General features: G+C 43.6%; 1 protein-coding gene across 1 annotated transcript; it reads left to right on the top strand.

The window, feature by feature from the left end:
• Window positions 1-3957: 3957 nt before the first annotated feature.
• On the top strand, window positions 3958-57985 carry LOC147898788 (uncharacterized). The gene is made up of 4 exons (XM_087378757.1): window positions 3958-4179; window positions 35689-35843; window positions 36070-36726; window positions 57052-57985. Exons 1-4 carry the CDS (start codon window positions 4032-4034, stop codon window positions 57622-57624), a joined length of 1533 nt encoding a protein of 510 aa, XP_087234883.1. The 5' UTR covers window positions 3958-4031; the 3' UTR covers window positions 57625-57985.
• The last annotated feature ends 14104 nt before the right edge of the window (window positions 57986-72089 follow it).

Raw genomic sequence — 72089 nt, forward strand, 5'->3', positions numbered from 1 at the left:
ATGATGTAGTCTTCAATGAGAAGAAGATGCATAAGGCACCCATGAGGGATGTGTAAATGAGGAGAATCACTTTCCAGGATGTGAATCCACCTGCATATGTTGATAGACATCAAGCTGTCCATGCACCAAATGTGCAAGAAATGGTACCACCAAATACTCCCACTGGTATACAATCAAGGGTAGATGATGGATCATCTATCGGTGGAAATGATGAGCCAAATGTGGCTGATATGCAAGTGGGACAACAAGTTGAAATGCCCTTGAGAAGATCATCTAGAGTGTCTAGACTGCCTAATAGGATTGTTCCAGGGGTAGACTATGTGATGCTTACTGATTGTGGGGAGCCTTCTTGCTACAGAGAGGCTATGATGCACGAGGATCAATGCAAGTGGGAGTATGCTATGCAATCAGAGATGAGTTCACTTATGAAGAATAAGACTTGGCACTTGGTTTCTTTGCCACATGGAAAGAAAGCATTGCCATGTAAATGGGTCTACAAGATGAAGGTCACAGGTGATGATGTGCCTAGGTACAAGGCCCGTTTGGTCGCTAAAGGGTTCAAGCAAGAGAAGGGTGTGGACTTTGATGAGATATTCTCTCCGGTTGTGAAGATGATGACACTTAGATGCATGCTTGGACTAGTGGCATCAGAGGATATGGAGCTTATGCAGATGGATGTCAAGACAGCTTTCTTGCACGGGGATCTGCATGAGGAAATTTACATGGTGTAGCCAGAAGGCTTTGAAGAAAAGGGCAAAGAGCATTTAGTTTGCAAGCTGAAGAAGAGCCTCTATGGTCTTAAGCAAGCACCTAGAGAATGGTATCAAAAGCTTGATGCTTTCATTCGGTCCCAAGGTTTTAGAAGGAGTGAAATTGATCATTGCTTCTACACTAAAAGGGCTAAGGATAATAGCCTGATAATCCTGGCACTATATGTAGATGATATGCTATTGGCTAGCAAGAATACTTATGAGCTAGATGCATTAAAGGCCAAGTTGCATGAGGCTTTTGATATGAAGGATTTGGGACTTGTAGGCCATATTCTTGGTATGCGCATCACGTGTGATCAAAGTAGGAAACTCCTTTGGCTTTCACAGAAGGAGTATGTTACAAAAGTATTGCAACGTTTCAATATGGAGGGGGGGATGCCAGTGAGTACTCCATTGCCTCCATATGTGAAATTGAGTCATACAGATAGTCCCAAATCAAATGAGGAGAGGGCCACGATGGCCAAGGTTCCTTATGCATCAGCGGTTGGGAGTCTTATGCATGCTATGATAGCTACTAGGCCAGACATTGCATTTGCAGTGGGAGTTGTTAGCCGGTATGTGGCTAATCCAAGAAAGAGGCATTGGGAGGTAGTTAAGTGCATCATGAGGTACATGAAGGGCACCAAGGAGATGTGCATCTGCTTTGGTAAAGGAGGCATGCATGTACTTGGGTACATAGATTCAGAATATGCAGGGCACGTGGATAGTAGGAGATCCACTTTTGGTTATGTGTTCACCTTTGCAGGTGGTGCAGTGTCGTGGATGTCTCGCGCATAGAAGTGCATTGCTTTGTCTACCACAGACGTTGAATATGTTACAGCCACAGAGGGTTGCAAGGAGGCTATATGGCTTGATCGGCTAGTGGGAGACTTGGGGATTCATACAGGTGTACCGACATTGCATAGTGATTCCATGAGTGCTATTATTCAGTTAGCACGGAATCTGGTCTTTCATGCAAAGACCAAACACATTGAGGTCAGGTACCATTTCATCAGGGAGGTACTTGAGGACAAGCGCATAGATCTTGTCAAGGTTCATACATATGATAACCCTACAGATATGCTGACGAAGAGTCTACCTAGTCAGTGGTTTGAGTATTGCTGTGTATTGATGGGCATTGGATAGTATGCTCAGTGGTTGTTCTCCCTTAAAGGCACATTTTCCTTTAAAAGGGAGGTTGTGGGGGTTAAAGGTCACTGTGCCTTTACCCCGGTTATGTACAATACTCAAATGCATATATAAATGAATGAAAAAGAAAATTAGGGTGGTTCTGCACCCACCAAAACTTGTGTGGCTCTCTGTTTCTCTCTCTCCCTCTTCCATTCTTGCTTCTGTTGAGAGCACTCTCACAACCTTGCAACGCATCCTCTCCCTCTCCTCCTCCCTTCTCCTCCTCCCTCCTACTCCTCATCCTCCCTCGTTCTCCCTTCTCCTCCTCCCTCCTCCTCCTCCTCGTCCCCCTTCTCCCTCCTTTCTCTTCTTTCCCCCATGCTCTTACACCTTCTTCCTCTCCCACTCCTATGCTCTCCCTAAACCCTTAGTTCCTCAACCCTTAACCTCCATGATCTACGAGGGAGACGAGTTCTCCACCATGTACTCTACCCTGAACCTTGGATCCTCCTTCTAGCCCTGGAACCTCTTCTAAACTTTGGAACCACTTTCTAAACTTTGGAACCTCCTTCTAAACTTTGGAATCTCTTTCTAAACCCTGGAATCTCCTAAACTCTTCAACCCCCAATGAAGGTGAAAGCCTTCATTACCTCAGCCATGATGATACACGTTCCTTTTACACATGCATGTACTATATTTGCTTACCATACTTAAGCCTACGTCTCTCATCGGAATACGACTTGAGGTCCTAAGCTACATGTATACTACAAACGATAACCCCGATATATCTGTAGGTGACAAAAAGCCTCGAAACCCTGCATACTGAGAATACCCTGCTCTTCCTGCAAAAGTCGTGGGAAAGAGCCAACACCAGTTGTGCAGGGAAACAATCTGCTCAGCTGGCACCTTTATTGATCTGGGTGCCAGCCACCACAACTTGATCTCATACGACATGTGTACTCAGCTCTTAACCTTCAAGGTAACTCTTGAACCCACACTTGTTATGGTTCGAGCTAGTAAACGGTAAAATTTCCCCTACTATCGGTATGTATTGAAATTCCTTTGTCAGTTAATAACCATTATGTGGTGAGTCAATTTAATGCTATGCCAAAAAGTGCCATGGATGAACAAGTCATTTTAAGAAGGACATGGTGCTAGGTAGTCAATTGCCAAATTGATTGGCAAGAACGAATGGCTACTCTAACTAACGAGGGTTGCACGTCGGTGGTATTAATCGATGACAAGACTTCCATTCCAGTATCCCCTATAGTAAAGAAGGCCGGCAAGCAACCTATGATCCTAACAATGGCTTCCTCATCGTCCGCCACCTCTACTCCAAGGCCAATTATAGTGACACCAACGAAGTATGATGGGCCTACCTCAGCTGCTGCAATGAGTGCACATAAGGGCAAGCGCTCGTACTGGCACTCGAAGGACACAATCTCAGCTTCCACCTCCCACATCATGCTAAGAAACACGTCTCTCCACTCTCACGTTGCGCCCACAAAAGCTACAGCCGCACATCGAAAAAGAAACAGTTCAAGAAAATGCCAACCAACAAAGGGTTAGCAAAAGTGACGATCTACTCAGTCACCGCTATATGGATAATGCAACGACTCCTCACTTGTTGTGCTAAAAATAAAGCCAGTCATTGCTGCCATATTAACACCACCCACTGCTCTTACAAATGTTTGAGATTTGTAAACTTTCACATGGAGAGAGAGAGAGAGAGAGAGAGAGAGAGAGAGATGTCCAAAATCACTTTTTCCCAACTTAAAGTAAAGATCCAATTTGAAATTTCCTTTAAGAGCATACATATAATGAGATTTGTAAATAAAAGCTATACAAATTAAAGACACAGTAGGATCCAAACTCTAACCCGTTGTTGTAGACGGATTGCTGTAACTTCAACTTCAAGGAGTGCTGTATTTTGAAGCCTTCGAAGGCCTTTTTTTCCCTCCAAACTTGCAATACAAGGCCTAAAAAATTTGTGGGTTTCATAATAAGGTTAAAGAAATTTAAAGTTTTGTGCAGACATCGATTTGCAAATTTCGGCGTCCGTGGTTACGGGTGAAGTAATTGCATAGATGAACGAGAGGAGGGCTTTGGGCCAAACTTTTGCAGGCGACTGATCACAACGGTTCGTGGGCGATGGCTGCCCTCGCTACCTTGCCCCTGCTGAAGGCTATTGTGCCCGAGGGCACCCTCAAACGTGCCAAAGAAATCGCTTCACTCGATAAATTGCGCGATGTTCAGTTCGAAGGTCCTGGTCTGGAGAAATCCGTCGCCGCCTGTTTAGGTTGGTCGCGGTCCAACTCGTGCGTGCATTCAAAATTGTAATTCTTGGTTTAGGGAGTCTAAGCGCAACAAGCTTAGGTGTTGGAAATCAGTGGGATTTTCCTGCTCTCTTTGGTAAACGATCGACGTATATGGATCTCCGATAGCATGTACAATGCTGAAGCTCAGGAATCTCAGCAGGAGGACATCTTTTTCAGATTTGTCGAACCTATGGAATTGGTCACTTGCGTACCCTTTTTATGCGTTGAGTATCTTTTACAAGAGAGAGTGATGGAGGGTTTAACCTTCAATTGAAATGAGTTTGGTCGGTCTGTCGTATTGAACGACCAGTTCATGTTCGCGAGCGGCGTTAAGATAATTAGTACTGATGAATTAGTAACCAGTCAGGTTGCTGATTGGTGGCAACGCTTACTAGTCTATTTTGCATGAAACGCATTCTTGCGAACTTATGCAATTAAGCATGCCGGATAGAACAGGGAAAAGGGCAGAGCAGAGGACTAAACTAGCATATGGGGGAAGATATGTGTGTGTGTGTGTGTGAGAGAGAGAGTTTTATTGATGTCACACAAAAAGGTATGCGATACCAAGGAGGGACAAACTTTCCCAAATGCTTCTCTCTATCACTACGAACAGCGGAGTACTACATATAAAACGAAACCTAAACATTTCATTAGGAGATATGGCTTTTGTGTCATTATGTGGTACGAGTAGCCATCCCTCTTTATGGCCCATCGACCAGGCCCTAAGCTTGGCCAACCATGCATTCTTGACTGATCCCATCCAAAAGAAGAGCTCTGGGCTCTTTTTACAGTCGTGCTAAAATTAGCGATTTTTTATTGCACCACTCTTTTGGGCCCCCTGTTGCACACTTTGGCCCTAGGAATTTAATTGCCTAGTAATTGGGTGCACATTCACTATTTCCAAGGGCCCAATAGGGAATTTTAATTCCCCAAGTCCTGCCCCATGGCCAGACCCTCACGCCTTAGAGGCTCAAGGCAATCAATCACGTGCAAATTACGAGAGTCGCAAATCAAAAGTCCCATAATTTCACGTCCTCGTGACATCTATTTCACGGCGGCAGGGAGGCAAGCGTGCACGTGGAAGGGGGAAGAAGAAGGGGGGGGGTACATCTAGGAGAGTTGTATAGGCCTACTCAAGTTGACCAAAAGCCTAGGAGTGCCCATGAAAGTTCAAGAGCGCTGCAAGCGATTTGTAATCAGGAAAGCTACATTGAAAATACAATTGTACAAAAGAGGATTTATAGGGGTGGTGCCTCTGGCCTTAGAGGCATTAGGGCGGATGGACTATCAACTTGTCACATGTACTTAGAGGTCACGCACATGATTTGAATTGTGTCATCAAGTCTAGGCCTAAGGAATAGATGAGCTGAGAATGGAACAATATTGTGACCCTCCATAGAAGGGGCAATGCGCCAACCTATGAGCCCCCAAAAGATGACCCAAGCTTGGGCTTGATAGCTCTAGGATGTATGGTCGTGAGAGGGCTGTTATGTTGTGTGAGTTACACACGGGCAGATTTGAGTGCATACCTAGGTGGGGGGCTGCAGACGTGGCCCAACAAAAAGAGGATGGACCGGCTTCAAAATGAGCAGCCATAGTGAAATAATAATGGACAAAGTGGGGCTAGTGTAGAGCCCAGCAAAGGGTAGGTCTCAGCAAACAAACAATGGAATGGTTGGGACCTTAAATAGGCATGCCTAGGCCAAAATCAGTTCCAGAGGAGCTAGATCATCAGTTGTGAGCTGCCAGAGCTTGCCAGGTGTTGCTAGAGCAAAATCGCCTTTTACCAGGAGCTTCCAGAGCCTGCCTGGGAAAATCGTCATCAACCAAGACCAGCTCCAGTGCATCCAGGGTCTGCCAGAGGAAATCGCACTTGATCCAGGAGCCTGTTGCAGATTGGGATTTTAGCCAGGGTGTCCTTTGCAGATTGCGATTTCACTTCCAGGTCCTCCAAGCTGTGCCAGGTAACTACATCTTGTTCTAGATCTGTTTGCAGGTGTTTTCAGGCTGCTGCAAGGAAATTGCGATTTGTTTCCAAGTGTTTCTAGGCTGTCCAGGCTGCCACCCACAGGAGATTGCAATTTGCTATCAGGCTGTCTAGGCTCTGCAGGGAAGATTGCGATTTGATTTTTGGAGTCTTTTGGGTGTTGCTGCTGATTTTGGTAACTTTCCAGGCGTGGGTGTTCTCTTATAAGCTGCTTTCGGGGCTGTGCTAGGGTAGAATCAGCTTTTCTCTGCAGGATCTAGGGTTTTCCAACCTTGGTGACCTTTCTTCTGTGGATACTGGATAGAAGAAGGCTTGTTTTTGTCACGATTTGTGACGTATTCCTTTCTCTATATCTAGACTTATGGATGGTTTGATGAATGGACACTTGTGGAAGGGTATGCCCTTTCGACGGGACGCTTCCTATGAGGCACAACCCTTCACAAGAGACATTCTATTGAAGAGACACTTCTATTGTAATGTACCCTCTCATCAAGGGTCACACCCTTCACAAGGGGTACACACCTCTTCATGGACATACACTTTGGAGTACACACCTTTTCATGTGTGACTCTTCACTCTCTATATAAGAGAGGCCCAATTGTATGGATGACACATACTACCGATACACTACAGACACTCAAGCAATACAATTATTCCTTGTTCTCTGCTATTTCAGTCTCCTTTCAGTTCCTTAGCACATTTCTAAATATAGTAAATCTAGGATTTCTTACAGTGGTATTAGAGCAAATTTCGCTCCTACATTGTGCATGGAACAGATGGAGAGAATGACCGTAAACATTTTTAGCGCCAACCATAGTTGCACGAAACGCCCGTTTCGTGGGCAAAAACGGAAACGGCGAAACGGAAACGGCATTTCGTCAAGAAATGCCATTTCGTAAACCCTGCTTTTTTCCTAAACCCTAAAAATGTGATTTCGGCCGCCTCTCTTCATCTTTCGCCTCCTCCCGCCCGTTCCACTCCTCTTGTGCATCCTTGCTGCTCTCTCCACCTTTTCTAAGCTCTCTCCATCCCTCCATCCTTTGCTCTTGGACCTCCATCCTTCTCTCTCCATCCTCTTCATCCTTTGCTCCATCTTCTCCATCCTGCAAGCTGCAGCTTGGCAGCCTGCTCTCCAGACTCTATCCCTCCATCCTTCTTCTCTCCATCCTCTCTTTAATCTTACCTTCTATCTCTCCATCCTCCTCCTTCTACCCCTGATCCTCCAGGCTCCTTCCACCTCTCCATCCTCTTTTACCTCTATCTCTCCATCCTCCTTCTACGGTCTACCTCCCATCCTTTCTCACTTGTGACCTCTCCATCCTCCTCAATGCCGAGAGATGCTTATTGGGTCCATGTCTCCCTCCTAGATAGTTATAAAGGAGGCGGTGGCTCCAAGAAGTGGAGATGCAACTATTGCGGCATAAGCAAAACGGGGTCTGCCACACGGGTGAAAGACCATCTAGCAGGTGTTCCGAGCAAGGATGTAGGACCTTGTGAGTTCGTGCCTACTTCAGGGAAAGGTGGCCTAACAGAATGGAAGCGTGTGCGTATGGCAGCCTTGGCTGCAAAAAGTGGAGGACAAGGGCTGCAAGATGAAGAAGAGGCTGCTGACACTGAGCCATTGGATGATGCCAACACATTGGGTTTTACAAAGAGAAGTAGAGGGGCATCAACTACATCGAGCGCGGGTCCTAGTGCCACAAGAACACCCTTGCTACATGGATCAATTAGTGTGGATGCTAGTGCGGGGAAAAGAGGATCACTGCAAAGGTCTAGCATTCAAGCACGCTTGCAAAAGCAAGCAGTGAAGGAGGCCACTAGTGAGCTCACAAAGCTCTTCATACAGTGTGCAATACCCTTTCATGTGGCGAAGACTACACGATGGAGGAAGGCCATGAGAGCCGTAAGCCGCATTGGGTATGAATGGGAAGGGCCTACATATGAGGCCTTGCGGACAAGAGCTAAGAAGAGAGAGGGAATGTGTGGAAGACCAAATGAAGCCCTTGAAAGAGACTTGGAAAAAATATGGATGCACACTCTTATGCGATGGATGGTCAGATGCACGCAAGAGGAATGTGTACAATATTTTAGTGTCTTCTTGCAAGGGAACCATGTTCTTGAGAGCCATAGACGCTTCCACTGCAGGTACAGTGATTACAGGGCTGTATATTTGGGAGCATTTACGGGCAACCATTATGGAGATAGGTGTTGAGCATGTGGTGCAGGTGGTGACAGATAATGGCAGCAATTGTGTGTCAATGGGTGCCATGTTAGAAGATGATGATAGAGGCCAAGCAAAGTCTATCAAAATTTTTTGCATGATCATGGATGAGTCTTGGTGGAATCAGGCGGAGGCATTAATCAAATCGATTAATCCTATCTACATGGTGCTTCGCATCACGGACATGGAGGGAAGCACATTAGGGCTCTTGTACGAGTTTATGGACAAGATTGGAGAGGCCCTCAATAGAAACACTTCCCTATTGCTTGATAAGTAAGACTTTTTACTTTTATAATATGTATAATTATTGCAGTTACTAAATGGCAATTTGTTATCATGAAGCTTGGAATTTTCAGATATATATTATGTATGTACTATTATCTATAGTCTATGAATTTTGCATGCATAATGCATTCTAATTTCTTGTGGCATGATTTAGGATTGAGTCCATCCGTGCTATATGGAATAAGCGGTGGAATTGGTTCCACCGCCCAATCCATGCGGTGACACATGTATTGCATCCGCTCTGGTGCAGTCAAGAGCAATATGAGAATGACGAGTTGAAGGAGGGGATGCAACAGTATCTACAAAATTGGACGGGTGGTGACTTGGAGATGCAACGAAGAATGGAGGATGAACTTCTATTGTTCCGCAATCACAGCCTCTCCTTTGGTCGACCTACGGCTAGGCTCCGAGAGACACAGTTGCAACCTGTCTCCTGGTGGGAGAAATATGGCAAATGTACTACTTTGGTAAGAGTCTAAGAGACAAGTTCCAACGCCACTAGTTAGAGCCTAGTCGTTAAGTAATTTGAAGTTTTATCTACTACAAATATGTTTAAAGTTATTAAGTTCCTGATACTTATCTCGGCTTAATTGGCTTATGGCAGAAACGCCTTGCTATACGTGTTCTCTCACAGGACTGCAGTTCCGGTCCTTGTGAGAGGAACTGGAGCACTTGGGCCCTCTTTCACACAAAGAAGAGGAACAGATTGAGCACGGCTCAATTGGAGCAGTTGGTGTTTTGTCATTGCAACCTCCGTCTCCTTGAGTTCACCGTCGGCTGCCCCAAACCTCGCCAAGTGAATGTAGACAAGGTGGACGTGGAGAAGATGAAGGCCATACCATATATCCCACGGGAGGAGCTGGACATATACACCATGTTGTATGAGGAGCTGTCAGCACCAGCACACCACACACGATCATACACTCAACCATCTGGAGATGGTGCTAGTACTTCAGTTGCACCCGATGGTCCTGATCCTGATGTTGATGATTCTTCTTCAGACAGTGACACAGATGCCTCAAGCTTATCTGAGGACGCAGAGGATGATGATGACGAGCAGTCCATGGATGATGCAGATGATTAGTAGTCCTGCTGCTTTTTTTTATATCATCCATGGGTGCTTTTATTATGAGTCTTGCATGACTCATGAGTCATGAGTCATGATCATGAAATTTGTGGATCATGAATCATGATCATCTATGGAGTCTGGACATTGGATACTTTCAAGTTTCAAGTTTCAAGTTTCAAGTTTCAACTTGTGTGCTAAGTTTAAACTTTAAAGTACTTCAAACTTCTAAATTTCAGATTCTTGTAATGCCAAACTTGTTAGTCATGACTCATGATACATGTTGATTTCAGATTATTGAAGCATCATTCAAGAATTTAGAATCATAGAGGCATGAATGATGCATTGTTGCTTGAAGGCTGAAGCTTCAGCCTTCAAGTATAGATAATTGTAATTTGTATTATGTATGATTTGTACTCTATTGATAATTATATTATGTATAAAAAATAAATTTTTATACATAAATTGTATCATATTGCCGTTTCTGCCGTTTCCGTTTCGGTGGGACCCGGAAACTCCGTTTCTTCCGTTTTGGCTGGTAACTATGGCGCCAACCCTGCCTAAAGCAATCAATGGCCTCTCCATCTCCCACACATCACGAGTTGATGTGAATGGACACAACAAAAATCGTGTCTTTTCATGTGCTTGGGCTGTCCCAAAACCAAGGGATGCACCTTTTCCACCATCGGACACACCTTTTGATGAAGAGTTTTGACTCCTCACCCAAGGGACACACCCTATCGTGGAAAAAAGGACACACCTCTTCATGTGGGGACACCCCTTTTAAAAACAAGGACACAACCCTTCATGAAAAGGTGTGTTACACCATTTCTCTAACTCCTCTCTTACTAGATCACGGGAGAAGCACCAAGTATATCCACCCAGCCAATTCTGACAAGGCTACCCAGCTTGGGAGAGAGAGAGAGAGAGCTGTATCAAAAAAACCACGTAAAAAAATCCAATTCTTCACTTCTCTCACTAGCCTTGACAGACCCCAATTCCCTAGATAGATCTAGATGCCACATGTCATCCATATAGGGCCTTTCTAATGCAACATTTCACCCCTCTCTTGGGATGCATTTAATTCCTTGCCCCTAGGCACATTCTTTGCACTAGGCCCCTGGTCTCAGACCTATCTAGTCTGGTGCTATCAGCCCTCACCTAGGACCTTGACATTGATCCCTCCCGATCATTTACATAAAGCGCAAACACATATATTACAAAGATAGATCCTATAAGGGAAATGTCGACTGATTCTTCCGAGGTCATGCTACCTCGGCTAGAGCGTAACATTCCTTCCCTCTTCAGACATCAGCGTCCTCGATGATAAAGTCTGGGAACACTCTCCGCAACTGATATACGGATTCCCAGGTAGCTTCGGATAGAGGTTGACCATGCCATGCAACCAACACCGTGGGTATCTTCCGATTTCGTATTTGCATTGTTCCTCGGTCCAGGATTCCTGTTGGTTTGCGCCTTGCAATATCCTCTATCTCCTGAAACAAAACCACACCTTCGATTAGTGAGTCACCAGTATGTAAAAATTTCTTTAAACGTGAAACATGAAAAACCGGGTGCACCTTACACCCCTGTGGCAATTCTAATTTATAGGCTACACTGCCTATTCTTTTTAGAATTAACCACGGCCCACAGTATCGAGGTGATAACTTAGCACACTCTCCTGAAGTCAACGACTTCGAGTGCGAAGGAATTCTGAGAAAAACTTTTTCTCCTTCTTCAAATACTCTTATAGACCGATTTTCATCCGCATACACCTTGGCTCTATCCATAGCCTGGCGGATGTTAGCTCTCGCAAGTGCTAGCATCTCCCGCATCTGAACTACAAAGTTCGCGGCACTAGGCACTTTCTGAGGTACTCCAACTATAGTCGGATTGGCTGGTCTATAACCATAGTTCAGTTCAAACGGACTGAACCCAGTAGATGAATGTTTCCTATCATTGTAGGCAAACTCCAACAATGGCAACCACTTGTCCCATGTATGTTGCCTCAATGACACATATGCTCTCAGCATATCCTCTAAAGTCTGGTTGACTCTCTCCGTCTGACCATCCGTCTCAGGATGATCCCCACTACTCATTCCCAACTCAGTCCTTAGTGTCTCAAATACCGCTGTCCAAAAGTGACCGGTAAACCTGACATCTCGGTCTGACACTATGGATCTAGGCAATCCATGCAGACGAAATATATGTCTAATAAACAACTCCGCTACTTGCGGGGCACTAATAGACTCTCTAGTCGGAATGAAGTGAGCCATCTTGGTTAGACGATCAACCACCACAAGGATAGAATTATACCCTCCTTGTGTTGCAGGTAGCCCTACAATAAAATCCATGGAAATGCTCTCCCACTTACTTAGTGGTATTTCCAAGGGCTGTAAAAGTCCGGGTGGCTTCACCCGCTCGGCCTTACTTACTTGACACGAGAAACACCGTGTCACATATTCATGAATATGCTTTTTCATCTTTGGCCAAAAGAAATCTCGCTTCACGAGATCATATGTCTTCTCGACCCCTGGATGTCCCGCACACGGGCTATCATGGCATTGTCGAATGACTCTCTGCCTGAGATCATTCTGACCAAGTACTACAACCTTGCCATTTCTAACTAGCATACCATCCCTTATGGTATATCTTGCATAAGTTTGGCCTTTTCTGGATGCCAGGTCATCCTTTTCACTTTCCCCGGGTTTTAACATATGAGCTTTAGGCCACAAGCTCTGGACAAACTCGTCCACCTTCTGAGTTTCTCTAATCTCGGTCATTAGAGCACTCTCTAATACCGTGAAACTCAGGTTGTGCATAATGCGAGACAACGCATCAGCTACCTTATTGTCTTTTCCTCTTCGGTACCGAATCGTTAGATTAAACTCCTGCATGAGCTCTGCCCACCTAGCTTGGCGGCCCCTCAAGTCAGGCTGTTTACAGAAATGTTTCAGAGTATCATGATCCACATCCACATAAAACTCTGAACCATACAGATAATGCCTCCATGTTTTCAAAGCATGGATAACTGCATACAACTCCAATTCATGAGTTGGCCAATTCCTTTGAGAGGGAGAAAGCTTCTTGCTTTCAAAGGCTACTGGCCTTCCCTCTTGAAGGAGAACTGCTCCTACCGCAATGCCACTTGCATCGGTTTCTAGGAACAATGGTTTCTGGGGATCAACTATTTTTAACACCGGTCCAGTGACCACAGCTTGTTTTATGGTGTTAAAACTTTCCTGTTGATTCTGTCCCCAAACAAAAGGTACTTTATCTGAGGTCAGATCAGTCAATGGCGATACTATTCCGGAATATCCTTTGATATGCCTTCTATAAAACTGGACAAATCCCAAGAATGATCGCAACGCGGTCAGACTCTGAGGGATTGGCCAAGTCAGTATCGCAGCCACTTTCTTCGGATCCATCTCTACCCCCTGTGGAGTAATTATGAATCCTAAATACTCAAGCCTAACCATACACAGTATAGTTTTCTTTTTATTCACGTAAAGACTGGCTTTCCTCAAAGTACTGAACACTACTCTTAAGTGTTCACGATGCTCAGTAACACTTTTACTGAATATCAGGATATCGTCAATAAAATGTACTACGAACTTTCCGATATACGGACGTAGTAAATCGTTCATAAGCATGACGAAGGTCGCTGGAGCATTGGTAAGTCCGAAGGGCATTACCAAAAACTCATAATGACCAAACCTGCTTCTAAAAGCGGTTTTATGCACATCCTCGGCTCTAATCCGGATCTGATGATAGCCGCACTTAAGATCTATCTTGCTGAAAATCACGGCTCCATGTAATGCATCTAGCAAATCATCAATCCGAGCCATCGGATACCTGTGCTTAACAGTGATATTATTCAATGCTCTGTAATCTATACAGAGGCGAAACGTATCATCCTTTTTCCTCTTTAATATCACTGGTGAAGCAAAAGGTGAGAAACTTGGTTGAATCTGCCCCAACTTGAGGTATTCTTCCAATTGCCTACGCACCTCCGCTTCTTCAGTAAAACTCATTCTATAGGGAGGTCTATTTACAGGTTCTGCCCCCGGGATTAGTTCAATCTTATGCTGAACTTTCCGCTCTGGAGGTAACCCATAAGGTAGTTCATCCCTAAAACATTCAGAGAACTCCTCTGTTATAAGATTAGCCAGCTTGGCCATCTCACCACTTTGCGTAACATCAGTGCTAGCCGACGACTCATCCACCGACTCTACCGATGCGGTGCAAAGGTACAAAGATTCCACTTGAGCCTTTCTGATTTCCATCACGGAAACCAACGGTCCCTGAGGTATATCTTTTTCACCTCGCAAGACATAAAGCACATCATTCATCTTGAATTGATATATGTGCTTTTTCCAATCAATGGCTGGATTCTTACTAGAATGCCACGCCATTCCCAGGGCTATATCTGCATGAGCAAGCTTGGTCATTTCAAAATCAAGCTTCTCAGCATAGTCCTGAATCCGAAGCTCCAACTGGGTAACCCTTTGGTCCCATACTTCAGTTGAACTTCCATCTGCCATCCTGACTGTATACGCATAGTCAGATGGACTTGTCTTTAATTTCAGCCTCTTCACGAGCTTGGAGTTAATCACATTGTGAGTTGACGCGGAGTCAAACAACACAATGACATCATGACTGGCCACTTGCCCTTTCATTTTAATTAACTCCGTATCATTGAAGGCTGTATACCCCGTTGCTGCGGGCTTAGATAGGATGTTATCAGGTGCACTCGTCACTAACTTAGCAACAGACACACATAACAAATAAGGTACTAACCTCTGAGAAGATCCCGCTAGCTGAATCTGCATCTCTTCCGCTCTGGGACTTCCCTGCATCTCCACGTCGCACTCTGAGATCACCATCTCAGCCATCCGACGATCTTTGTTACGCGGACAATCCTTCCACTGATGAGGTTGAAGGCAACCAAAGCATAAGCCTTCCCTCCTCGCTTTTTCCCTTTGTTCTGGGTTCAAGGGAGACTTAGACCAAGCCCGGGCTGCCATTGGAGTTACTTTTCTCTTCACTCCAATGGTGGTACTTGGTTTGGGAGTTTCAGCCGGCCTCGCCTGCTTGGCTTGACCACTCGGCTGCGAACCACTCCCTTTACTAGTCCACTTCTTCTTAAACCCAGATTTCTTCGGATACCCATACTGGGTTCCGACCTGTGCAAACCCACTTGGCTTGCTGCCCTTGGCATCCTCGTAGTTCAGGGCTATAGCTATTGCATCATCAAGCGTGTTCGCGTACTTAGCCCGAACTTCCATTTTTATTCGGTCATTCAATCCAAATATGAAATCTTTCACTTGGATTGATTGAGGCAGGGGTTCGTCAACCTTCATTACACTCTCTCGAAACTTATCAGTGTATTCTGCCACTGATAAATTTCTCTGACGCAGGTTCCTATATTGATCCCAAGCTCGGGATGCCTCGTCAGGAGGTAAGAAGTGTTTCCTGAACTCTCTTTTAAACCCCTCCCAGGTAGTGGATGCTATGCCATCCTTTTGTTGTTTAATCCACCACCTATCCGCTGCCTCATTAAACATATGGGTGGCCTCGCGGATCTTTTTGATGTCATTTCTGATCTCACAAATGGCGAACGCCTCGTCCCATTTGTGTAACCAGGTCTCAATGACATCGGAGCTACGGTCGTTCATCCGACCAGAATACTTTTCCGGTCTGTAATTGGCAATAATTGGCACTTTAGCCTTCCTAGGCTCGACCGTATGGACACTAGACTCCGGTTCCATTGGAGCCTTTCCCTTCTCCTCTCGAGAAGGTCTGGCAGACATACTATGTATCGCTCTCCTAAGCTCGGACTGCCCTGCATTGGCTTGTAATTGCTGCGCTAACAACTGTTGCAAGGCATCTTCCAGCAATGCAATTCTGCCAGATAAAGTGTGAGCTACTGGGCGCGATCCCTGCTGGGTCGGCCGGACTCCTGATTCACCAGGGTCCCTCCTGGAAGCTCCTTCTTCTGCTTCCATTTGTTCAGTAGGTGTTTTGTTTAGGGGGTTTTTTTTTTTTAACACCCTTAGAACACAATAATCACAAACTGACGCTCTGAACACAATTCCCTATACTAGGGAATTCCTGCAATCCCAAATTCGCACTAACTAAATAGCGCTTTTCCCTATACTAGGGAAATCCCTGCAAACTACTCCGACTAAAGCATAACCTGTTCAAGCATAATTTATTCTTGCTGTAGCATCATCAACTGCGACCTCTGAGACCAAGAAAATCTAACTGCTCCCGACAAAACAGGAATAACGAAAATCAAAAGGAAAATAGATAGAGTGCTCCCTGGACTTCGGATCCCACAGCTTGCAGTCTGCATGTACGGCCTGCTCTCATCCGTACTCTGACATCTACCAGCGACCACCGTTCGAACGCTGTTCACCTCATCGCCAGCACGTCAGCGACGAAACACACCTCCACGCCACCAACTTGTGCATCGGCCGTTCTCGTCAAGTCCCCCGAACGACGTGCATAGCAAATCTTTCACCAGCTCACGCGATCCTCAAACGGATCCCTGCTCACGCGACGGGCTACCCACTGTCAACTGATTTCCTCGTGTCCGTTATGGTTTCGCTGCAGTCGCCCTGTACTCACTGTCAAGGCACCTATAACCCTTCCCTTGAAGTAATCCAGTACCCCGCTAATTCGTAGGTCCCCGCGTTCTTACGCTACGTTGTTCTGCGCCACCTACGAACTAATTTCGTCGAATCGCTCCAACAGCTCGTTCGTCGATTCTTTCACTCCTTCCAACCTTCCGCTCTGATACCAAAATGTTACACCATTTCTCTAACTCCTCTCTTACTAGATCACGGGAGAAGCACCAAGTATATCCACCCAGCCAATTCTGACAAGGCTACCCAGCTTGGGAGAGAGAGAGAGAGAGCTGTATCAAAAAAACCACGTAAAAAAATCCAATTCTTCACTTCTCTCACTAGCCTTGACAGACCCCAATTCCCTAGATAGATCTAGATGCCACATGTCATCCATATAGGGCCTTTCTAATGCAACATTTCACCCCTCTCTTGGGATGCATTTAATTCCTTGCCCCTAGGCACATTCTTTGCACTAGGCCCCTGGTCTCAGACCTATCTAGTCTGGTGCTATCAGCCCTCACCTAGGACCTTGACATTGATCCCTCCCGATCATTTACATAAAGCGCAAACACATATATTACAAAGATAGATCCTATAAGGGAAATGTCGACTGATTCTTCCGAGGTCATGCTACCTCGGCTAGAGCGTAACAAGGTGCACCTATTCCAAGGGTCACACCCCTTCATGAAAAGGTGCACCTATTCCAAGGGTCACACCCCTTCGAATAGGCACACCTTTTGGAACCAAGCACCTTATAAAAAGGGTACCTAGAGGGGTTAAAAAGGAAAACCCAGCCCCAAACCTTAGGTCTACCCTAGATTACCCAAGGGTCAAATAAACCCACCCTTTAATTTTTTGGGCAACCACCCAACATAGGCAGCCACAAACAAAAAAAAGGGACGCTCCATTTTCAACGCCCGTACAGATTTCGTCAAGGTGGTTTGCCTCCCTACGCAGCCCCTTCCCTCGCCGGTTTGCTGCTCCTGCCCCCTCGCCGTTTGCTGCCCTGCCCCCCTCGCCATATGCAGCCCCTGCCCTCGCCAGTTTTCGGCTCTGGTTCCCTGCCAGCCTGCAGCGCTAGATCAGCGCCAGCCTGCCATTTCTGCCGTAAATCAGCCTTGGAAGCCTGCGGCCTGGTTTCGCCAGCCTCTATCGTGATCCAGCTTGCACCCTTGGAAGCCTTTTATCGCGATCCAGCCTGCAGCCTGTGTCGCCATTGACAGCCTGCCCCCCCCCTTGTTTCGCCACCTTACCTGCTAGTTCAGCAGCGGTTCAGCCCTTCAATCACGATGAAGACAGCCTCTGAGATTCATCCTGTTGCTGCGTTCCAGTCCTGTGCAACCAGTCCAAGCTCTGTTCCTCGCACCCCACAGGCATTGGTTCTCTGAAATCAACACAGGAAAACTGCCTTTTCTGCATCCAGCGTCTGCCAACGCCTCTGTCTACCTTGAAAGTCTACCCGGCACCTATCTCTGGTTCACACAGCCACGTGGATTTGCAAGGACAGCAGTATGGACTTCCGGACAGCGATTTGCAGGCCTTTTCTACGCAACAAATTGGCAGATTAAATCAATGCCAGGTGGATTCTTTCCATTCTACTCTTAAGGATTCTTTTGTCATTATCCAATTACAGCAAATGAAAGACGCTCCCTTAAAGCATGGAAACCCCTGGTAATTCACCCGGCATTTCAAGGACACCTCAGGCATCATCTACCACACAATATTGTGTTCAGATTGCACAACCAGCCCATTTCGGAGCTTTGGCATCGTGGGTCTTCTGTGTCACATGCCCTCCTAGTGATTTGGACCACATACTATACCTTCTGCGTGAGGCACCTCAGTTACATTACTTCCTCAGCACCGTCCGGGTTGTGTTCCACGAGACACGAAGATACCCAGAACCCGATATTCCTCATGAGTTTGCTGTCCATCTTTGGAGAGATTTTTACCCCTCAGCTTCAGTATCTCCAGGGTACTCTCCACCTTCTTCAGCTCTCAGATATCCTCCTTTACAGGTTGTACCTTCCCCAAGACAGTATTTACACTCTGAAGGCACTCCTTCTCTTGGATATCCTCCACTTCCGACAGCAGCTCCTTATCCCTTCTCAGATCTGTGGACTCTGCAACCTACTCCTGTACTCTCACGAGCAGTAACACCCATTTCGGCATCACCAGTGTTACCTGAGATAGGACCTCCTTTACCAGATTTCCACGGGTGGTTCCATCCTGCCTTGCCTGCCCCCTCCAACATGAGCAACCTCATGGAGCAGCCCGAATCTTCTTCCAGGAATGGTACAAACTAGAGCGCATGTTCGTGCTTTTCTCACGGGGACCTCAGATATGTCGCAATGCTCGCGTGCAGCCTCTCCAGAGATCAGTGACTCAAGTCCAAAAAAGACTCCTGAAGTCAACATACAAGGCGAAACACTACTGCAACTTCAAATTTCCCAGCTTCAGAACATCATCTCCGACTTGGTCCAGAAAGTCCAACAACTCCAAGATTCTCGCAGTACCACACAAACAGAGGATGATGTGACGCAACCAGATGACTATGCGGATTCATTCCCACCTGAGGTAGAAAACACTGAACTACGTGCCCTCTACCATTTACTCCAAGCTTCCAAAACTAAAAGACTTGATATTAAACTTCTGGAAGCCTACACTGGTCAACGCAATCGCCGAACAGTTGACCAATGGCTCGCAAAATTGCGCATGCACTTTGATACTGTTGACCTCACTGAAGGCAAAAAGATTGCCTTGGCAGCCTCCCTTCTTAAGGATACAGCTTTTCTATGGTGGCAAAGACTCTTAAAGGACGGCAAAAGTGTGTTAACATGGAAACGTTTTGAACACGTGCTCCGTAAGCAGTTCATACCTACCAATGCGGACTTCCAAGCACGTTCAAAACTCCGACAGTTGGAGCAAACAGGCTCCCTGTCTTCTTACATCTCTCAGTTCACCACATTGGTGCTGGAGATTGATGGTTTAACTGAGGATGATCGCCTTCATGCTTTCATCTCAGGCCTAAATCCCTCGTTACGCATTGATTTCCTTAAAGCAAACATCACCACCATAGCTGGCGCTATTGCTTACGCAGAGCGCATTACAGATTTCCAAAACACAGGGAAACAGAGTGCTAATCGAACACAGAACTCTACTATGGCCAAAGGTGCTCGCCCTCAAGATAACCCCAGGTTTAGAAAAAACTCGGGTAATCAAGGTCAGCAACAGTCTCAAGATCCCCACAAGTCTCAGAAATCGTATGCTGGATTCTAACAGAAGCACTCCTCCAAGGATCGCGCCTCTTCTTCTTCACAAAGTCATTACTGTCATCCCCAACATAAAGGTGCGGCCACTGACAAGAAGAACAACTCCAGCACAAAAGGACTTTGTACCATTTGTACAGGCGACCATAGATGGTTTGATTGTCCCAAGTGACCAAAGCAAAATTCCAATATGCAACCTAGCACTTCTCAAATAGAAGATGCTACCCCAGCACAAGACAAGAAAGGCAAAGCTGTTCGAATGGCAAATACCATCCACCCGAGCCTTGCCAACAACCCCGAACCTTCTGTGGCCACTCAAGTACTTTGTGTTCAAGGATCGATTCGTGGAACAACGGTCACTATCCTCCTCGACAGTGGCTGCTCTCATAACTTCCTAGCTAGTTCTATGGTCGACAAACTTCGGTTGACCACCAGTCCTAGTCTCATGGACTATCAGATTGAACTCGCAAATGGAACTACCTTCTTGTGCAACACCAGGATCAAAAACTTGTCTTTTCGCATCCAATATTATACGGACAAGTTGAACTTCGACATCATGCCTCTTTCTCGGTACGATGTCATACTTGGAGAACAGTGGCTCTACGACTATGATCCGTCAATCAGTTTTCGCAGCCATACTATCCAGTTTGTCCACCAGGGAAAACTTATTGAGCTAACTGGTTCTAGGGACTCTCCTTCAACCCGAGTTGCCTCTGCCCTACAAGTAAAGAAGTGGGTTTGTAAACGTCAAGTAAAGACTTCACTTCTGTTGGTTACGGCAGTAGAGGAGACACCAACAAAGGATCCTCCTGAATACCTCAGCCAACCTTTTTTCCAGCTCTACTTGGATATTTTTCCACAGGAATTGCCAAAGCAGTTACCACCTTGACGACCAGTGGATCACCCAATCGAACTTATTCCCGGCAGTAATCCACCGTCGAAACCTCCTTATCGGGTTTCTTACACTCAAAATAAAGAAATCTAAAGACACGTCACCGAACTACTCGACAAAGGTCACATTCGGCCCAGTCGTAGTCCTTTTCGGATCTCCTATACTACTTGTGGATTAAAAGAATAAGTCAATGCGCCTCTGCATCGACTACCGAGTCCTCAACAAGCTCACTATCAAAAACAAGTATCCATTGCCTCGCATCGATGACCTCTTCGATCAACTTCTATACGCAACACAATTCTCAAAGATTGATCTTCGTTCAGGTTATCATCAAATTCGCATACGAGAAGGCGATAAGTACAAGACAGCTTTTCGAACAAAGTATGGACACTATGAATGTTTGGTCATGCCTTTGGGGTTAAACAATGCCCCGGCCACATTCATGACACTAATGAACGACATCTTCAGGCCTTTCCTCGATAAGTTCGTCATCGTTTACCTCGATGACATCCTCATTTTCAGCAGATCCCTACATGAGCACAAACAACATCTTCACCAAGTTTTTGAAGTTCTCCGCGCAAATTCTCTCTACATCAACATTGAGAAGAGTGAGTTCTTCAAGATCCAACTCGAATATTTGGGACATGTTATTTCAGCTCAAGGCATCTCTGTGGATCCCAAGAAGGTCGAGGTAATCCGAAACTGGCCTACTCCTAAGAATGTTCATGATGTCCGCTCTTTTCTTGGATTGGTAAACTTCTACCATACAAAGGTCTATCAGTTTTCCGAAGTCGTAGCTCCTATGTCCGAATTATTGAAAAGCACAGCAGTTTTTCAGTGGCTTCCCGGAACAGAGTATAGTTTTCAACAACTCAAGCAAGCATTCACTACCACACGAGTTATGGCTATTGCTGACCCAAACCTTCCATTTGAGGTCATGACCGACGCTTCCGACATCGCTACAAGAGCAGTCTTGATGCAAGAAGGCAGAGTTATTGCTTTTGACAGCCATAAACATTCTGATATCCAAACCCGATACCCGGTTTATGATAAGGAGTTTCTTGCCGTTGTACATGCTTATCGCTCTTGGAAACATTATCTCATGGGAGCCGACTCGGTGGTCAAACAAACCATCACTCTCTAAAGTATATCTTTACTCAGCTAGTCATGAACGCTCGCCAAGCACGCTGGGTTGAGTTTCTGGCCAACTTTCACATGACCATTGAGTACATTCCAGGACTACGCAATGTAGTTGCAGATGCTCTCAGCAGGTTAACTCTAGCATCAGCTATGGTAATCTCTACATTATCTGTGGATGTTCCGAATTCATTCAAAGGGAAGTATTTCAATGATAAAGACTTCGGCACAACAGTACAAGTTCTTTCAAAAGATTAACGTTCGACTTCCAAACAGAGGATTTTCTCATCCTATTCTTATACGGACGACCTTCTGTATTATCAAGATCGTGTCTGTGTACCACATGACAAGGATGTGTGACGTCTTTTGTTAAAAGAGCATCATGTAGTTCCTTATGCTGCCCATCCAGGCATCAACAAGACTTATAGGTTACTCAGTGCAACATACTACTGGCCTCAGATGAAAAGCGACGTCATCAAAATGGTTACATCTTGCTTATCTTGTCAAGAAATGAAAGCAAGCCGATGACTTCCAACAGGACTTCTTCAGCCTCTTCCAGTTCCAACTGAAAGGTGGGAAAGTATTTCCATGGATTTCATTACAACACTACCATGATCCTCTCGAGGTAACACTTAGATTATGGTAATCGTTGATCGATTGTTCAAAATGGCACACTTTGTTGCTTGCAAAAGCAGTGCACAGGCTCCGGACATCGCCAAACTCTTCATACAACACATCTTCCGACACCATGGATTGCCCAAGAATATCATATCCGACAGAGATCCTAAGGTTCCCAGTCACTTTTGGATTTCACTGTTCGAATCTTTGGGTACAACTCTACTATTCAGTTCAGCCTACCACCCAGAATCAGATGGCCAGACTGAAAGAGTCAACCAAGTTCTGGAAGAAATGCTTCGACATTATATCACGCCTAGCAGCTTGGGAAGAGTATCTACCACTCCTTGAGTTTGCTTATAATAACTCTTTCCATAGTGCCATCAACATGACTCCATTCCAAGCAACTTATGGACACACTCCGATTGTACCAACAAATTTTGTACTTCAACATCGAGTGGCCCTAGCTGATCAACTGGTTCAAGAAATGCAAGACATTCTACTCCAAGTTAGGGATCATATGCGAAAAGCGCAAGAGCGGTATCAAGGGTCTGCCAACAAACATAGACGTCACCTGGAATTTAACACTGGTGACATGGTGCTATTATTTGTAGCCTCACATCGCTATAAGACGGTTAAGTCTGTGTTTCCTAAGTTGCGACCAAGATACTATGGACCTTTTTGGATCGTCAAGAAAAATTCACCTTTAAGTTACAAATTGGAATTACCACCATCCTTCACAAGGGGTACACACCTCTTCATGCACATACACTTTGGAGTACACATCTTTTCATGTGTGACTCTTCACTCTCTATATAAGAGAGTGTCACGGGGGCGTGAAATTCTAGGTACTTTAATGTACTACAAGACCGTGACAACTTTGGTTTTAAAAGTCCAAGCGTGGGCTTAATAATGTGTAATTAAACGCGGCATGGTGCCTAGCACATAAGCGTAATTAATCCCTAGGCCCAAAGGCATTCCAAGGAATTAAAAGAGTGGTTGTTGGGAAATGATGATGTGGCATTTTTAATGGGCCCCCTAGAGGGCCATGTACCTTCAGTGGGCCCCCTAGAGTTCCAGGTGGCTCTAGTGCCTTCTACATGCTCCTTTGCCATTCGTGGACCTTCCTGGGCCTTCTAAACTTCACATGTGTGGTTTTCTCTCTCATCTTCTCCCTTTGTTGAGATTTTGGACTGGTTTTTCAGCCTCCTTAAGCTGAATTCCGTTTTTCTTCATAACTCCTCACCCGTTTGGATTCCTCGACTTCCATTTGGCCCGATGGCTTCCCCTCTGCCTCCCCTTCGTAGTGATATGCTTTTCCCTCCGTGCGTTTGGTAGAACGGGCAGAGCTGAGCACTTCTTTTGCTGGTCGAATTTGCAAAAGTGGCTTTTTCAGGACCTTTTTTCTTCTACCGCCTCCTGGGCCTCTCCTCTTGCAAAGCTACAGCTTTCTGTTGAATTTCGAGTGGTCCGACGCGCTGGTTGACTGGTTTTTCTCAGTTTTGGAGGACTTTCCGGCGATGAAACTTCTCCAAAACCTTCTCAATGCATTCCTCTCTGAAGCACGCTTCTTTTGAGCCCAAGAACTCCCACTTCTTCGCGACAGAAGTGCTTCTTTTCGCATTTTTCAGTGGAATTCTTGCTGGTCGGCTCTTGTAAATGCTCTTTCTTCATGCCTTTGCACTCCTCTTTGGCTGAGAATGCAATTGGGCATTGGCTACTATGTCCTCTTGGCGATTGAGGACTTGGTTCGAGTTTTCAGGGCTTGGTGAGTTGTGATTTTGCTACTGCAATTTCTTTTTGCCATAAGCTATTGGTTGGCCTCGTGTGCCGCCTCTTTCTTGGCTCGCAGGTGCCCAGGCAGAGCTACATGAGTGATTCTTTGGTTGGGTACTTTGCTGATTTTATTTTGGAGCTTTGAAAAGCTTTGTGAATGCCATCTGGAAACCACTCAAAGAGAGTGCAGCTGGGGTGCAGTGTGATTGCATCTGGACAGCCAATGGAATTGCACTCGGAAAAGAGAATGCCTTTGGGTTGAGCCTACGGGTTAAGTGCACTTATGTGATGGTGTTATATGCTTGAAAGCCTTGCGAAGGCTTAGTGAATTGGGGCTGCGTGCTCAGTTGCAGGGAAGGTCTCCCAGATGCAACTTGTAATCATTTCACTGTGAAATATAAAGAAATACCGAAAGGGGCGCCACGGTGTTTGGGGCCAATCGGGTGCACTTGTCTATGTCTGTTGAGCAGGGGCATTCTAGCCTCCATCCCTTTTTCAGTGGTTTTGTTTGTGAACAAATGGGTAAATGCCAAATGGTGATCATGCGATGGTTAATGGTTGTGATATATGCTTTGTGAGCTGTAAATAAGTGCTGAAGTGATTAAAGATTTAGTTCCACTGCCCTCTGAGTGATTAGAGGCCGGTTTCATTGGTTCCATTGCCGGGATACCACACACTCTTTCTCAAGAGGTGGGCCTCGGTAGTTTGGTGGAAGGATATCTTTGCTGCACTTTTTGACAGCTGAATATTACAACCATAAACATGGTGAGTACCCATGAGCAAGAGAGCTCCACAACTCCTCAAAGGAGAAGGCAGGAAAGCCTTAATGATCCAGCTAGTGTACAGCTGCAGGAAGCACAACAAATGCCTTTTGAGCAGGCCACACATGAAGCTACAACTGAGCTCAACGGTGATACTAGTTCTAGTAGTGAGTCAGATGATGCTACTATGTTGAATGCACAGCTTGCAAGTGCAGTGACCGCTTTGACTCAGCTGGCTCAAAATTTGGCTCAGATTGTGCAAACAAATGCCAAGAAGAAGAAGAAATCAAGAAAGCACAAGCAGGGAAAGAGTGAGTACACACATGCATCAGCTTCTCATGGCGGACCGCACACTCATGCATCAGTTTCCCATGAGGGACAGCCATCTAAAATGACTCAGAAAGTGACTTCCAAGAGAGAGGAATCGCCCAAAAGAGCACTTAAGAAAGAGGTACAAAAAGTACAGCCAGTGCAACAGTATGAGCAGCCAGCACAAGGCCTTGGTTTGGGTATTTCTACTCCTCAAAATAATAATGTGCAGTCCATAAATGTGGCTCAACCACCTCAGCCATATTTGAGGCAGCAACCTGAATATTTTGGTACAGATTCGATCTTTGATGCTATGTTGATTTCACCGCCAATTGGGCATAGAAAACAAGTCATGTATGACAATGTGGGAATGCAGCCAGGCATGCAAGCCACAAGCATATGCTCCCATGCCTAATGTTCAGCCAAGCATGGCTCTCCCTAGTGAAGGGAATGCTGCAAATATACAGCCATCTTTGGGACAGCCAATATCAAATGTATATAAAGAATTTAAGGATGGTGGTTCTCATGTCAAGTTTGATACATATAATGGAGTACAGGACAGGTACAAAGCCCTCACATTCCTTCAACAGTTTGATGCTGCATTTCTTGGGGGTTTGTTTACAGAAGCATCCAAGATGAGGAAAGTTGCCACATTTTTGAAAGGCAATGCACTTAAGTGGTACACCAACCTTATGCTTCATGGAGATGCACCTACTACTTGGCTGGAATTTAAGTAAGTGTTCTCTTCTACTTGGCTTACTCCAACTTTTGAAGTTGAAGTACTTTCACACTGGCATGACTTGTCATACAAACTTTGCAAGAATCTTGATGATTACACCCAGAGGTTTTGGGATGTTTTGCTGCCATTGAGCTCTTACAGGCATGTTTCTTTGAAAGAGCAAATAGAGAGGTACTGTTGTGGATTGCCTAGTGAGCTACGTGATTATTGCATCAAAACCAAGGTGGGTTCTATGACTCAATTAATTGAGAATGCAAGGACAGCATATGCATGGATGCATGAGAAGAATTTGGGCTTTATGGACAGCAAGAAAGAAGACAACAAACGGGCTGCCAAACACCAGGATAAGGACATCAAATCTTAAAATAAAAATTATGGCAAACGACCATTTCAAAAGGGAGGAAAAGCCCAATTCAAAGCTGGTCAAAGGCGTGGACAGCCTAATAAACAGCCCCGTACCAAGTTATCTGATGAAGAGAAAAAGTCACTCATGGAGCAAAACAAATGTTTTATATGCAAAGGAGAAGGACACCGCTCTTATGATTGCCCATTCAAGAAAAGAGACAGGTCAGATGATGATAAGAATGGTGATAAACAGGCTGATCGGAAGGGCAAAAAGCCTAAACCTTCTGCAGGACTTCTTCCAGATGTGATTGGGAGTTTGCCACATGCACATGATGAAGAGGAAATGAAAAAGACTGAGATGTGCAGAGCATGGGGAAAAATCAGAAATCAGAATTGTTTGTTTTTCTTTGATTCTGGGGCAAAGGCAAATTTCATAACTCCTGATATGGCAGGAAGGCTTGGCATCGAGCCTGGGGAAATGGGGCCATCCGGCATGTGTGATATGGCCAACCCTGAACTCAACACACCTGTCACTCCTATCATTGGCAAGTTGAGGATGCATATCCAGGGATATCAGGATGCAGAGGACTTCTACATTATGCCTTTGCCAGAGTGTGATGCTTTGCTTGGGATGCCTTGGATGTACAGGGTGGGGGCTGATGTGCAGATGAGAAACAAGAAGATTTCTTTAACTCATAGAGGCAAAAATCATGTACTTGATGTAAAGTTGAAAGGGGAGTCCATCCCTGTAGTTTCAGCTTCTTGTATTTCCAATGTAATAAAGCGTCATATTTCAGCGTACTTGATTTTTGTCAAAGAGGACAGCCAACCAGTTCAAGAAGGCTCTACTCTTTCTGCTTTAGATAGAGAAAGGGCTGCTTTTATTTCAGATTTTCAGGATTGTTTCTCAGATGCACTTCCTCAAGAATTACCTCCCAAGAGGCCCGAGGATCATCATCAAATTGATATAATTCCAGGAAGCTCACCGCCTAATATACCTCCCTATCGTGTCAGTAAGGCACAACAGGAAGAGATAATGTCACAAGTGAAGGAACTCTTGGAAAAGGAATTAATACAGCCAAGTAATTCTCCTTACTGTTCCCCTGTGTTGCTTGTGCAAAAGAAGGATGGCAGTTGGAGAATGTGTATTGATTATAGGGCTTTGAATAAAGTCACAATTAAGAACCGTTTTCCAATTCCACGCATTGATGATATATTGGATCGGTTGGAAGGTTCCTCAATGTTCAGTCGTATTGACCTTAAAAGTGGATACCATCAGATAAGGATACGGCCTGAAGATGTCTACAAGACTGCCTTCCGCACTTCATTTGGCTTATATGAGTTCCTTGTGATGCCTTTTGGTTTGACTAATGCACCTGCCACTTTCAATAGAATGATGGGCAGAATTTTTAGAGCACACAGAAAGTTTGTGGGCACTTTCTTCGATGACATCATTGTGTTCTCTAAAAATGAGCAGGAGCACAGGAAACACCTCACTATTGTGTTTCAAGAGTTGAAAAGACACAAGCTATTAATAAACACCAAGAAAGTGAGTTCTTTATGCATGAGATTCATTTTCTCGGTCATATAGTGTCAAAGGATGGAGTCAAGATGGATCCTGCAAAAGTTGAGGCCATAAGGAGTTGGCCAATTTTGAAAAATCTGCATGAAGTCAGAAGCTTTCTTGGTTTGTGTTCATACTATCGGAGGTTTATAAAGTACTTTGCAGAAATTGCTTCTCCTTTGCATGCTTTACAAAAGAAAGCTGTACCGTTTCGGTGGGGACCAAAAGAAAATGCAGCTTTTGAAGAGCTGAAGCAAAAGTTGTGTTCTGAACCCGTTATTATGCTGCATTGTACTTGCAGATATACGAGAAGGAAATGTTAGCAGTGATACATGCTTTGACCACATGGAAACATTACCTTCTTGGAGCTGATTTTTATGTGCAGACAGATCATCAGTCACTTAGATATTTTCTCACGCAGGGAAAATTATCTGAAAAGCACATGAGATGGGCTAACTTCCTCTCAATGTTTCATTTTCAAATTGTACATGTGTCGGGTAACAAAAATGTCGTGGCTGATGCACTTTCCAGGAAACCACAGCCTGAAGCAGTCTCCAAGAAACCCAGTGTTTCAGCAGTGAGCATTGCTTACAACAATGTGTTAGATGTGATGAAAGATCAGTATGTTAATGATGCTGATTTTTCAACTATTTATGAACAGCTTTCTGATGGTCAAAGGCATGATCACTATATGTTGAAAGAGGGTTTCATTTTGATGCATGGACGACTCTGTGTCACTGATCAGATGCGACAAAAAGTCATAATGGAAAGTCATGCTCCTCCATATGCAGGACATAGGGGAATTACAGCAACAATTACAGCAGTGGAGCAATACTTTTATTGGCCATCTTTGAGGAAAGATGTGAAAGAATATGTGAGAACATGCATGGTTTGTCAGAAAGTAAAGTTTGACAGGCAGAAGGCACCTGGGTTGTTACACCCTTTGCCAATTCCGGATAGACCATGGCAAAGCATAGCTATGGATTTTGTGTTTGATCTTCCACGTACTCCTACTGGACATGATGGATTGTGGATAATAATTTGCAGGTTTAGCAAACAAGCCCACTTTGTGCCAGTAAGAAAGAAAATTACAGCAGATCAAATGGCCAAATTGTTTTTGCAGCATGTCTTCAAGTATCATGGGATGCCTGAATCCATAATCAGTGATAGAGATCCGAGGATGACCAGCCTCTTTTGGAGAGGACTGTTTGAAAATATGGGACTACGCTGAATTTTTCGTCATCTTTTCACCCTCAGTCTGATGGACAATCGGAGCAGGAAAACTCTACCATCTTGGATATGTTTAAATGCTATGTCTCAGACCACAAAAGCAAATGGGAGCATTATTTACCTTTGCTGGAATATGCTTACAATAATACGGTGCACACATCCACAGGTAAAGCACCTTTTGAAATAGTGGAAGGTGCTAGGAAGATACCTCCCATTTTGCATACAAAAGAGAAAATCTTCGAAGCTGATCGTTTTGTGGAAAGCCTTGAAGAGGCTTACAAGAAGATCAAATATGCCTTGCAAAGAAGTCAAGACAAGCAGAAAAGAGCAGCAGATAAGCACCGCAGGGAATTGGTATTCACAGAAGGTGATTGGGTTTTGCTGCGTTTTCAGAAGGCAAGGCTGAAAAATAAGAAAGGCAAGGAAAGGTTGTACACAAAGCTGAACATGCGTTACTATGGTCCTTTCCAGGTTTCTGAAAAGATAAATGAGGTAGCTTACAAGCTGAAGTTGCCTCCGCATTGGAAGATACATAATGCCTTTCATGTGAGCTTATTAAAGCAATATCATGGAGATATTCTCGAGGATGTACCTGATGACGTGCAGTCTGAAGAGGAAGAACAGGATGAACTTCTGGTCCCAGATCAGATTCTGGCACACAGAGATAGAAAGCTCAAGGGTAAAGTTATCCGTCGCTACTTGGTAAAATTTCAAAATTACCCATCACTTGATGCGAAATGGATGGAGGAAGGTGAACTGGCAGATTCACCTGGGATATTGCAGCTTTACCTTGATGCTTTCCAATTAGAGCCGACTGCGGTCCGGGCTCCTACAGGTAGTTCAGCAGAGCGAGCGTCTGGAGCATTACCTGATGTTCGAGAGGGGGGTAGCACCTCCACTCCCTCAGTACAGACGGGCTCACTGTGATTTCATGAGGTCGCTTGATAACACTGTATGTTTCATCCGAGATACTGAGCTGACAGTATTTCTGCTGTGAGACTTCATGATATTGATGCATCTTGACTATTGATCGCTGAGGATCACATAGATTTTGAGCAGTATATATGGATGGATGCATGCCTCTCCTAGCCATATTTTCACTGTCTCTGTATACTATAGCTACGGCTTTCTTGTATACTCTTTTATGCTATATTTCATGCTCGCTCCTGTGTTTTGGGGCAGCAAACTGTGGTTTGCTGTTTCAAGAGAGGGGTATGTCACGGGGGCGTGAAATTCTAGGTACTTTAATGTACTACAAGACCGTGACAACTTTGGTTTTAAAAGTCCAAGCGTGGGCTTAATAATGTGTAATTAAACGCGGCATGGTGCCTAGCACATAAGCGTAATTAATCCCTAGGCCCAAAGGCATTCCAAGGAATTAAAAGAGTGGTTGTTGGGAAATGATGATGTGGCATTTTTAATGGGCCCCCTAGAGGGCCATGTACCTTCAGTGGGCCCCCTAGAGTTCCAGGTGGCTCTAGTGCCTTCTACATGCTCCTTTGCCATTCGTGGACCTTCCTGGGCCTTCTAAACTTCACATGTGTGGTTTTCTCTCTCATCTTCTCCCTTTGTTGAGATTTTGGACTGGTTTTTCAGCCTCCTTCAGCTGAATTCCGTTTTTCTTCATAACTCCTCACCCGTTTGGATTCCTCGACTTCCGTTTGGCCCGATGGCTTCCCCTCTGCCTCCCCTTCGTAGTGATATGCTTTTCCCTCCGTGCGTTTGGTAGAACGGGCAGAGCTGAGCACTTCTTTTGCTGGTCGAATTTGCAAAAGTGGCTTTTTCAGGACCTTTTTTCTTCTACCGCCTCCTGGGCCTCTCCTCTTGCAAAGCTACAGCTTTCTGTTGAATTTCGAGTGGTCCGACGCGCTGGTTGACTGGTTTTTCTCAGTTTTTTAGGACTTTCCGGCGATGAAACTTCTCCAAAACCTTCTCAATGCATTCCTCTCTGAAGCACGCTTCTTTTGAGCCCAAGAACTCCCACTTCTTCGTGACAGAAGTGCTTCTTTTCGCATTTTTCAGTGGAATTCTTGCTGGTCGGCTCTTGTAAATGCTCTTTCTTCATGCCTTTGCACTCCTCTTTGGCTGAGAATGCAATTGGGCATTGGCTACTATGTCCTCTTGGCGATTGAGGACTTGGTTCGAGTTTTCAGGGCTTGGTGAGTTGTGATTTTGCTACTGCAATTTCTTTTTGCCATAAGCTATTGGTTGGCCTCGTGTGCCGCCTCTTTCTTGGCTCGCAGGTGCCCAGGCAGAGCTACATGAGTGATTCTTTGGTTGGGTACTTTGCTGATTTTATTTTGGAGCTTTGAAAAGCTTTGTGAATGCCATCTGGAAACCACTCAAAGAGAGTGCAGCTGGGGTGCAGTGTGATTGCATCTGGACAGCCAATGGAATTGCACTCGGAAAAGAGAATGCCTTTGGGTTGAGCCTACGGGTTAAGTGCACTTATGTGATGGTGTTATATGCTTGAAAGCCTTGCGAAGGCTTAGTGAATTGGGGCTGCGTGCTCAGTTGCAGGGAAGGTCTCCCAGATGCAACTTGTAATCATTTCACTGTGAAATATAAAGAAATACCGAAAGGGGCGCCACGGTGTTTGGGGCCAATCGGGTGCACTTGTCTATGTCTGTTGAGCAGGGGCATTCTAGCCTCCATCCCTTTTTCAGTGGTTTTGTTTGTGAACAAATGGGTAAATGCCAAATGGTGATCATGCGATGGTTAATGGTTGTGATATATACTTTGTGAGTTGTAAATAAGTGCTGAAGTGATTAAAGATTTAGTTCCACTGCCCTCTGAGTGATTAGAGGCCGGTTTCAGAGAGGCCCAATTGTATGGATGCCACACACTACAGATACACTACAGACACTCAAGCAATACAATTATTCCTTGTTCTCTGCTATTTCAGTCTCCTTTTTGTTCCTTAGCACATTTCTAAATATAGTAAATCTAGGATTTCTTACAGAATGTACCCTCTCATCAAGGGTCACACCCTTCACAAGGGGTACACACCTCTTCATGCACATACACTTTGGAGTACGCACCTTTTCATGTGTGACTCTTCACTCTCTATATAAGAGAGGCCCAATTGTATGGATGACACACACTACAGATATACTACAGACACTCAAGCAATACAATTATTCCTTGTTCTCTGCTATTTCAGTCTCCTTTCTGTTCCTTAGCACATTTCTAAATATAGTAAATCTAGGATTTCTTACATTTTTGCCTACTTTTGTCATCCCTTGATTGGTTGTTGGCTAGTTATTGCGTTTGGGTTTCTTTCCTCGTGCGAAGAAAGGTTGATTTATGCTGTTGGGCAGTGGCCATGGAGGCTATAGATTGAGGCAACCTGTTTGGAAGTGCTCTGTCAATTGATTGCACCAAAGTTTGGCTGTTGAGGGCTTTGTCTTGCAGTTGTTTAGCCATCTGGCTGGTTGGGCACTTGGTAAATTGCAGGTGTGGCACAGATAGTGAATGCTATTGGGGTCTTTGTTGCATGCTTTGGTTGGATGAGGATACAGGATTGTCTAGTGATTGGATGCCTTTCACCGTTTGAAGTTGAGCAGGGAATTACAGGGGGGGCTGGACGGGGAGTCCGTGGGCGTTGGTTTACCTGTGGTGCAGCTTCCCAGAGACCTTTGTAATCAATCGCTTGGCTTCAAATAAATGTTAAATAAATATGACAAGGGGCGCTAACGTTTAGGGCCAATCGGTGTCCTTGTTTTTGAGTAGGAGCGCTCTAGCTCCCTTGTGATTTGATCTTGGGTGCATAATTATTTGTTAATTTATTGTGTATGCTGTAATTAAGTGGATCCTACCACCCTTTACGTTGTTGAGGCTGGTTTCAGTGGTTCCATTGCCGGGATCCACCTAACTTTTTAAAGAGGGGAGCATGTGGTTGGCTGGGTGCAAGTCCAACAAACTAGGTAAAGAAGAGATCATACTATTCAGTAAATATGTCTCATAGGGAGAGATCCGTGAGCCTTACTGGAGAGGAAGAGGAAGACTAGATGTCTCAATGACCAGGGTGCAGGAGAGGAGACCCAGCATGTTGCAGAGCATTAGGATGATCGGACGGATGAGGAGGATGTGGAATTATTCAAGGCACAGATGCAGAGTTTCATGAGTGCTTTTACGTAGTTCACACAGGATCCTTGCTTCCAGAAGATGATGAATTCTGATGTGCAGCCGAAGAAAAGGAAGCCCGATGATGGGGTAGGGATGTTGAAGCTAACAAGAGACTAGATGTTAGTTTTCAGGATTAGCCCTCTCAAAACCTCTATGGTCAGCAGAAGCAGCCTAATGCTATTTTGGGGCCAACTCAAGGGAATAATTTTTAGTCCATGGTTTCCGGACAGCAAGGAGTTATGGCAAACCCGGTGCAGCCAGGTTATTTTGAGGCTAGTTTACAGTCCATGGGACAGAATATGATGTATGCACATGTTGGAGCAGCCCCCGGGATGCAAACAGGTATGCCTAAAGCAGCAACAGGTAACCTTGCTTCGGGAAATATGCAAAATATGGGTGCTGGTTTGAATAACACAGCTTTTCCCAATGCTGGTAGTGTGGGAGATAGAGTGAGTGCTGCTGTCCCTTTTGCCTACCTAGGCACTTGCATACGATAATTTGGCACCTTAAGGGAAGATGAAAGACTTTAAAGAGGCTGGTGTAGCTGTAAAATTTGATACATTTAGTGGGGTGCAGGATAAACTTAAGGCCTTGACCTTTTTGCAGCAGTTTGACGCAGCCTACACAGGAGGAAATTTCACAAAGTCATCCAAAACACGCCGGGCTGCAAGTTTTCTAAAGGGGAATGCACTTCAATGGTGGACCACTATGCTTATGCAAAACACCGCACCAAACACGTGGGTAGGTTTCAAATAGGTGTTTTCAGTTGCGTGGCTTACCACGACTTTTGAAGTGGTTATCATGACTGCTTGGCATGAGCTGAATTCCAATAATTGCCGTAATTTAGAGGAGTATAACAGCAAATTTTGGGCGGCTTTGTTGCCTGTTAGCTCCTACCGGATTGTTCCTTTCACTGAGGAGGTTGAAAAATATTGTTGCGGGCTGCCTAAGGAGTTGAGAGACTACTGCACAAAGACGAAAGTTTCCAATATGTTTCCAATACATCATGAGAAAACAATGGTGAAGTGCCACTCAAAATATCTAAGCGAAATGCCACATGAGTCTAGTGAGAGACTTGGAGGAGAGGGAACTGCCTTTCCACTCTCTAAGAAAATTTGTCCTCTTGGCCAATGCTGATCTCAACGTCCTTTATGTCCTAGACCAAACGGCCATTGGATTGTGTACAATATCAGTCTAAATGCAGGCCATGGTATGAGCTGGGTGGACCTGGGTGCTGTCTAAAGCCTTTGGAATTTGGATCTCCAAATGTGCTAGGTAGGTGACAGTAGCACCGTGTCCACCAATGCGATGTCAAGTTGACATAGCTCTACAAGATGTCATTGAATTGTGAAAGCCTAAAAGGAGAGTTGACTCCCATAGAAAATATAAGGCTTTGTCAAAGAGAGCCAGACCACCAGCCCCAAGTAATGAAGAAAAGTGGAGGAACAAATTCTGCCCATAAGTCATTTAATCCCAGCCCAAATCATCCTAGCTTGTCTGCATTCCCGGAGGTAATGCTGAATAGACTCAACAACAGTCATGTGTTGACGGTTGAGCTCTAAAAGTGTTCCTCCATTGATTTACTGCAACCTCTCAATGAATGTGTCTATGCTGTCCCCCATGTGTAGTGGACCACTCCAAAGGGATAGTTGCCATCTATCTGAGCAATTCTTCTATGACTCCCTTTGAGATGACTAACCAAATTAGTTATTTTTTCTTTGCGGAGGTCTTATAAGCTTTCCAAGATCCCATAGAAGAAGCATGACCTCTCTCCGATTTGGACCACTACATATAACTCGAAGCACCCAAAGGTCTACCAAGGGCATCCAAGAAACCTAACACTACTTGACTAGCTTGTCCCTCACTCTCCCTTGTGTTCCTTGTACACCTGTTTACCCACTTCTTACTCTCTAGTGCTCCCTCTCAAATGCAAACCTGAATTTCTGCTAGCAAATTTATCTGAAATAATTCTGTTCTAGACTTTAAGCAAAAACTGCTTGGAACCTCCTTGAGGCTGGTGAATTAAACCAATGCATTGAGGGGCAACACAGCGGGTCCAATCATGCTGATTATCCTCTGATGTGACAGAGCAGCATACACTGCCGAATTGGATCTGAGGTCCCTGGCTTCACACAACTGAGGACAAATTTTCCTATTATATATTTCTCCAGTTTAATTAGAGCAAGTGAGCTGGTACACTATCTGACTTGGTGATGTCTGATTTCACTTGCAGCTTGGCAGCTTCCCATTGAAGCTTCTCACACTGGTAACTTCCTGTTGAGGAATGAAGCTAGGAAGCATGCTAAGCTGTGGACAGGTTGTGCATGGCATGATATCAATGGAAGCTTGAGTTTAGGGTGGAGGTGTTTTTGTTTCTTTCTTGACCACTTGCTTGTGGAAGCTACATCTGAGAGTATAGCTGAATTAGTGATGCTCGTTGCATTTGTGTGATCTTTTTACCGAGCATGTTCAAGCATATAAAAACTTAAGTTTTCAGGGTAGGTCGACTGTTTCAAACTAACTTATACTGGCTGCAGGCTCAAATGAAGGTGATAGCTACAGTGTGAGCGTCATCATAAATGCTGAGGCACCTTCTAAGCCTGTTTGCCAATGTTCGTGTCCTGCATCAGCACAAGCTAGGGGAGATTTGTGCAAACATGTGGTTGCTCTCTTGCTTTTGCGCATTAAAGAGGTCAGTAGAGATGTTGTAGGAGGCCTAATGAAAGGAGTACTCTTGGAAGTCTTTGCAGTTCGGAAAAGCCTTCTCTGGAATGTTTCTGTAAAGCTCTGAGTATTTTTTACACTTGTGTATATACTTTTTGATTTCCTGTCAGTATCAGAGGAGATGCTATGCTGTGTTTGAAGTCCGGGACTTGATTTAGCATACCCGAACAATGTTTTGATCGTATGATTGTCAGGTGGCCAAGGCTTCACAACCATCGACCAATGCTACAGTCTTGTCAGATTTCCAAGCAAGCAAGGAAGAAGTGAGACAACGTTCTCCAACGGATAGTCAAGACACAGAACCGTTTGTTCAAAGTGAAAACGTGGCTGTATCAGTTGCCATTGACAATTTTCCTGCTGTTTCATCTTCTTCAAGAGGAGTTGAGACTATCAAGAAAAGAGTCTTGCCCTCTTGGATATCAGGGGGCTTTGAGAAGGAATCGAAAAGGGGATATACTAAGAGGGTTAAAAAGAGTGCAACAGAAGACTTGAATGAAGGGGAAGGTAAAGTTGAAGCCTGTGTAGGAGCTGGGGAAAGAAATCAAATGACTGGGCAGAATGAAAGAGCTAAAGAGGAAAAATATGAACACAAAGAATCCCATAGCAGATCAAGTAGAGCGGGAAGAGGCAGCAGGGGTAAAAATGCGAAGGTTGTCGTTCAGAAGTATGTATCAAATTCAAAGGATACTGCTACAAGGAGAAAACCAAAAGTTTATGTTCAGAGTGATTTGTCTGAAGAGGATGAGCCTGAGGTGGTTGATAGTGACTACCCATGTAGTAATGATTTGAAGGATGGCCTAGACCTGACCCTAGACCTGACGTCTGATGATCTTGTTAACTTGGCAAAGAAGGTAATTTTCTGTTAAGTGTGTTCTGTTTATTTATTCTTCATTTCTGCTTTATGTCAGCAGCTATAGGCTTTGGTATATCAACAGAGTGACATGCACTTTCCTGTACATGGTTGTTATGTGGAGTGAAATTGCATGATGCTGGAGTACTGTGTACTTAAGCTTGTGCACGCTATCAGTGGGCACATAAGATCATGCTAGTAAGAGGAAATGTCAATAATAAAAAAGAATGCTCGACATTCTTTGTCACATGATGCATCATAAGTTTCTTCATATTATGTGCATGCATTGAAAGCATAACTATGCTAATACACTCGTCTATGGAGAAAGGATGGGCTTAGGTGTGCGCATAGCAAAGGATTTGGATGTATCATTAGGTGTCTTATTAGTTCTAGTGCAATATAAAAAAACTCAAGCCTATTCTAGCCAAAATTACCCAAGAGCTGCAAGTTAGGAGGGGAGCTGGTGGTCCATGGATCTATTTGCTTTCCACTTCTTTCTGTGCCTTTGGCATTTTAGAGCATTCTACACTTCTTTTGTCCCCTTTTGACCTTTTTCACTGCTATCCTCCTATCCCACTTTTCATCTAGTTTGTCTCTATCCCATGTCATTGTTATCTTCATCCTGCTTGTTGCCTTGCCCCCGACCCTCTTACATGCATCCAATACGCATGGTGGTGCATGACTAACATTGAACTGTCTAGCTTGGCCTAGGGCAATCTCTCTGGTTGTGAGTTCTGTTCATGGGACATGGAGAGTGTAACCTATTAGAGAACATTGGGACAACAACAGCAAACAAAGTAGAACTCCCATGCAGGTGGGTAGCAGCGAAGAGGCTGCAAGCGTACCCAAAACAGCATCAAGGCCACACATGATCTGCTGCGAAAGAAGACAAATCCTGTCTCAATTGAGTCAAAATGTGAGTGTCAAAAGTCGACACATGGACCTTATTGATATCATTCCCCTTTTTTATCGTTTTGGTCAATATGGACTAATACACACAGATTAGCCACTGAGGTGGTTGACTAGGAGGAGTGGCAGCCCCCAAAACCACTCCTTCCTTAAAGCATACCTCTCTTGCTGCATGGGGACATGCAGCCCATGTAAAGGAGACAAAAGATTCAGAACATTGAGCCCTCAAAGAAGTCAACAGCAGTATAAAGTCCTTCAGTATCTCAAGAAGCCTTAGTGGATGTAGCATGCAATGGTAATCTGATCGTGTAATCACAGCAAGATCTTCTTTAAACCTTTAGCGAGGAATTAGCGTTATGCACCCTAGAGAGAGAAAGGAGATAAGGGTAGAGAGAGAATGGAGTCGACAACCGATTGTGTCCTTGTACCGACTGAGAGCCCCCTCCCCCAATCAGGGGAGAATTTGCTTTATACTCGAAGAACTGAGAAATACAAATGACACTCTTCGAGAGAGCATGGAAACAAGCTTCTGAAGAGTACACTGTGCACACGTATTGCAGACCCAAAAACCTGAGAGGCAACGCCGACCAATACCGAGACCTTGATGCTGTCCACACTGACAATGTAGGGCACTTCTGCAAGGCAAGGATGAGGCTTGTGCTGTTCACCGGGATGCAAGGTTACTGCGTGAGTGAGAGAGTGGAAGCTAGGAGCAATAGATTCTAAGAGAGCTAAGAGATGATTGAAATATAGGGCTGAGAAGTGAGCTGTGCAAAACTGTAAAGAAAGCTGTAAAGAGCTGCCGAAACAGTACCCTAACCTTACTCCGTTTGCTGGTCCGAATCCTCAAGTGTGGTGCTGCATATACACCTTCTGAACAGGCTGAATTGAGGGCCAAATGCTGAGGCTGATCAGGGCCAACTCCGGAGGTGTTCAGGCTGCACACAAGAGGCTGGAGGGGAGCTGTTTTGGAGTGCTGAAGGCTGGGGAGCTGGATGGGAAATGAGGCATGGATGGCCCCTATTTATAGGGCTGGAGGACTGAGCCAACCAGCCCAAACTGGCCCACTTTTTAGTCGGTTATTTTGGCTGGTTGGCTGGTCCCTTGGCCCCATAAAAGGTGGCCTAAGGAGGGGGTGCAAGGTTGCCTATAAAGGCAGCCCTTCCCCTGCCATTTGCCTTCACTCGTTCCACCCCTAAAAGGGCTCCTACTATAGGTTAGACCTAAACCTAAGATGGAAACACTACCCTAGTGTTCTCTAGTGGGTACTAGTGAACAAGGATTGATCTGTCTGACTTGACCTAAGGCTAAGAGACTGACTTACGTAGCTTGTGCCTGACTGTCCGAGACAAGGGCTCACAAAGGGGTCACAACATACGACGAAATCTCCTATTAGGAAACTATTACGCACTTGTCGATGAAGCTAGTGTGTCATTGCACCCAAGTGCAGGGGTGCATGTGACATTCCCTCCTTAGCTTGGCAATAGGCTCATTTCTTCCGAGTAGTCCGCCAAAATTTGTGGGAACTCGTGGAAAAAATCTTCATCCAACCACATTGCTTCATGGGTACCTCGATCACGGAACTTGGTGTAAAACTCCCGGGTCCTGCGTCCTGACCCGTGCTTGAATTTATGAAGAAGGATTTGCTCTGGCTGCAAAACTTTGGCTTTATCAAGAACTTCAGGTTGCTGCTCGTCGAAAATCTCGGTAAGAGGAGGTCCAAAAAACGGCTTCAACCAAGCTACATGGAACACATTGTGCATAGTCCAACTGTTCGGAAGGCATAACCTCATTGAGACATCATTGATCTTTTGAATGATAGGCAGTGGTCCAATGCTCTTGAAAGACAGCTTAGGACATTGCTTACCCACTTGCTTCAATCTTTGCTTGATAATTATACTGGACATCTCGTTTGGATTTGTTAGCCTAGCGCGTGTATGATGCTTGAGCTTTGGCGATGCGGGTTTTCACGGACTCCGTAATCTCTGCCATGGATTCGGTGGTTTTGTTGGCTTTAAGAGATCGAGACACCATCCAGGTGAGGAGTGGTGTAAACTGCCGTCCAAACGTTGCTTGATAAGGTGTGTGACCAATGCTTGAAGAATAGATATCGTTCAAAATGGCCCGCACAAGTGGAAGAAACTGCTCCCACTTTCCCTGAGCATCACGACAATAAGATTTTAAAATATCAAACGCCATACCATTATATTTTTCCATCTCTCCATTTGATTGCGGATGGAAAGCGCTGGACATCTGCAGCTTAGTACCAAAATTATTAAGCAAGGCTCGCAAAAAAATTGACGTGAATTTGGAGTCCGTGTCGGATGTGATGGTCCTTGGCAACCCTCCAATGGGATACCAATACTTTATGAACAAACGAGCTACATCTTTAGCATTGGCCGTCTGTGCAGAGAATAAGCATACAGTATTTAAAGCGACAAACACTAGTAAGACATTAAGTGTTACGCGTACTTGCGGATGTTGGAAGTGTTAGAATTATATATATAATTCAGCAGTGACCAATGTAATATAATAAGCTAGTTAGGGGCACTTTTCCCTCTTTAAGAGGTTTTTCCCCCTAACCGCAATTAGTTCACTAACTATGGTTAGTGACTACTAAGGTTTTGTCACTAGGACAAAACCTTATCTTTCTTTCATTGTGTTGTACTACACACTCTTCTATTGCAACTAAGCTTTCAGCTTCCAAACTTCCAGCTCTCACTCTCTCTTGCTCTCTTTCCCTCACTCTCTACTCACATTTGGTATCAGAGCAGGTTCAAGAGCTTCGAGCTCCCTGCTCCCTTCAGTTCCAGCCCTTTGCCTCAAGCTACAACCTGCTTCAACTCGTCCGTACAGTCCGTACGACTGTACGGAATCGCGACGTATTGCATCCGTACAACTCGCGTGCAGTCGCCGTACAACTCTAGTACTATCTCCGTACAACTCGCGTACAGTCGCCGTACAACTTTCGTACAGCGCCGTACAGATCGCCGTACTTGCGTTGCAACTTCCGTACAGATTGCTCCCGTATCTGTGCTGTCATTTCCGTACCTGCCGTACAGTTCGTACGTACCGTACAGTACAGTCCGTACTTATCGTACCAACTGTACCTTCTATAGATCTGCGTGCAGTCCTTCAGTACCACGTGTGGCAACAATCTGTTCATCCGTACAATCTGTACTTGCAGATCTGTATTTGCAGATTTGCACGGGTTTCCTTCAGCCACAGGTGTTCTTTGGCAGGCACATCTTGCAGAAAACCATAGTTTGGTTCAGTTGTTTGGGAGTACATATGGGGCATTTTGTATATTGCAGACATTGCAATCATTGTGTAGTTTCAGAGCTACATTTGGAGCAAAAATTGCAGATTTTGTCTAAAATTTGGGGCTTTTTCGGACAGATCTGCAGATCTAGTCTGAAATTTGGGGCTTTTGTTCAAAAATTGCAGATTTGGGGCTTTTAGTAATTTTACCCCTTTCTGGTTGCAATTTCAAGCCACAAATTGGGGCTTTTGTGTTGGGAGAGCATTTTTTGGAGTATTCAGCTCATACTGCCTTTCTTGGAGTGTTTGAAGCACTTTTGGCAGATTTTGGAGAGTTTTTGATGCTTGGACAGATTTTTGACAGTGCAAGTACAGAAATCTAAGTTGCATTTACAGCCCGTGCTTGGCTGTGTTTTCTGGGAGTTGTGCATTTCATTCCCAGTAAGGGAATTCAGCTTTGTATCTGCTTCAATCTTTTTCTCAGAAATGGCCCATCAAAATCAGAATGAGTTCCAGTTCGGTGGTCTTTCACAAGAAGACAAGCTGGATGGTACCAACTACTCCCTCTGGAGTTTCATGGTACGTAATATTCTGATTTCTAGAAATTTATGGGTTTATGTCAATGGGGATGAGATCCGACCAGCAGATATTGCACCTGCTACCCCTCCTCAGCAAGGAGGTGGAAGAGGTCGTGCACAGGGTGTAGCTGCAGGACAAGTTGTTGGTGCAGCTACAGTCACTACTCCAGAGCAGAAGAGATGGGATTCACGGGATGCCTTAGCTTTGTCATGTATCTCTCTTTCAGTGAAAAGATCTATCATTCCGCATATCCGGTCGTGTAAGACCTCCAGGGCAGCGTGGGATATCTTGGAAAGCATGTATGCAGCTCGGAATGATGCAAGGGTATGTTTCTTGAAAAGAGAGTTGAGCAATACACATATGGAGGAGGGTGACTCCATGTCAGTCCACCTCACAAAGCTACAGGATCTCAGAGAGCAATTGTTAAACATAGATGAAATTATTCCTGATTCAGAGATGATTACAACCACTCTGAATTCTCTTCCTGAGTCTTATCTCAGCTTTCACACTTCGCTGAACTTATCATTGAGGGGGGGTGCAAATCCCCTCACTTTTCATGAGTTGATAGGACTTCTGCTTCAGTAAGAGCAGACCAGTTTAAATTTGGCTTCACGTGCAGGTGAACAAGCCATGCTCTCAAAATTTAAATAAAAAACAAAGGGACAGGCAAAGACATCAGTAAATCAGCCTTCCAGTGGGTCAGGACAGCCTTCACAAAAGGCTAAAAATGATGCAAGTAAGCCCAAAAAGAAGGGTTTTTGTCACTACTGCAAAAAGCCAGGTCATCACATAGCAGAATGCAAGAAAAGGCTTGCAAAAGAAAAGAAAAACAGCTCAGGTATGGCTGTTTCAGATTCAGCCCCTCATGCATCTGACAGTGGGGATGCTGCAGCCAACTTTGTTGGACAGGATTATGCCTTTTTATCTTGCATTTCAGATTCTAGGTTGGCTGTTCTAGATGCTCGGGATAGTACAGCCTCTTGCAGTGATGATACAACACATGGTATTTTGACAGCGGTGCATCCAAGCACATCACTTCTAGGAAGTGTCTTTTTACTTCCTTGCATCCACCTCCCGTTGGTAAGAAAGTCACTTGTGCCAACAACTCATCATATTCAGTACGTGGCACAGGAGAGGTTGAGCTCACTGCCATTGATGGCTCAATTTTCAGACTTTCAGATGTCTTATATGTGCCTGGCATAACCAAAAATCTCCTTTCAGTGTCCACTCTTAACAGAGGAGGATTTCAGGTCATCTTTGAGGATGACAAATGTGCTGTTAGAGACAGGGAAGCTGACTATGCCTTAAGGTTATCTGGTACTCTGCTGCGTGGGCTTTTTCAGCTTGATATTTTTGAGAAAAGAGCAGCCCATGCTCTGGCAGTTTCTACCCCTACAGCTGCCATGCAAAATGCAGAATTATGGCATGCCAGATATGGCCACATGCATTACAACAGCTTGATGACACTTCAGAAGTTTTCAATGGTTGATGCATTGCCACCTCTTGAGATACCTCCTCCACATGCCTATGAAGGGTGCATTTTAGGTAGATTCCCCTTCAAGAAGGATGGTTCAGTTAAAGCTGTCCGCAAATTGCAGCTTATACACAGTGATGTGTGTGGTCCCATGAGGACTCCGTCGTTGGGTGGTCATCTCTACTTCATTTATTGATAACTACTCCAATTTTACTTGGGTTTATGGGCTGAAAAAGAAATCTGAAGTGTTCACGGTGTTTAAACACTTTTCAGCCATGGTTGAAAATGAAACCGACTCAAGATACAGACATTGGGCACGGATAGAGGTGGGGAATACCTATCTGCAGAATTTGATGCTTTTCTCAAGGGCAAGGGTATTGTGCATCAGCTCACAGTCAGGCTGACCCCTCAGCAAAATGGCAAAGTTGAGAGGAAAAATAGAACCCTCATGGAGATGGACAGATGTATGCTGAAAAGCAAACACATGCCTCATAAATTCTGGCTAGAGGGTTTGATGTGTGCCAATTACATTTTGAACAGGGCTCCCACTAAGGCTTTAAAAACAAAAACTCCTTTTGAGGTCTGGAATGACAAGAAGCCTTCAGTGGATCACTTCCGCGTCTTTGGATGCCTTGCTTATGCACATGTGCCAGTTGAATTTAGACACAAATTGTCAGATAAAGCCATCAAATGCATATTTGTTGGATACAGTGCAGAAAGCAAGGGGTACCGTCTCTACAATCCTGCTACACGCAAAATCATAGTAAGTAGAGATGTGATATTTTCTGAAAATTCAGCTCACACTCAGGCTGAATTTCAAATGCCTTCGTCTTCAGAGGATGTCTTTGAGGGGTTGCTACCCATTGCTTTGGGTTCCCCCGCTGATTTTTCTGATCCAAATCAGAATTTACAGCAACCTCCAGATGCTTCAGTTCCACCACAGGATGTCTTGCCCCCTCCACAGGCAGTGGAACAGGTGGTGCAGCAAGAAATTGCAGACATACATGCAGCAAAAACAGTCCCAAACTGGCTGTTACAGACTCTCAGGGAGAGTAAACTTGATGCTCCGTTATCTAGCAGGACTCGCAGTGCAGCAAGGTAGATGGAAGGTGCTAATTCAGTGGAATCAGCATATGCAGGTACTCTCCTTGATGAGGAGGAGCCTGCCACATTTGAAGAGGCAAAGGATAATGTGCATTGGATGAATGCCATGCACGATGAGTTGCAGTCCATTGCAAAAAATCAGACTTGGGATGTTGTGGACTTGCCACAGGGTAAACATGCCATTGGCACACGATGGGTATTTAAAGTCAAACGGAAGCGAGATGGCTCCATTGACAGATATAAGGCCAGGCTGGTTGCTAAAGGCTATGCTCAGAAAAAGGGCATAGATTATGAGGAGACATTTGCTCCTACATCCCGGATGACCACCATCCGATCAGTAATTGCAATGGCTGCACATTTTGAGTGGAATGTTCATAAGTTGGACATAAAAACAGCCTTCTTAAATGGGGACTTGTTGGAAGAGGTGTATGTCAAACCACCTCCGGCTTTGAAATTACAGCAAATGCACTTCAAGTATGCAAGCTCAACAAAGCTTTATATGGGCTGAAACAGGCCCCTCGTGCATGGTATGCCAAGATACATGCCTTTTTGACCAGCAAGGGGCTGCACAATAGTCCTACTGAGAGCACCCTCTACATCAAGATGGATGGGGGGGAAATATTACTCATCCTTCTTTATGTCGATGACTTACTGCTCATACAGTCCAATGAAGAAAAAATTGCAGATTTCAAAGCTGATTTGCAGACCAACTTTGACATGTCAGATTTGGGGCTGCTTCACTTTTATTTGGGGATCTAGTTCTCTATGAGAGACGTGGCACTGTTATGTCTCAGTCCAAGTATGTTCAGAAACTCTTGGACAAATTTAACATGCAAGAGTGTAAGCCCATAGCCACTCCTATGGAGCCGGGGCTGAAACTCACAATGCATGATGCAAGAGAATCAGTTGATGCCACACTTTACAGTCAGGTTGTTGGATGCCTCATATATCTCTGCAACACTAGACCTGATATTCAGTTTGCAGTATCTCAGGTGAGCAGGTACATGCACAGCCCAAAAACTATGCATTGGCAGGCAGTTAAGCGCATCTTCCGTTATTTGCAGGGCACAAAGTCTTTTGGGCTTACTATTTCCCAGGGGGGGTGACTTGCAGATGCATGCCTACAGTGATTCAGATTGGGCTGGTGATTATGACACTAGGCAGTCCACTAGTGGCAATTGTTTCTTTTTGGGTAAATCTTGCATTTCATGGTTGAGCAAGAAACAATCTACAGTGGCTACCTCATCATGTGAAACTGAGTACAGGGCAGCTTTCACAACAACAGTTGAATGTGTCTGGCTGCGACGTCTATTTGCTGATCTTCATCTGTCTTTGGAGGGTCCCTCTCCAAGTCTCACTGATAGTCAGAGTGCCATTGCAGTGGCAAAGAATCCAGTGTTTCATGCTCGCACGAAACACATCGAGGTTCATTATCACTACGTCAGAGAGAAGTTGCATGCAGGAGAGATCAGTATGATCTTTGTGTCCACACATGACAACGTTGCAGATATTTTCACCAAAGCACTACCACGTGAAAAGTTTGAGGCATTTCGCATTGCCCTGAACTTATATCCGTTTGGTGATTGATCAGCCTTGTACATGACATTGGCACTGCAGGGGGGTGTTAGAATTATAGATATAATTCAGCAGTGACCAATGTAATATAATAAGCTAGTTAGGGGCACTTTTTCCTCTTTAAGAGGTTTTTCCCCCTAACCGCAGTTAGTTCACTAACTATGGTTAGTGACTACTAAGGTTTTGTCACTAGGACAAAACCTTATCTTTCTTTCATTGTGTTGTACTACACACTCTTCTATTGCAACTAAGCTTTCAGCTTCCAAGCTTCCAGCTCTCACTCTCTCTTGCTCTCTTTCACTCACTCTCTACTCACAGGAAGTGGTCCCACGAAGTCCATACCTATGTCCTGGGAAGGACTGTCGGGTATTGGCAATGAGCTGTATACATCCTTCCACTTCTTTGGCCATTAGAAATAGCGCTTTTACTTCTCCAAAGTACCATTGATACCTTGATGACCACCTGTGAGGGTGTCATGGGCATCATGAAGAAGTAATTGCCATTCGTCTTTGAGTACACATAATCTTTTCTTATAGAAAAGCCAACAGTCCTCTACCGAGTAATGGCCTAGAGCAATGGTCGTGGCTAATTGATAATGTGTGCCAAACTCTGTTGAATCCGCGTACTGTGCCTTCATACTTTCAAGGTCCTTTTCTTGGATTTCAAGCACAGTGGCCTTCTTAATGGTCTGGACTGAGCCTTTTCGACTGAGAGTGTTGGCAACGGGGTTGTTTTTGCCGGGGACATACTCGATGATTCCCTCAAACTGCTGGAATATCTGGCTCCACGGTTGCTACCGATCACTCCATTGTGAACTAGGCATTGTGTGAAGCCATTTAACGGCTTGGTGATCTGTCTTGACCGTGAAAGTCCATTCGTAGAGCAAAGGCTTCCAATGTTTTAATACTTGGATGACACCGAGGAGCTCTCTATCATAAACTGAATAGTTCTTTTTGGAATTGTTGAGCTTTCTGCCGTAATATGTCACAGACCTATCCTCTTGCTATAAAATTGCCCCGATGGCGACAGGGCTAGCGCCTGTGATTACTAGAAATTGATCATCCTAAGAGGCGATCTTCATAGCTGGTGCTGTTGTGGTTGTCACAGTTTGGGACTTCTCTGAAGAAAATAAAGAGTAATCTTTATTAGAATCGACTTTGGTCAAAGAATGGTGAAGTTGATTAACCAAGAATAAGTTTTATTGTTTTACTTTTGACTTGCGTTGGTAAAAGGAGAATTGTGGGATGCCCACAAGGGACTAGAAATAGTCCAAGAACTGGGAATGCATGCATTTCGCTAGCCTCTAATGGGTTAAAGTGTTGGAATTTGTTTGTGCCATGTGGAGGACCTAAGAGAGTGCAAAAAGGACCCAACAGTGGCTCAAAAAGTAAAGACAAGGGGGCACCTCATTAAAAGGAGGGCCCACAAGATTAAAAGGCGCCCAAAAGCTCCAGAGTACCAGAGTTAGAAGGAAAAAGACTAAAAGCTTGGCTTTTGTAAAAGTAGCGTTTAGAAAGTAGGTCCTAGCTTTTTGCTAGGCCAAGAGTATAAAAGAAGGCCCTAGGCCTCCTAGATTCATTCAGAATTGTACTAAGTTCTATGCTCTTTCAAGAGCCAGGTGTACAAAGATTATTTTTATTGTAAGAAAGATCTTGGGGGGGGGTCTAGTCCTTATTTATGGGCCCTAGTGCTGTGTCTTGCTCCTTACCCTTCTCTCCCAGCACTCTACCATAGCTCCAACATGTATCTCAAGAAGTGTGCGGATTTTCCAGCGTCAGGTTACAGTGGTATCAGAGGGTGGTTTTGCTACTTTCCTTGGTAGCAACGCTCCGCAGACCTTGGTAAAGACGTCCGACATGCGCATATCGGGAGACCTTGAAAATCGCACCGATTGCAGGCACATATCAAAAATCCCGCAGATGAAACATTTTAAGGCGGCAGGCAAAGCAGACGGAATACATACGTGCAGGCGTAGGCAGACGGAACACCATCATCCACAGGCGCGGGCAAACAGACCAGTCGGACGGTTTGCGAAAAGGATGGAGCATCATCCGCAGGTGGGTTCACGGACCAATGGAACTCATTGCAAGCTTGCAGACGTGGGTTTTGCAGAAACATGCGTATAGCTTCTATATTTTTATTATATTTTGGCCCATACCCTAGTCTAGTGGTTGAACCATACAACCAAGAGCCACACCCATCTTGTGAACCGTCCGTGTACAACAAGAAGAATAACCAGATGGCTCCTCTTGCTTCAAGAATTCAACTTCAAAATAGTGGTCCGCAAACGTGCCCAACACTACATTGCAGATCACATGTCTCGTGTCAAGTCAGGAGAAGAAGCCACTGGAGTAGAAGACGACTTATCAGATGCCACACTATTTCAAATAGATGCTGTTCCAGAATCGTGTGGAGATATCATTGGGTACTTGATGGCAGGAAGAGAAGACGAAGCTCCGAGATTTGATGCATTCAGCCTTCGTGGTTGAATTGTTAAGGGAAGACCTCCTTCACACTATGGCAGAAAAAGGAAAGGGTGTGGATACTAGCAAGAGGGTTGTGGCACCAACCCAAGGTTTAAAGAGTTTTCAGCCTCAAAAGTCGAGGGGCCCATTCAAGCCCTTCAAAGGGAAGTCAAAGTTTACTCTTGAACAGATTGAAACCTTCCGAAAGGAGAGTAAGTGTTTCCACTGTGGATTAGAAGGGCATATGGCTGCCTAGTGCCCCGAAAGCCCTGTGGGTCCAAGGGAGCAGAAAACACCAAGAGAACTGCCAAAGCTTGTGGCGGGAGGAGTCCCAGATATGTTGGGCAGAACCACAGAACCAGGAAACCAAGAACTTTAAAAAAGGAAACCAAGAACTTTGCCTCGCGCGGGGTAAAGTAAGAGATCAAAATGCCTTAATTCTTTTTATCTTTGGATGCAAAGCATGTTTTTGAAGGGGATCCAATCAAAGTCACACGTTTGATTGGAAAGCTCAGAATTCATGTAGAGGACTATGTAGACCACGAAGAGTTTTATGTTTCACCACTCAAGCATTATGATGCTATTTTGGGTATGCCGTGGTTCCATAGAAAGGAGATAGTTCTTAATTCTAAAGCAAGAATAAGCAACACAAGATTTTGGCCAAGGGAAATGGCGAGACCATTCCAGCTGTGTCAAGTGTTTCCATTGCTAAATCATTAAAGTCTGCAATTTCAGTTCCTAGAATCTTTCAAAGTGGGAATAAGTCCTTCAGAAAAAGAAAAATCTTAGTTCCTAGAATCTTTCAAAGATTGTTTTTCCGATTCTCTACCAGGAGAGCTTCCTCCAGAATGACTTGAAGATCATGTTATAGAGCTCCTTCTAGGAAGTGAGCCCCTGAATCAACCACCTTATCATGTGAGCGGCGCTGCCCAGGCTGAAGAGATTATGGCACAGGTACAGGATTTTCTCTCCAAAGGACTTATCAGGGCCAGTTCCTCACCCTTTTGCTCACCAGTGCTCTTAGTTCAAAAGAAGGATGGCTCTTATCGTATGTGTGTGGATTATAGAGCTCTTAATAAAATGACAGCCAAGAACAGGTTTAATCCCTTGCATAGATGATATTTTGGACAGACTGAAAGGGGCCACGATTTTCAGCCGTATTGATTTAAAAAGTGGATATCATCAGATAAGGATCCACCCGCAAGATGTCCATAAGACAGCTTTTCGGATTTTATGAGTTTTTGGTGATGCCTTTTGCTCACCAATGCACTAGCCACTTTCAATCATATGATGGACAGAATTTTCAGATCCTACAAGCACTTAACAGGCACTTTCTTTGATGATATTTTGGTCTTTTCTAAGACAAAAGAAGAGCACAAAGAGCTCTTGGCTACTGTATTTCAGGAACTCAAAAATCGTAAACTTTATATTAATGCCAAAAAAAGTGAATTCTTTCTTGACGAGATTCATAACTTGGACACATTATTTCCGACGGGATTAGGATGGATCCAGCCAAGATTAAAGCTATACAAGAATAGCCAGAGCTCATCTCAGTACATGAAGTACATAGCTTTCTTGGGCTTTGTTCCTATTACAGACGCTTCATCCGACACTTTGCTGATATAGCAGCCCCCTTACATGACTTGACCAATAAAAATGTAGTTTTCAGGTGGGGAGAAGGACAAAGGACAGCTTTTAATGCTCTCAAAGAAAAGCTAACGACTGAGCCTATTCTCATTGTTCCAGATTTACAGAAACCGTTTGATGTGGAGTGCGATGCATGTGGAGAGTGTGTGGGAGCTGCCCTCCATCAAGAAGGTCTGGTTATAGCTTATGAAAGCAGGAGGCTGCGTGATGCCGACATGCTTTTGGGTGTTTATGAGAAAGAGATGCTAGAAGTTATTCATGCTTTAAATATTTGGAAGCTGACTTTACAGTCAAGACCGGCCACCAGAGTCTCAAGTATTTTTTGACTCAGACCAAGATCTCCAAAAAGCAAATGAAGTGGGCAAGTTTTCTGTCCATATTTCATTTTCAGATTTTTAATACCTCAGGAGCTCGGAACAGGGTTGTGGATGCTTTATCTAGAAGGTCTAAAGTGAATAATGTCACCATAGCATATCACCGAGACTTGGAGGCCATGAAAGAGCTTTATTTATAGGATCCATATTTCGGAGAGACCATGAGAAATATTCAGCTTGCGGTATCATTCAGCCAGTAGACATTGAAAGACGGATTTCTCATGAAAGATGATCATCTTTGGGTGACCCAAGACATGCGAGCCAAAATTTTGGAAGAATGTCATGCTCCTCCTTTATGTAGGACATCGAGGTATTTTGTCTACTACATAGGCCATTGAGAGATATTTCTTTTGGCCAAGGGATGCAAAAAGACATTCACAAGTTTGTAACTGAATGTCTTACGTGCCGAAAGGTAAAGTATGATAGGCACAAGACCCCATGACTTCTCATGCTGCTGCCCATACCGCAGGGACCATGGGAAAGCATCGCCATGGATTTCATCTTTGATCTTCCTAGATCCAGATACGGGAATGATGGGGTATGGACCATCATTGATAGGTTCAACAAGCAGTCCCATTTCATTCCAGTAAGAAAAACTATTAAGGCAGATCACATGGCCCGATTGTTTTTGGCACAGATCTTCAAGCACCATGGGATGCCTAAGTCGATTGTTAGTGATCGAGACCCCAGGATGACTAGTTTATTGTGGAAAGCATTATTTGATAATATGGGGACCAAGCTTCCTCAGTCAGACATACAATTTGAGAATGCCAATTCCACGGTATTGGATCTTCTCAACATGAAAAGCCCCATTCGAAGTTATTTATGGAAAGGTGATTCTACCACCTATCTTTAGAACAAAGGACGAGAGATTTGCAGCCGACCAGTATGTCCGAGACTTAGATACAACTTTCTTTCAAGTACGGATAGCAATTGAAAGATCTCAACAAAAGCAAAAGAAGGCAACAAACAAGCACCGGAGGAAGATAAATCTCCAAGAAGGAGACCGGGTCTTACTAAAGTTTTAAAAAGCATGACACAGAAAGATTAAAGGAAAAGAGAAAGTATACCCAAAGTTGTCTCCTAGGTATTATGGACCATTCAGAGTTAAGTGAGGCCATAAATGAAGTCGCTTTTCGACTAGAGTTGCTTGAGACTTTGAACATTCACAATGCTTTTCATGTGAGTCTTCTAAAGAAGTATTAAGGACCAGAACCCACAGAACCAATTCAAGAAGAGCCACTTGAGGCGGAAGAAATGGGAGGAGATCCTCCAACTAGAACAAATTGTATACCATACAGAGAAGAAAGGACCCAAATGCAAGGCTATCCATAGATACCTTGTCAAGTTTAAGAATTATTCGGCACTTGATGCCAAGTGGGTAGATTAGGAATTTTTCTTAGAGTATCCTCAAGTTTTACAGTTGTATCAAGAAGCTTTTCACTTGAGGACAACTGTTTAGAAGCCGAGGGGATGTCACCATTTGGGACTTCTCCTAAGAAAATAAAGAGTAATCTTTATTAGAATTGACTTAGGTCAAAGAATGGTGAAGTTGGTTAACCAAGAATAAGTTTTATTGTTTTACTTTTGCCCTGTATTGGTAAAAAGAGAACTGTGGGGATGCTCACAAGGGACTAGAAAGAGTCCAAGAACTAGGAATGCATGCATTTCGCTAACCTCTAATGGGTTAAAGTGTTGGAATTTGTTTGTGCCATGTGTAGGACCTAAGAGAGTGCAAAAAGGACCCAAGAGTGGGGAGACAAGTGTAAAAAGAAGGTCCCACAAGGCTCAAAAAGTAAAGACAAGGGGGCAAAAAGACTAAAAGCTTGGATTTTGTAAAAGTAGCTTTTAGAAAGCAGGCCCTAGCTTTTTGCTAGGCCAAGTTTAGAAAAGAAGGCCCTAAGCCTCCCAGATTCATTCAGAATTGTACTAAATTCTATGCTCTTTCAAGAGCCAGGTGTACAAAGATTATTCTATTGCAATAAAGACCTTCGAGGAGGTCTAGCCCTTATTTCTGGGCCCTAGTGCCGTGTCTTGCTTCTTACCCTTCTCTCCCAGCACTCTATCTAATTGCAACCGTAGAGGCTCTCACGGCGAAGATACTATCAGCAACTAGTACCTCGGGTGAAACAAAATGCAACACCAAGTGTCCTCTAGATACATGAGCGGGTCTGTACAAAAGGAATGGAAGTGCTAACTCCCCCCTTGTGCATCAGGTAATGCTACAGACACCTGGCGCAGCGCTGTACCTGAATGAGTGCCACACAAAGTGGGCTCCAACTGGAAAGCCTCAAGGTAAATCTATAACACATGAGGAGTATCTGCTAACTTGTCCTCGTCCAACCACTTCACATGCAATGATGAATAATTACAAAATTTCACCAAGTAGCGTCTTGCAACTTTACCTCTTACCTTCCTTTCCCTATGTGCTAGAATCTGCTTGGGTACAAGGATCTCATCCATATCTTCCACCTCTGGATGCATCTCTGAGGGCAGATCCGTAGGCACATCACCTTGAAAAGACTTAAGGAGGCTCACATGAAAAGCATTTTGAATTTTCCAATGGTAAAGCAACTGTAAGCGAAATGCTACATCATTAATCGACTCAGTTACCTTAAAGGCCCATAGTACCTCATACTCAACTCAGGGAATAGCTGAGTATGACCTTGTGTACTTTTCAGCCTTGCTTTATGAAAATACAGCAAAACATAATCACCTTCCTTGATGACAACGTCACGCCTGTGCTTGTCTGCTGCCTTTTTCTGCTTCTTTTGTGACTTCTGCAATGCTTGTTTCACCCTCTTATAAGCTATGTCCAAGCTCTCCACATACTTATTAGCCTCAAAAATTTTATCTTTCGTCTGCAAGATGGGTGGAATCTTATGTCGGCCTTCCACTATCTCAAATGGAGCTTTACCTGTGGAAGAATGTACCATGTTATTGTATGCATACTCCACCAATGGTAAAAACTTCTCCCACTGTGACTGGTGCTCCAAAACATAGCATTTCAGCAAATCTAGAACTGTGGAATTAGCCTCCTCCAATTGCCCATTGGTCTGTGAATGAAAAGCAGAAGAGAATAGGAGAGTAGTGCCCATATTCTCAAAAAGTCTCTGCCAAAACAAGCTAGTCATGCGTGGGTCTCTATCATTCACAATGGACTTTGGCATACCATGATACTTGAAGATATTGTGCATAAATAACTTCGCCATGTGATCTACCCCAATCTTCTTTTGTACAGGAATGAAGTGCGCCTGCTTGAAGCGATCAATGATCATCCATATTCCATCATTACCTGTAGGAGTCTTTCACAAATCAAAAATAAAATCCATGGCTATGCTCTCCCATGGTACATTGGGTAGGACGTAATAGTCCAGGAGTCGTCCTGCGATCATACTTCACCTTCTGACAGGTTATGCATGTGCGAACATGCTTCTCAACATCTCGACGCAGCGTAGGCCAATAAAAGAAAAGCTCTACTGCCTTGACTGTGGCATCAATACCATGATGTCCTCCATATGGTGGATCATGACATTCACTCATAACCTTCTGCCTTAGCTCCTTAGTTACACATAGCCTGCCATGCATCATAATAAACCCATCCTTTAATGCTCGTGCCTCTGTCCATTATTAAGCTGGTCATATATTTCAGCAAATTGCTCATCTTCTGCATAGTAATCCTTCATTACGTCCAATTCATTGTGATAAGCAATTGTCACAGCTGAAACTTGTGGCTTCCTGGACAAAGAATCTGCAAGCACATTCTTCTTGCCTTTAACATGTACAATCTGAAAATGAAACATTTGTAGGCCATCTTCTGGTGGTTCTAGTGATGCCCTATAGGCCATGGTATGTGCCTTGTAGGCATAAATGTAGGCACTTGTAGTGTTAGTGCCTTTTAGGCCACATAGGACACTTAGTCCTATGTGACACCTAGGATACTTAGTCCTAGGTCTAGGTACAAGTACCTTGTACTTCTATTTTTCATTATCCAAGATGTGACGTGATAGACTCTATCGACTCTTTGCAACCTGCACTCTCTCTTTGCCTATCGATCCTACAGTGGTATCAGAGCCACGTTAATACTTGCTTCCTGCTCCTGGACTCGCACCAGCTCCCTTCAGCCTACTTGCTCCTCCACCCGTACAGTCCGTACGATTGTACGAACCCACGTACAAACAAGCTTGCAATCAAGATTCCGGCCGTACGGAACAAGAAGTACCTGCTAGAGCCGTACGCTCTTCTCCGTACCTGTGCTTTCGTACACCAAACGTCCGCACGGCAGAAGTACTGCGCCATACACCTTTTGTACAGCCGTATAGAAGGTATCGTACTTGCTTCAATACTTCCGTACTTGAGTTCAATACATCATAAGTGTGCGTATATTGTCCGTACTATTCCGTACATCGTACATACGCTGTGCACCGTACATTGGAGCTGCTCCATACAACCGTACATAGGAGTTGTCCGTGCAGCGTACCCGTTTTGCACGTTACCGTACAGGGGTCCGTACTGCTCTCGGTACAGGCAGCATATCTGTCCCGTACTGTGTTTCCGTACAGTTGTACATCTTGCATCCGTACAGCCGTACATTGGATTCCGTACTGTTCCGTACGTCTATTCAGTACCTGTGCCGTACGTTGTACTTGCTTTGGGATTTGGTTCAGGACAGTCACTTTGTGCCACGCCATCACTCAAGTCAACAAAATTTGGGGTTTTTTTGTGTTGGGAGCTCAATTTCAACTGGTGTTTGGGACAATAACTCATACTTTTGCAGCTTCAAGCCTTGAGGCTATACATTGAGTCACATTTGCAGGACATTGAGTCAAATTTTCAGACATTGAGTCACTTTTGCAGGACATTGAGTCAGATTTGCATACATTGGTTCACATTTGCAAAAATGTCAGCAAAATTTGGGGCTTTTCTGCATTTGCCCTCTTTTTGGCCCATTTGCCCTCATTAAATTTGGGGCTTTTGCCTGATTTGCTGTTTTTGCAGTGAACATTGCCTGCCACAGTCACATTTGGGTCAGATCTGCATTTGCCCTTTGATTTGGGTCAGAAATTTGCAGATATTTGCTGTCATTTTTGGACAGCCAGCTTTTTGCAGTGATAGCCTTGAGGCTTTTGGGTTTTCAGGTCTTTTTCAGGGTATCACATTTGCTATGACGAGGTGGTGCCAAATTCACAGCTTGTTAGTACCACATTGAATGGACTGCCAGATGCATGTCAAGGGTTTGCTACAACCCTTCGATTAGTGGCCATGGTTAATCCAAACCACTATTCTTATGATCAGCTAGTTACTTTGCTTTTGCAGGAAGAGCAAAGTAGAGCTAATAGACAAGCTAGTATTCCTGATCATGCATTTGCTTCACAGTAGACAGGAAGAGGCAAGGCTTCCAAGCCTATGGGCAAGCCAAAATCTGTGCATAGCAGCTGCAATTCCTCCCATGCATCTAAAAATACAGCAGATAAGGCAAAGAAGAAAAGATGCAACTATTGTCGCAAGCCTGGACATGACATTTCAAAATGTAGGAAGCGCATTGCTTCAGAGAAAAAGAAAGCATGATTGACACTTAATGCCTCTCATGCTATTAAATCCCATGAGCCAAAAGATGCTTCACATGCATATGCTCTTCAGGATGATTGGGCATGGGCTGTCCATTGCTCATTTGATCCATCCAAAGCTGATGCATTCTTTACTACTAATGATGCTCAGTCCTGGTACTTTGATAGTGGTGCTTCCTGATCAGCTAGTTACTTTGCTTCCTGATCAGCTAGTTACTTTGCTTTTGCAGGAAGAGCAAAGTAGAGCTAATAGACAAGCCAGTATTCCTGATCATGCATTTGCTTCACAGTAGACAGGAAGAGGCAAGGCTTCCAAGCCTATGGGCAAGCCAAAATCTGTGAATAGCAGCTGCAATTCCTCCCATGCATCTAAAAATACAGCAGATAAGGCAAAGAAGAAAAGATGCAACTATTGTCGCAAGCTTGGACATGACATTTCAAAATGTAGGAAGCGCATTGCTTCAGAGAAAAAGAAAGCATGATTGACACTTAATGCCTCTCATGCTATTGAATCCCATGAGCCAAAAGATGCTTCACATGCATATGCTATTCAGGATGATTGGGCATGGGCTGTCCATTGCTCATTTGATCCATCCAAAGCTGATGCATTCTTTACTACTAAGGATTATACGTGTCATGATTACAATATGGGAGAAAGGACTGCAGTCGCAAGCTGATTGCCTTTGCCAAGATCATATACGCAGTGCCTAAGAAAGTAATGGGCCTCCATTGGATAACTGAAATTTTGGACACCCCCTTTGGGATAAGATGAATGAAATCCTCTGCAAGTTGCCCTTGCGAAGAGCATCCCAGATTGGTGAAAGGTTGTATCAAGTAGAATAGGTGAAGGCTGAAGCATCTATAGCAATCACGTTCATGCATCTCCTCATCTTTACCAAATTCTGTTTTTGAAAATCCAAAACCCATTGGAAAACAATTGAATGTTTGCAAATGCACCCTTTCCAAGCATCTGACAAGCGTGGCACTTAATGAGTGTCTTCAATTATTTTGACTGACAAAGATGGTCATTCCTTCAGAAGACACCTTCTGTGCATTGCCCGCGCTTCTTTCCCCCCCCCCACCCCCTCTCTCTGGTAGTCTAACTGCATCTGGGTAAAGTTGATCAGCCACATTCCCTGGTTAGTTTCTTTGAAGCCCAGATGCCATCTGTGCATTTTAAATAATCTATGCGTACAATGATCATAGGCTAAGCTATATTGCCGTCCTTTTATACCTTTGGCATACTGTTAAAATTTCCTGTATTTCCTTGCTTCATTTTTAATGCACTGCTGTATACAATCTTTCAGTATTGCTGCTGGATCTTCGTTGTCCGTGTCTGGATTGGGACTGAATTTCAGTATTTTCATGCAGCATCTCGAGGTGGAAGAAAGTAGTGGACATGAGGAAGGTGGAAACAATGATAATGACAATGTTGTCTTGAGTACGCTGGCTACAAAAAAGAAGGGATCCATTTTTTCAGTTGAAGGATGGAAAAAAATTGCAACAGATGATTTGGATGCAAAGAATGTTTTGTCTAGCCAAGAAGTTTCTGAAAGGCCATATCTGGAAGGGTTCTCTTCCATAGTTGGTACTAAGAAAGATGACATTTTCAAGCATGACAGTCAAGGCAATGGGGAACCATACCTCAGTATGCCTGCTTCTGCATGTGATGGGAGTGGAAAAAATCTGGAAATTCCAGAACCAGCAGAGAATGTTGTTGAAGACATGCTGGGCCTTTTCTTTGGGCCTTCATTGAGTAAAGCAGTAAATTCTAAAACGGAATGTACACAAGCGATTGCAGCGGATGTGACAAGTAGCTTGATCCTTTCGGAACCCAGTATATCAGAAGTGGATCTACCTAAAAGTATTGATCCTGTGCCTAAGCCTAAGAAGAAAGGAAGTCTCAAAGATAAAGTGATGATGTTTCTAGGTGACTCAAGTTAACGTCTGAGTTCCCCATCTTGTATAGTTTTAATTTCACAGTTATATTAGGTTACCGCAAATTGTGCAATTGAGTACTTATCCTTCTGGGCTGAATTCCTGTACTATGGGTTCCTACTGGGTTCAAAGTGTGCAGCAGCACACTATGCTTTAAACTATACTTACCTCCTACTCTGTTCTATCCTTCTTATTCTTCTTCTTACATGCAGTCATGCAAGTGCACACCTTGTGCACCATACACGTGTGTGCATGCATGAGTCTTTTCTTTTGGACTATCAAATACAAGTATCTAAAGATACGGTCCTAACAACTTTTGCTTCTGCAATATCTTATGTATCAGGTTCTTCCTTATGGTGTACGGGTTTATAATATGAAGAGAAAATATTATTTTGTAAATTATCAGTGGATATTCACTTTTTCAGCTTGTGCATAGTTCTCTCATGAAAGCTACTTGAGAGTTAATTTTAAAATTTGGATTTGGAGTAATAAATTTTTTTGAAAAACAAACCTCAAAGGTGGCAAATGAAAAGGTGTGTTTGAAAGCATACTTCATTCTCGCATATATGCAAATGTTTGCACAAAAGGTGCACACATGCATTCCTTTGGATACGCACTTGCACGCATTCTCACACACGTGGAGTTGGGTCTTTTTTTGGTGCTAAAAGATTAAATATCACCATTGGAACCTATTCTTAACAAGTATCACATGACGATTGGGCAATTTGGTTACACTTTAAATTCAAAGAAAATGCATAACTATTTAGCAAGTATGTCTAAAACTTGCATAATCAACCATTTTATCTAGCAAATTACCTTATGCTTATGCTCTCTCTCTCTCTCTCTCTCTCTCTCTCTCTCTCTCTCTCTCTCTCTCTCTCTCTCTCTCTCTCTCATGCATGCACGCATGTGCAAGCGTACGTGCGCTTACATGCGCATGATCCTAACCAAGTGGTTTGCTTCACATGTTTGGTGAATGATAATATGTTCCTTGTATTTTCATTTGGTGATTCTTTCACTTCCTTACTGATGTTTTAGCTAGAAACAACCCTAGCTCAAGAGATCCCTTGGGTGAGTGAGTGTGATGCCCTATCACACTCACTCACATAAATTATGGTCTTGCCTTCTTATGGATAGATTTATCTTATGACCTCTCTAAAGTCCATAGTCTTCGAATCTTAAGGAGTGCCGTATAGGACCTTGAAGTTGACTTTTGATAGGATTGCACCATTTGTAATTTAGGTCATTATGAGCAACTCAAAGTCAGAGCTCTATCTTTCATAATAACCCCTACTTGGCCTTGATAGTGTGAGGAATACACTATTTGTAAAAAGGATCATCCCTCAAGAGCGCCCAAAGGTAGTATGTGCATTTCAAAAATGGGTACCATAGTACTTTGATAATTGTATCTCATGCTAAAGACAATGGAAACACTATGGAGTAGGTAAATTTGTAACATTTGCCTGAAGGGTAGTGTCGTCTTCCTTATCCCTAGCCACATCTCCCTTGTGTCCATTGTTCTTTATACTGTGTGAAAGATATGGAGCGTTCTCTAGAATTTACGTTTTCTTACCTCTTTGTTGCTGCTTTGCATCCTTGCTTTCCATCGTTGCTACCTTGCCCTAAGTCTAACATGTGAGATGACCTCTTTCTTGTTTCTCCCCCATTGCGACTTGCCTATCTGGCCTCTCCATCATAGTGAAAGCTTTCATCGTGATCTCGTTCGACTCATGTGCATCACAAAAGGTTCTTGTTTCTTTCAAGACATGTCTCTCATAGTCTTCCTTACGAGTGTCAAAGGGATTTATAGGGCATAAATAATACTTGCCCTCTTCTAGTTTGTTTGAACTCATATCTGATTGGTAAATGGGATAACATGTAGATGGGCTCTCAATCATAGAGAGCCACTATAATGCTTCCCTAAGGAGATTTTCCTTTGGCTTTTAAAAAGATCTCAATTGGTCCTTCCAACATGTATTTTGGAGTATGTGAAAATAAGTTTGAGTATTTTAGAAGTATGACAACTTGTTTGCATGCTAAATTTTACTATTCCTACCATCGTGCTAGGTAGAAGTGGATTGCATCCCATTTGATTTCAAATGTTGGAACTAAATAAGCTATCCACTTGTCCCCATATTTCCTAGGAAACTTGGTTATTTATCTCCAGCCTACCCTTAGATTCACCAAAGGAATTTAGATTGAATGCCCTCAATGGTGTCCTGTTAATCCCTAACAATGAGATTATCAAAATAGATAATGAATGATAAGGACAATACTAAATGCCATACTCCTGTTGGTTTTTTTGTTCGTACCAAAGGATTGAAAATTCAAAATGGATGATAATGACACACACCATGCCAAAAACATATAGAACCTCTGTAGGCCTTACATTAAATGTGCTTGTAACTTGACTAATTTTCGTGGAAAGGCTCAGCCATGTGAACATACATAGAATGGTTTGACTACCATGTATGGTTCTAGCTCAATCCCTTGGAGTTACTTTTTCTTAAAAAGAAGCTGTTGGTTTAGATTGCATTCAGACATTCTAACATTAGAAAAAAAAAAGGATTGCGGCTTATCAATAGAGGATCCCAACACCATTTATTTGTTGGTCTTAGGGACTTTTTGTAAGCATCCAATTGACTTGTTTTGAATCTTCCATGCACGTATTAACAAAAAGAAATTGGTGGTACAGATATCTACATGGAAGCATATACACACAACAACGAACTCAACCGTGTCAATTGGAAGCATTGCTATCCATGTACCAAATGTTACAACCTAGAGTCACTATGAATACAAAGCAATTTTCCACCACCCAAGCAATTATAGTGTGAGTCCTTGATTATGTTCCCTACCTCTACCCTAATTTCTAGTTTGGCTTTCTCGACTCACCTCCTTTAACCAACCATCCCTAGTTGAAGCAAGTCTTGTTAGTTGGGTACAATATTTTTAGACCTTAAACCCTCATCTAGCTTGCTCTTTCTAGGTCTCTTTTATGTTTCTTGTTAGCCAGGATTTAAATCTACCCTACTTCTTCTAATGGGCCTCTTGCTAAAGGAGCTATGGAACTAAAGCTGACCTTTGTCCTATAATCATGGCTATCACAAACCCTTTTTACCTTGAGGGAAGCATACCCTACACTAGGCTATTGATCCAACACAACTCCATTTTTTTACAAACTATAGCAAATTTAGCTCGGATCACCTTACATTGAACTCATGATGTATTTTGCATCGAATCTACCTTGTCTACCTTCATGTTTAAGATCTACTTCAAGGTTGAGTGTCCAAGCTTTGTTGTTCACCTTGAACATCTCCTTGAGCAGCTTCGTCTCCACCAAATCATAACATATATAATTCAAACTACAGAGAATCAAATAAGAGAAAAATAAGAACACATATAACTAAGATCCCCAAGATGGACTTTGCAGACTGTCAAAGACGGGGCCTGCAGGCTACAAAGAAGAAAAGAAGGGGCAAGGGAATGGAGGCAGCAACTAAAAGCCGTTATCCTAGCCCCCAGCAAAGGGGAAGCAAAGCAAGGCAAGCCTTCCTTCAGCCCGAGGGAAAAATAACATCAACCACAACCCGAGCATGGAGAAAAGAGCTTGTAGGTTGTAAGGCAATAGCTATGAGTAGGCAAGGCCACCCGAGGAAGTGAGAAGGGGGAGATATGATACGAGAAAGTAGGCGAGAGGATTAACGGGACAATAATTGGCTGAGGAACATGAAAAAACAAACAATGGTGCCTTACATGACTTTAGATTTCAATAAGCGTTGACCCTATACATGTTCAATATCTCAACTTCAATACAAGCAACTAGAGGTTGGGCTTCAAGAATAATCAAAGCTTCATTAGTAGTCTCTTGAGGGTTAAGAAAAGATATTCCTTGACCAATTTTTAATCTACATGGACATATCTTGGACATTCACCTCATATGGACAAGAATGTACCCTCCACAGACAATGCTAGCTATGGATTCACTATACTATGTTAGGTGAGATGTGTGACACAAAACTACTAGAATATCTTCAATGAATCGAAATTATTTTGTCCTTCATAAATGGATCAAAATATCTTTGTATCAAAGTATTTTTGACTTCCTTACTGAGATTACGTTCACGTTTTCACGTTTGCATTAATGGGTTGTTAATGTTTGCTAATTACGCTCTAAAGTAGCATGAAATCAACATGATCACGTTGATTGTTGGGAAAAATTATCGATAAATTGGGTAAGACTACCATCGGTATTATTAACATACTCGGAGGTAGTATTTACATTACCAACAGTTATTTATTACCATGGGTATTATAACCGACGGTAATATAGTATTACTGTTAGTTGTCATCATACTACCACTGGTAGTAGCTATAGTATCGATGGTATTGTTAGCTATGGATTCACGATTTCCTGTGCAACTTAGTGCTATATATTGGTAGAAAGGACAATGCAGGATCTTCATTCAATCCGATTGTGGTTCATATCCTGATAAACCATTTGGTAGGTTGGGATAGAAAGGTGAACCATGATCTAGATTGTATTGGTAAGGTTGGGTGGGGGAGGGTGAGTCAACATTCATTATACTTGTGGGTGTGCTTCGCTGCTCTGATTCCTTGCGATTTGGAGAAATCATAGACCACGAATCCGAGTGCTAGTGAATACAACTATTTGTTGTGTGCTCCTGGGGGCGGTCTATACTTCGACTCCTTGCATTTTGGGGAGCTTGTGGACCACGATCATGAGTGCCAAAATGAATGTTAGTGAGGAGTCTTGAGTTATGGATTTACAATGTAAGGTTGTGAGATTTTATTTTGTTCTAATTTATTAGTAAAGCATGGAGAGAAGGGGGATACGAGATGGCAATGATGTGAGCAGAAACAGAGTACGAGTTGCGACTACGAATGCACAATCAGAAAAACCTATGACTAGAAATGTTTGTGCACAACCTTCAAGATGAGTTGTCACTAGGCAAACTATGGATGCATCGAGTCATGCCCAAGCCAATATTGATATGCCTGATAATGTTCATGGGGTTGGACAAGTATTTGCAGAAGAGGATGTCGATGCCAAAATGGACACTACCCAATCCTTGATTTACCCTATGAGATTGTTAAACCAAGATACGAGGAGAGGATTTATGCAGTGTCACAATCTTCTCAAAGAGTTATTCCACATGCTCAGGGGAAAAAATATAAGTCGCATGGTCCAAAATGGGACTTTGTCATTAATATTCGTGAGGGGGTGTTGAGGATGGTGTAAATTGTACCATACCTCTAGGGCATTAGGGGCAAACCCTAACCCTAACCCTAAGGGGTACACATGTATATCTTCATGTTCATGTTCAATACAACTTAGCATACAGGTAGCTATATTGTGTGCACTCCTCACTCTCTCTCTCTCTCACTTCTGCTATCACTATCTAGCTTCACGAGCCATAGGTAGAGATCTATCTTGCGTGTTAGTGTCCACACAAGGTGTTTTGGCGTGGGAACTTGCAACACTTCTACTTCCATCACTGTGTGTGCTTGCAGACTCTACTCCACTTATCCCTTGATCTTCCCAAATTGATCTCGTCTTCGGATTTTTTCAAAAGATTGCAACTTCTTTGTCAAGGCGTGAGTTGCTATTTGTTGTTGCGGAACTTGGGGTCGCATATGGCTAAATGCTCTTTCTTGAGTCACCAAGAAAGTGACTCCTCATACGAGGTGCTCCCCTTGATTTGTGTATTCCACAATACTTGCATTTCCATTCAACATAGTCTTAAATCACACTGGGTAAGTAGACAAGACCTTTTTGTAAATTTCGTTTGGTGCATATGATAGCATCCAAAACTAAAAACAATCAGAGTAGTATGTGCATGTGTGGGCATAGTGACTACGTAGAGGAAGCATGTGCAGTGAGTACAACTTATGATCTTGCACATAATGTGCATTTCCCCCTCTTAAGTTGTGGGTCATCCTTTGCCTTTGGGAATAAAACCCAGAAGATAAGCTGAGGGGAAGAGGAAAGAAATATGCAAAAAGTAAAGTTCACTTGGATGGTCGATCGAAAGATGACTGCGTGAAAAACTGTGTATATGGCTGCATGTTGAACATGTCAAAGATGAGCATGTCATGAGTTACTGTGGACTATGCAGCTGCTCTGCAAAAGAGGCATCCCGATGTGAAGCTAGTCAATGTAGCTATAGCAGTGTGATCCGGTAGGTTGTGACAAGAGTGTCACCAACCCAAAAGAACTGATAGCATGTCAGAGGTATGCTGTAGTAGAGCTATAATATTTGTTGAATGATGTGGGGTCGAAGAAGACTGCATAGTCAAAGTGGACAGAGTGATCTAGGGGCGAAAAATATGGGGCTAAAGGTGATACATTGCTCTACTAATGAAGAGGACTATAAAAGTGATAAGGTACAGCAAACTGTCAAACCTGTATGCTCAACTGTCATGAGTTGAAGGTTGTCTGCTATGTGCATGGCTAAACATCCATCGACATAGTATCTAGCATTTGTCATAAGCTAGTCGAGAAGGAGGAGAGAGTGGCCTACAAGCTTGAGATACAATAACTAAAAAATCACAAGATGTCCCTGAGGCATATGCAATGCCGAATGCCAATGTAGGGATTGATATAAAATCATGGATCCAACCACTGGTTTGCATCAAGTACGGATTGCATACGATAGCCATAAGTGCATGCTGAAACACTGAGTCTCCCCAAGTTGTGCTATGGCTGAACTTGATGATGTCCATTGCACTAGGGTAGCAAGACTAAACTGATGCATAAATATCCACATATTGAGGAATGGCCTGTTGATTGAAAGAGGTGGTGATCACTATATCCAAAGGTGGTGCAATGCAGCATAACTGAGTCGATGCTAGAATGTCCTGAAGACTGATGTGCCGATCTGAATGGAAGGTGGAAACTGTGTCCATGACAGCATCATGATCAATGTTGGAATGAAATCACTTGAGGGCCTGAATGCACTATGGCATATATCTTTGCATGTGACTAGAGATGTGAGTGCCTCGTACTGAGGACTTACCTACTGATGAACAACTGTATGATCATAACTGAACTCCTGTTGTGTATCTATAAGATCTATGGTAGAAGATGGAGTCGGATCCATGCATGAAGATGATGGGTGTGCATGATAAGAATTAGTTTGTGCTGATGTTGATGGGACTGCCTCGTGCTGAGGGCTTACCGTTGAATTTGCATGATTAGAAACTGTAGGCTGATCCATGCTAACATGTGGTGTATCTACATCCTATTGCTCAAGGCCAATGAGGCTCGAGTCTGCATCATAAACTAGTACATACCCTGTGGAAATGAATGGTCGAAGAAGGTTCTCTTTCCACTCATGGATCTCGTCTGAAGTCATGACTGGTGTATCATCAACCGCATGATGTGAAGAGCTCCATGCTGAAGGCCGTCTAGTGCTAAAGGCAAGAGGCTTACTCGTGTATAGGTGAGAATGTCTACCCATGAGAACAGTGAAACAGTGCCACTGAGGGGCTTATGCTGAACTGTCAAAACCAAGTCAAACAACCGTGTGCCAAGGATCAAGCCTATAATCGAATGATGACAACTGTGTGTTAGAAGTAGCCAAGAGTCTGTACAAGGCTAATGTGTATGCATGCAGGAACCAATGCTAGAAATAGTGAATGAATATGAATGTACATGGGTGGCATATGTGTGCAAGATGTGCATCAATCTTGAATTCGAGAGAGATCACTGCCAAGTGTAACTAATGTGCGGAACTGCCAAATGCCAAGAGATTGATTTGGTGTCAGATGTGTGAATGTGTACACCGATGATAGAACTGAATGGGACTGACACCGTTGGGAACTAATCGGGTAATTTGGCAATGGCTGACTTGGCTTGGTGGAGTTGGATCTCCTCTATAGTAGTGCTAGTAGACTACACGTCGAAGTGCAAAACGTAGCAAATGAATTTTATATGGATTCATTTTATGTGTTGGGTATGCTGCAATGGATTAGGAGGTGATTTTGATGATGAGGACTCAATGATGATGGCCTCTAAAAATATTAGATGGCAGATCTAAGGTACTGAGTGTGTAGAGCACGATGTGGTGATCATTTTTGCTTTTTGGATCACCTCCAAATTCCACCTGGATCAAAAGCTATGACTCTCGGAAGGATAGCCAAACTTTGAGTCCAAAAATGGTGATGTGGATGGAGGGTGCATATGCTAGAGCATAGTGTGCCTGTGGAGCACTGATGCTGAGGTGGCACTGTGAGTCATATGCTCTTACAAAAAGGTGCCTGTGAGGCATAGTGTGCTAAGGAGGCACATATTGTCCTGTAACATGTCAATGCTGAGGTGGTAGTTTACTAACTAAACACTCTTGAGGGGACCACTTGGCATTGTCACATGTCAATGATGTGGCAAGGTGCTGTGCACTGTTGATGTGGCAAGCTAGTGCTCTACTGATGACATAGCAGTGAGACACCGGGGTGATGATGTGGCCCTAGTTTCTGGCCTGAGTGCTGATGTGGCACGAAGCGATGAGGTGATGTGGATATAGGAGATAGTTTGCCATGTGTTGCATGTGTAGAGCTCCAGGATTCTCAAAAATTCTGATTGTGATGCTCCAAAATCTTCAAGGTACCTGACAAAATCTTTCAGATTTCATTGCTGCCTTTCATGGAGATCATGTCATTCGAGTCGAGTCCTCACTTTCGTAGAAAACGTTGGGTTAGGAGCCGTGTTGTTTGCATGGCCATCGATGCGTTGTTGGAGCTTGCAAGTGTCGTTGGAATGGCAGCCCAAGAAGTCGTTGAAGCAGCTTGGGATGGCGTGTGCTTTAGCAGAGGTTCATTGAGGCTGTGGCAAGTCACTCGGCTACTAATTTGATTGCCTCGGGTTATAGTTGGAGCGCCTTGACTGAGTTGGTTGTGATGCTCCTGAAGGTCGAGAGGCCATCTTGGAGATAAGTGTGTTGTTGGCGTTGTATAACTTTTGTAACTGTCGTTTGCCTTCTTGCTCTGATGCTTTGTTCGAAAGCTATCGTGGATGGCTGAGTGCCTGGGAGCGGGACTGCTGGTAGTAGCCTTGTGCAGCTAGTTAAGGTTACTGAATGCCATCGATAAGCAGGCTTGGACGTTGATGAAGAAAAATTGGAGCAGAGAAGCACATTGAGGAGGTCGAGGCTTCCGGATTGTCTGCTGGAGATGCGTGGAGGGTAGAACTCTGAGGTCGCGTGGAGGCTCAGGAGGCTATGCAAGCTGACCCCAATGTAGCCCACTTCTCAGCCTGGGTTGGTGCTCTGAGTTGCACAAGCAGAATTCAGAGTCCTTCTCTGTCCAATGAATTCTCTCACGGAATCCTTTCAAAGCACTCGAAAAAATCCCTCTTTCTTCTAAGGAAAAATCTCTCCTTCTTCTAAGGAAAAACAGATTCTTCTTCTCCTCATGTTGCTTACGTCCCCTCTACATCTTAGAGACATATTTCTGCATTGAAGAAACTCTCCTACTTTGGCCAAAACAATATCAGGATGTGTGTCCTTTTCTTCCATTAAGTTAATGCCCGGAGTCTTCTCACATTGGGCTGCATCACTTCCACTTGATGGCCATTTGCTAGAATCATGTTGGTACTTCTAATGGACAACATCTTTGATGTTTGCTCCATGTTTGTTTTAAAGGAAAATACATAGTTGATGCCACCCTCTTTGCAGCTAGCTAATCTAAGATATGCATGCTTTTCACATTATTGAGGCCATGCCTCAAGTTAGAGAGTATGTTCTCTTGGTCATGCAACTCTTGGGTTGTTGGAAGAGTGGACGCTTGATGAATCCTCGGGTGCAACGTAAAGTTTTTGAGGACACACAGTTGATAGCCCACGTGAGGTTGCTACTTCAAATACTTCCACAAGTTCTGAGACCACATCTTGTGTTTTTTGTTCAGATGGCCCTTACTCGAATGGTTGTATCTATAGGCTCATATGAGGCTAGTTGTTCAAGCAGGAGGCATCTTCTTTGGCATCATCTCCCCCCCTGCATTTGTTGCAAAAGTGCTTTCTGCTGCCATTTGGATTTTGTATCATCAGTTTCCATGGCCTTCAACCTCCTTCTCGTACCTTGATCAAGCTTATCGCAGTCTCTCTCTAGCTCTCTTCCAACCCATGACAAACTACATCACATTATGAGGTACCTTATTTATTTATATCATCAGTTTCCATGGCCTTCAACCTCCTTCTCGTACCTTGATCAAGCTTATTCAATCTCTCACTAGCTCTCTTCCAACCCATGACAAACTACATCCCACTATGAGGTACCTTATTTTAAATAAATAAAGAAAACAAAGAAAAGAGAAATGAAGCTTTATGATAGGAATCAAAACTTGTGCATATTCCAAGAGAACCTAAGGGGCATAGACTGCTAGGGCAAATTTCCCAAAATCACCTACTAGTGGTTTTGATGATGTAGATCAAGAAATAGCACCGACTTTGGCATGCTTTTGGGATTGATTGGTGTGAGATAGTGACTAGAAATAATGTTGATTTATTTAAAGAGCCTTGCATATGTATTAGTTGAGTTCTTTCTAATGTATCCATTTATGGTTGAGCGAAGCTACAAATATTACCAAATATCGAAGTTTTAAAACCATTATGTAGTAGCTTCATAAGTGTGGAGTGCATTAAGAAAAAAAAAAAGCCTTTCCAACCAAACTACAAAAAGTTGATCATGTCCTCACATGTTTGCATACAATTGTAGAACAACATTGGACAACCACTAAACCATGTAGCAAAGTTTCTCAATTGGTTTGTGGGTAGGTCAATAAGTGCACTTTTTAAATGAACAATTAGCTCCATATATGTGTAGAAAAATTATTCAACATTTTAAAAATATTTTGGATATCCTATACAGTCCAATATGCATGCTTCATGGAAATGGTTTTATGATCTCATTAAATATGCCAACTTTGTAATGTTTTTATCTTAGATTCAAGTTAAAAAGGTGCAGATTACTTTAGACACCAGATTTGTTAAATTCCATTGAGAAAGGTATAAGTTACGAATCGAGAAAGTTACCCATATGCAATATATTCCGTGAACCTCATAAAAAATGGCTACACTCAATCATGCATTGGCCTATTCCCTCTACATAGGAAGTTCTTAGGGCTAGAGCATGAAAATCTATCTTCCTTTCGAAGTTCTTAGGGCTAGAGTGGGAAAATCCTCCTTTCATCCAAGTTACGATTTTCATAGACATTTGGATTGCTTTCATGCCTCAAGATTATGTTCAATTAGTTTGAGCATTCATTTTCTTTTTAGTTCAAACAAGTTTTGGTCAATTTGTCCTATCTACAAGCTTGCTTCATGGAGAGCAAGGTACTATAGTCTTTCCATTAGTAAAATATAGTGAGAGTATGGAGCTTTGGAGTGAATCTCACAAGGCGAGGAAATAGATTTGGAGTAAATTTTGAACGCATGTTCCAAGGGTGATTTTTGGTGAGCTTTCTATGGTGATCTTTTAGGGTTCAACCAAAATTTTGGTGAGCTTTTAGGGTTAATTAAAATTTTGGTGACATTTTAGTCCTAAAGGCTCACCAAATTTTTTAGAAAGGGCCCCAAAGGCTCACCAAGTTTTTTAGAAAAAGTCAAAAAAGCTCACCAAAATATTGACATTCCCTTCATTAATTTTATCACACTTCATTGACATGATCAATGCATAGAGCACGATCTCTTGAGCATTTCTGCTTTTTATAGCACTGTAAAATTCCTGAAGTATTAAAAGTTATGGCCATTTATTGCACATCCAAAATGGGCTCTGAAAAGTGGGCTTGAATTTGGGTTCTCTAAAATCGAATTGGCCATAAGTTCTTATCCTTAAGAAAATTTACAATATTGTAAAATGCAAAAATGCTCAAGCAAGGCTATTTTTTCACCCTTAGCATCAAAAATGGGCTTTATAAAGGTGAAATTCAAGCCTATTTTCTCCCCTTAATTGATTTCATACATGACCAATGTGTAGAGCACAACCTCTTCAGCACTTTTTCTTTTAATAGCATTACAAAATTCCTTAAGGGTAAAAAATTATGGCCATTTGAAGCATGGAGATCCCAAATTCAAGCCACTTTCCAAAGAACATTTTTCGATGTGCGCACACCCAAAAATGGGCTTTGCATGGGCTCTCCAAAATTCAAATGGCCATAACTTTGGATCCTTACAGTGTTGTTAAAAGTGCAAATGCTCAGGAGGTCGCTCTATGCATTGGTCATGTCTATGAAGTATTTTCAAATCAATAAAGGAAAAGTTATTTTGGTGAGCTTTAGGGCTCTTTCTAGAAAATTTGGTGAGCTTTTAGGGATAAAATCTCACCAAAGTTTGGGTTGAGCCCTAAAAGCTCTCCATAGAAATCTCACCAAAAGATATTCCTTGGATATGTTCCCTTTTATACGAAGTAGATTTTGAAATGTTTTATAGTAGTAAATTTTTTGGTAGAAAAGTTCAAGGAGAAGAGTCCAGTATACCAAGGAAGACAAGCTTTTGAAACATACTCAAGGAATATAGATAGGAAAGAAGGAGACTAGGGGGCACTCTATGGTGACGACCAAGTAGGCTTTTGAGAGCTGCACTATTGGATGTGCTGATGGATCCAATCCTCTCCACATTATTGGTGGAAATAGAGACGGCTATATACATCAAAGAAATTGAAGACAGGTAGATTGCTAGAGTAAGAAGCCAATAGTTGTGGCTTGTGGTGAACAATTATCCATCTAAAATGTTTTTCTAGTCTTGCAAATGCAAGAAGCTAAGGGATCAGATAGATAGTGTGGAGGATTCAAGGGGAAGCATTGTCACACAAAGTATTGCACATCGTAGAAGTATTTGGACAATAGTTAAGTGGGAAACTCGGTGAAGCCGTAATTTAGGACGATGTGTGGTTAGATAACCTACAAAGGGCTTTCAATGGTCTTCATTCTAGGGTTTTCGACACCCAGAGAGTTGTCCACGGTCGCATTAGATTATATGGAAAAAGACCAGGCCTCGGGCCCAGATGGTTTTTCATAAGAATTCTACTAGGATTTCTAGGATTTATCGAGGATGACCTCATGCAAATGGCCAACGAGGCAATTCGGCAAGGGTCTATGTCAGAGGATGTGAACGCTCATCTAGTTAAGCTTTTTTCCAAGAAGCCCAACATGATCAAGGTAGGGGAATGTCATCCCATTATCAGGGATCTTTGAACTTCTATGGTCAACTATGAGTGGAACAGCCTTGTGAGGGGCCGTGATATTTCTAAAAATATATTGAACGTTTCCTTGGACCTTGACTTTGCTTGCAAGATGGGGCCACAAGCTCTATTTTTTGGCACAGACCTTGATAAGGCCTATGACCGGGTTTGTTGTGGGATAATCTCCTAGTTTTTAGTCCTATATAGACTCGGGTTTGAGACACAGGTTTCGGTAGGGTTCTCTCAACTTGCTCCAACCATTGTTTGGTAATGCTTTGGCAATTTTGGGTCTTAATGGAGGGGTCATAGGATACTATGATCTCAGAAGATCAGTGCAGCTAGGGTGTTTACTTGCCCCCCTATTGTTTGCTATGGGGAGAGTTGTGCTAATCCACATGATGAAGCTAGGGGTCGACGAGTCTGATAAGATTAAAGGCTTGAGATTACCATAAGGTCAGCACCTAGTGGCCCAGCTCTTCGCAAATGACACCATGTCTATCTCCCTCAAGGATTAGATGAGTGTAAGTAATCTGATGGGGATCATGGAATGCTTTTGCTTGGCATCAGGGTCACAATGCAATCAGTAGAAAATGTTCGTGATCCAGACTAGTGATGACCCACTTCTGAATTCGCTCGGAGAAATCAAGTGCAGATAATCCCAAAGGGAGAATTGGTCTGATATTTGGGAGCCCCACTTGGCCCCACTTGCATTGTTAGACATAGATTTCATTGGTTTAAAGAGAAAATAAAAAACAAGCTCAGAGCATGGCACGGGTTATGTTGGGGGTGGAAGCCAAGTTCCTGATCATTCAACATGCATTTGTTGCATCCACGATATATGTATCCACAATATGGAATTTTAAGAAGACCCATTGGTTGGAAATTGAGAGGCTGCTGCTCGAGCTTTCCTCTGCGCCGACGAGGAGAACAAGAGGCGCATGCATTATATTCCCTCGGAGGGGATGAAACTGCTAAGGTAGTAGGGCGGTCTTGGATTCTTGGATGCGGGTCACAAATGTGTCTCTCTATTTAGGAAATGGTCGCACAAGATTTTTCTGGAAGGTTGCCCTTGGGTGGAGATTATCAAGTTCTTCATAGAAGGTAGATGTAAAGGAGTCAGAATGTCGGTTTGGTTGAGCTGGTATGACAGATTGATTTTGGATTTCCCTCTACAAGTTACAGGGTCTGATTTGTCTCTTGGTTTAATGGATGCCTAAAAGATGTGTATGAAGCACATGACATGGAATGGTAGGCCCGGGGTTGAGGGGTGATGCT

The sequence above is a fragment of the Dipteris shenzhenensis genome, chromosome 9 (genome assembly GCF_047967505.1).
Source record: "Dipteris shenzhenensis isolate YYH24624 ecotype China chromosome 9, Dip_SZ_1.0, whole genome shotgun sequence".
NCBI classification, from domain to species: domain Eukaryota; kingdom Viridiplantae; phylum Streptophyta; class Polypodiopsida; order Gleicheniales; family Dipteridaceae; genus Dipteris; species Dipteris shenzhenensis.

Bases quoted from the DNA above. Each gene is read 5' to 3' on its own strand.
- LOC147898788 (XM_087378757.1), top strand. From the start codon at position 4,032: ATGGCTGCCCTCGCTACCTTGCCCCTGCTGAAGGCTATTGTGCCCGAG. The intron at 4,180-35,688 runs GTTGGTCGCGGT...TACTGGCTGCAG, and splicing joins ATCCGTCGCCGCCTGTTTAG to GCTCAAATGAAGGTGATAGC. The intron at 36,727-57,051 runs GTAATTTTCTGT...ATTTTCATGCAG, and splicing joins TTGTTAACTTGGCAAAGAAG to CATCTCGAGGTGGAAGAAAG.